We start from the raw sequence: 72,089 nt of genomic DNA on the forward strand, positions 1-72,089 counted from the left end.
GTTTGTTTGTACCGCCGTGGCGGTCAGAGTGTTAAAGTGGCTGTCTTTGTTGGCGGTTTCCTCCACGGTCGTAATTGCGAAATTTTTACCGCCGGCCTGTTGGCGGTCTTACCGCCGCTTTAACACCGACCGCCAGGGTTGTAATGATCACCAATGTGTCACCGGAATCTAGCACACCTAGAGGCAAACACAAAAAGACCATAGTGAAACAATAGTGCTATGTAGAAAATAGTAAATAAATGCACTGATAAAGTTGTGGATATGGCCTCTCCTTGGATGTATCCGTAAACTTGACCTTTTGTCTTGAGTTTTTCTCCTGATTTTTGACACTGCCCTGATTTTTTTTCTAAACCCTTTGCCCTCATGAGTTATTTACCGTCCCGTCCAGAATGTGCCTCCATGTCTGGTGGTCACCCAACCTTCTTGACACATTTCATTGTTATGATTAGTCCTACACAGGATGTGCAATGATACTCATGGAGTGAGTGTTAAGGCTTTTTCGTGTTTGTGCTCCTCGATTACAGCAGCAATGGCTTATGACATGGTAAGTAAATAAGAGACATTTTTATCTGTAATCCCCCCAGACCATTAATAAAAGAATACCTAGGACGGATGAAGGTATTTTCAGTTTAATGGATCCCTGGTCACATAATATATCAAAAGTGCTCCCTGGAGCACAGTTCAGCCCACCCTGGCTTTTCGGGGCCAAGATGAGACTCAATGATGAAGCATGCCACTACTACAGTGGGTGAGGGTCTTCATAAAAGTATATATATATTTTTTCTTTTTTCCTTTCTTGAGGTGTGACAGGGTATGTAAGTAGAATAAGGACTGTGTTTTTTTCCCCATTGCGTCAGGCCATCAAGGGTGTGAAAATTGCAAACTATGGGCCTGTTTACAAGTCTGGCACTCCAAAGACCACCAGACTTGTGGTGGAGGTCAAACCGCCATGGCTGTGGTGGTCTGACCACCACAATACAAGATTGGCAGTTGGTGCTTCCAAAAGACCGCATCTCCACCAGGATCTCTGATCCCAATGAAATGACAGTTGGCAGAGAACAGGTGCATGGGGCAACAGGAGGGCCTGGCAGGGCAAACCCCCCCCCTCCCCAGCACTGTCCATGTGGAGCCGAGTCCAATGCTATTGCACATTTTCCACTGAGCTGACTGGCGGAATCCTTGGTTTCCACCAGGCAGCTTAGTGGAAACCTTTTAATTGGGCTGGTAGGGAGATGGCCAGCTTTGCGGTGGTCTCCTCACCATGGATCTTGCGGTCGGGTTTTCCGAATGCCAAATGCATATTCAGGCCCTTTGTTTACAAAAGCAGTTAGAGTTAGGAAGGATGAGGGTTACATTTCTAGGCTTCTCCTCAGACAAGTTTTAGCTTCACCCAGTTCTGATTCTCAGTGTCTGATGTGTAGCCAAAGTAGGTAGAACTTCAAGTTGCTGAGAATTTGATTCCAAGTTACAGGAATTTTTCTACTACCACAAAATGCGGCCTGATGTCCTCAGTGGATGCTTAAAAACACAGCAAGATCTTCCTCTAAGGAGCCAGTCCACTATACAGTTCCAACTCAGTAGATCTGCCTGTATGACGGTGCATGCCTGTCAAGCAGTGGTGGCACACAAACAGCTACAATTGCAGCTGAAATATTTTTTCACAATTAGAAAGGGTGCAATTTCCTCTTCTTTTTCTTACACTCTAGTGTTGTATTTAGCTGTGCTGGTGTAGTATAAAATACCCACGGTGACATCACAAATCAATCAACTTAGCAACTAAGAACACCCCCAGAAATACAGACCAGTTGTCTTACCATTAATTACCATTACCTCATGTATTACTCCTCTATTTCTTATTATCTCTGAAGAGATGTCATTCCCTGAGGATGTCTGATAATAGTCATTATCCAGCCATAATACTGAAGTGTTGTCTAGCTGACCTCTATACTTATGTATGGGTTACACCACAAGCAATATGCAATGAGAAGTATAAGTAAGTGCAGGAGGTAGTGCACGGAAAGAACATAAAGAGACTAGAAGGAAAATGATTCCCCAGGAAGAAGCTTCTGTGATTACCACTGCATCAGGACAGATAAACATTACCATATATATACCTACAGAATTTAGTTGCAATGGAGTTGATGAGTACAACCGATCAATCACTAGGCAAACATTCTTACTGTAGCTCTGTCTAGGAAACCAGCAGGGATAGTCATCACCACTTTCAATTTGAGATGTTAGGATAGTTGAGTGGACAAGGAGGACTATTGGGGTCCATTCTGGAACCACAGCACATTGGTGTAGCAAGATAAACTAAGTTATCCTAGGCCAAAAGACAATCAACACCTGAACAAGGATTTGTAGACTATGTGAAAAAGGGAGGAGAAGCATACAGAAATGTAGATGAAAGCACAAATGTAAATCCTACTAAACTGCATTTTAAGAATTATAAGTATGCTCCTACAAGGGTATATGATCCAAATTAACTTGCTCAAACTTTTAAAGTGTAATTCTGATATGTTCTGGAGAAAACAGATTAATGAGTAACATGCCTTTCGCTGTTCACTTGGGAGATTGTGGGTAAAAGCAAATTTCAGAGGAATGCATGAATAGATGGATGTGCCTTTTAAAATGTCCACAAATGCCTCAATAGTTTTATGGCACTGTGGTGAACTGTGTGATAAACTGAATCTGCTAAACGTTGATGGCAAAAAGCTACATTTTCAAAAGTGTCCTGAAGGAACGATGAATCACTTGAGAGCTGAGGATAGGAAAAAGACACAATTCCGACATTTAATATGAAAAGGCTTTAATAGGAGGACGACACAGGATAAAAATGGTAGTACATCTGAGAGAATAAAATGAGTGACAGGATTGAAATTAACAGTGGATGTACGTAGTTTCTAATATTTTTACAGTTCTGCATCAAAGACTTAAAATAGATATTTTGACTATTGTGAGTTGGTGAGTTGAAGTATGGTCACTCATTCAGGAAACACCTTAGGGCACTGATTGAAACTAAAGATCTGGCAGGGATCAGTATTCTGTATCGTTTTGTGCCTTGAGGTATGATAGACAGATTTAGACATTGCAGCCTTAGGGTAGACTTCCTTCAGGCTTTTAGCATTTCACATCCTGTTTTTTACTGCCTTTTTGTTGGCCTTGGCACTCTAAGCACTTTTCCACTGCTAACTAGTGCTAAAGTACATGTGCTAAAACATGGTAACTTTGATGTATCCAAAAATTGCATTTTTTTTTACTTGTAAGTCCTGTGTAAAATGGCATCCCCTATACCCAAGACCTGCAAATTAAATGCTACTCGTGGGCCTGCAGCACTAATTGTGCCTCCCACTTAAGTAGCCCAGTAAATATGTACGAAGCCTGCCACTGCAAAGCATGTGTGTGCAGTTTCACTGCCACCTCAACTTGGCAGTAAAAACTTTGTGCCAAGCACTGAACTCCTGTCTTTTCACATGTAAGTCAAACCAAAGGTTGCCCTAGGTAGCCCATAGTGCAGGGTGCTGTGTATGTAAAATGCAGGACATGTACTTTTAAGTTTTACATGTCCTGGCAATGAAAAACTAACAAAGTCACTTTTCAATGCTGTGAGGCCTGCTCCTCTCATGGGCCAGCATTGGGAATCACCCAAAATACTTTTAAGCTGTAACTCCTGATGAGGTAGGAGTAGCTGCTTTGTGTTTCAGCTCACTGGAATGGTAATGATGAGTCATCTTTACTGGTAAAGTCAGATTTATTATTACTATTTTAGATATGCCACTTTTAGAAAGTATGTCTTTCTTTGCATTCAGTGCCCTGTGTGCCTGACAGCCTGTCTCAAATACACATCTTGCCTGACCTGGGTGACAGCTACATTTGTGCATTCCCTTCAGACATCCACAACACAGGATACTCAACTACATCCATCTGCATACTGATGGGTCTTCCTGGGGAAGAGGTTGGGAAGGGCTCACACTTATATTTCAAAGGATAGTGGCCTGAGGCCACACAAAGGGCTGATTACCCACCACTGATAGTCTGGACCCAGCGCTGGGCTGAAAGAGGGACTTATGCACTTCAGAGAGATCTATTGAAGTCATACCCTACATCATCACTCAAGCAGGAATGTGTCGCAAAATCACAAATCCTGCCCCTCTTTGTGAGAGGTGAGTTGCTCCTCTCAAGGTCTCCCTGGCAAGTGTGGCCCTTCAGCACAATCTACACCAACTTACCCTACAAGACCCTTCTAGCTGCTGTGAACAACTCTGATGTACTGGGTGTGTCTTCACTATGCTCTTCGGGCACTGCTGAGAGAGGTGGCCTGCCCGGTTGCTAAGGCAACTAAGGCGCACTATACGTGCCTGCACCTCCCCTGCCCTGTGAGCCATGGTTGAGCTCAACTCTGCTCTCAGTGGTGACTTCTGTACCTAAGCAAGTACTTCATTGTCCCAGCCCTCTGCCACGGCAGTGTGTTCAGTTACTTGACTTGGACCAAAGCGGTCCTGACATTGTTGCATGGCACTCCTTGCTGTTGCCAGGCATACACTTTATTCATATCTATGATACAGCTCCAGTGGTGTCATATTTGACTTATGAGAAGTGTATAGAGTTCTAAGACAGCAATATTTAGCGTGTTCGCAAATTACCATAAATCCTCTAAGACGAGTCTTGTTTCAAGCACTGCATATGATGCATTGAAAAGTGAATAGCTCTTATTCTACTGATTGGATTTTTATTGCTCTAGTCTCATTTAACACAGATAAATATCTCTATTTTATTTGAATTAATGTGGATTCTTTTTGTGGTGTTTTCATTGTCTTACTGTGTGCTTGTTTGTTGTCTTACTGTGTGCAATTACCTTACACAGTGCTTCTTAAGTTAAGCCTGACTACCATGTGTCATGCTACCAGAGGGTGAGCACAGGTTAATTTACAGTTCACATCCAACTTACTCTGATTAGAATTGCAGTAGATACCTCTGTCAACCAGAGACCCAGGCCCATATTTATACTTTTTGACGCAAAACTGCGCTAACGCAGTTTTGCTTCAAACAAATTAGCGCCGGCTAACGCCATTCTGAAGCGCCATGCGGGCGCCGTATTTATTGAATGACGTTAGCCGGCGTTAGCCGCCAGCGCCGTCTGGTGTGCGTTAAAAAAAACGACATACACCAGGCAGCGCCGGCGTAGGGGAAAATGGAGCTTGGGCGTCAAGAAATGGGGCAAGTCAGGTTGAGGCAATTTTTTCGCCTCAACCCGATTTGCGCCATTTTTTTTCACTCCCAACCCCCATAGAAATGACTCCTGTCTTAGCAAAGACAGGAGTCATGCCCCCTTGCCCAATGGCCATGCCCAGGGGACTTATGTCCCCTGGGCATGGTCATTGGGCATAGTGGCATGTAGGAGGGCACAAATCAGGCCCCCTTAGGCCACCAAAAAAATTTAAAAAAATACACTTACCTGAACTTACCTTAATGTCCCTGGGATGGGTCCCTCCAGCCTTTGGTGTCCTCCTGGGGTGGGCAAGGGTGACAGGGGGTGTCCCTGGGGGCATGGGAGGGCACCTCTGGGCTCCTTCAGAGCCCACAGGTCCCTTAACGCCTGCCTTTTGCAGGCACTAAAAAACGGCGCAAAAGCGGCCGTACGTCATTTTTTTTGACCCGCCCACTCCCGGGCGTGAATTTTGCCCGGGAGTATAAATCCAACGCACATGCCTCGGAGTCGATTTTTTAGACGTGAACGCCTACCTTGCATCTCATTAACGCAAAGTAGGTGTCCACGCTAAAAAATGACGCAAACTCCATGGACTTTGGCGCTAGACGCGTCTAACGCCAAAGTATAAATATGGAGTTAGTTTTGCGTCGACATTGCGTCAAAAAAAAGACGCAATTCCGGTGCAAACGGAGTATAAATATGCCCCTCAATTTCTAGCATATAGGAAGACCAACATAAAGTAAGTGCCATTGTCAACTGGGATAAAATGAAAGACTAAACTATAGCTCATGGCAGGATTGAGGAATATAACGTAGAATCTTGTGCATTGATACATAGAAATCATATTAGGAAGAGAAAGAACTGATCCAGGTAGTCAAATTGAGTTGTTTTTCAAACCTAAAGGAAAGGTCAAACACTTGTGAACTTGGGTCAAAACGGATCCTATATTCTCAGGTCATCCGTGGAATGATCTGGGAGAAGGATATCCTCTCACTACTAGAACTTTAATCCCATGTGAGGAAGAACCAGAAGCATTCTCTTAACAATATCCCTTGTTCATGACGTGAGCACTAGCGAGATGGTCTGGAACTGAGTGGTAATGTAAACACCTCAAGTTGTAAAGTAAATGTTAAATCCTCATTCAGAGGATTTCACTGCATTGAAGTATTCAAATGTGAACATAAATTTGACATTTGGATAGTATTACTGAAATAACAATGTTAGTGAATTCTAGGCAAGGGGAGAACCCTCATTTGAGGATTTAGGTCATCTTGTACAAATCAGAGTTTTTTTTTTATTACTGACCAACTTTAACTGAAGCCCTATAAAGAGACTGTGATGAATTGGAAGACTAACTAATTTCAAAAAAGTATCTTTACCATCCTTCTGGTGCCTCTTCCTGACCACTGACTAAATAATTTGCTGATATGAGTGAGATGAGTGGAGAGCAGCCAAACATATGAAGTAGCAGTAGGAGACTATCTTCATATGTATGAAGAAAACCGCATTCCACCTCCTGAGGGAGCAGATTTTATAATTTTAAAAAACAGTACATTTTACATCAATATGCAGAATTAACACGCATGTCTCAGAAGAATGGTCTGTGCTTTACAGCTGTCCCTGTGAAACAGCTATAGTTACATATATTTACTTTTAATAGCTAAAAGCTGCATTTATTTTTCACTGACAACTGACCTGGTTCAAGAGTGCAAAATGTAATGTTTTCTTGACCTACCTGTAGGCATATGTTTCAATAAAATGTATTAACTTGACTAAAACGCTGACATGTAACATTGCAAAAGTTTTTGATTAAGTAACAAGTATTGTAGAATTATGAATAAAAACCTTGTATATTAGTGAGGTTAAGCAAATCAAAATGCAAACTCTTAAACCTAATGAATGGTAAGAACGAGATGCAAAGTTACACAGAACAATGAAGAAGAATATTTATCTCTCTAACAGATATAACGGCCACAGATAATATGAATTATCTGAGTTATTTGGTGGATTTGCTAAGAGTGTTCTCATAGGCAAAATGTATTTTCTTTGTAAAAAATTGAATCATGTAACATGATAAATAAGGACACTTGATGATGAGAGATGAATGTAGTTACATATTTTTGCTTTTTGCAGTATTGTATACCAGAGAAGACACAAAGAAGTGTTCCATTCCCAAGAAACCTCACAAGTTGATTGAATGACCGAAGATTGGAAGAGGAAACACATTGCAAAAGCTTAAGATGGTACTGGTATGAAAATGTGTGTTCCTGGATTAGAATACCACACTCCACACCACACTTACTCAATGCCACCTGCCCTGCCTGAGTCTGTGCAGCTTAGACTGAGACTCTACTGACTTTTCTCAAAACCTCTCTGTATGGGAAGTTTTGCTCTGATTAATTCTGATATTTGGATTTAAGCTTTATCCTTGACCTCTCAATAAAGAACTCTTTATGACCTCTAACCGAAATCTTCTTGATATTCCTCCCTTCCTATCCATCCTTATACTTAGAATAAGGATTCTTTGCTTTATGGAACACTTCAGAACTTGCTTATGAAGTATTGATTATTTATTCTGCTTATTGATTATTCAATGAAATAAAATTAATACTTCCTAAACAAAGATGAGCATAGAAAGATTAATTTGTAAAGCTTTTGAACTCTCATCAAACTTGCATTATTGACTAAGAAAGATTGGAACTTTTGATGATTAATTCATTTGTATGTAGTGCCTGGTTAATCTCATATAATGTTAAAAATTCATGTGACCTTGAGGCTGCAATGTCACCTTGATGAGTTTGTAAGACTTTCTCTTAAATTGGCATTTGTGAATGTGATGTCCCAGTGCTCCAGCACTCCTGTATATTTAGTTTGAGCTAGAGGCATCCTCTTATATTTAACGGCACTCTTTCATTCAAAAGGCATGAGAGTCAATGGTTAAACAAAGATGATTATTTAAGGAGGAAATTTCACTTTCGTACGGTAAATCAGAACAAAGTAACTGTTGTCTCAGAGGTGAACTGTTATCTGCACAATGGTAACAATAACTCAATGAAATTTAGCTTTCTCCATTTTGTTAAGTTTTTTTCCCAGATGGCCTATCAGCAGCGCATAGGTCACATCTTTATGTGCCATGAGAAAAAGGACTGCTAATTTCACCTGAAGTATTTTCACTTAGAAAGGGTACTGTATCAAATATTCAGAATGTCATGGTCTAAATTACAGTAACCAGGAATAACCAGGATTCAATGTTGCATTTGTTTTAATAGAAACATATTCCTTGCTTTTGGTTTTCAAGCATTTTGCCAGCCATATCACAAGGAAGAATACTGAGAAGATGATTCAGAAGATGATTCTGTGAAATGATCCTACCATGTTCAGATTCAACTAAAGGTTGTCTTTGGAAATCCAAAAGCAAACTCCCTACTCTTGCTGTTGTTGAAGAGAGTGCAGTAGATGTAACTCCCAAACACCCAAGTCCAACAACATTCCTATTGTTGCTTAAGCTGCATTGAGAATAGTAGACATTACCTTTTAAAAATCCAACACATTGCTACTGTTTGCAATGGGAATAGTAAATCTGAACGCTACAAAGTTCCACTCTTCCCCTAATGTTGCTCAGGTTGTGAGAATAGTAAATCTGATGCTTTCTAAATCCAACACTTTTTCTACTGTTGCTCGGTTTGTAGTGGGATAGTAAATCACACAACCCATGAAGCACTTTATCTATTGTTGCTTATGTTACAGTGAGAGTAGTAAATCTGACCCCTTCAAAGTTCCACACTACCCTACTGTTGCTCAGTTTTGAGCAGGACTAGTAAATCTGACTCCTCCAAACTCCAACTCCTCCAAACTCCAACTCTTTCCCAACAGATGCTCTGGATCGAGAGCAGATAGTAAATGTGACCACTCCAAAGACCAGCACTTTCCGTACTTTTGCTTACACTGGAGTGGAATGGTAAATAGGAAATATGCCCATTCCAAACTCCAAAACGTCCCCACTGTTGCTCACTTTGGAGTACAAATTCTGGCACTTTCCCTACTATTTCTCAAAGTGGAGTGAGAATACTAAATCTAACTACTCCATAGTTCAATACTTTCCTTACTGTTGCTCAGTTTGGAGTGGAGATAATTAATTTCACCCCTCCAATGTTTAATTGCTTTTTGATTAGAATTTTTATCAAAATGTTATTAACTTTTTTAATTCCAAATGTTATTTTCATTAAATTGAACATTTTAATGTACATTTCCACTGATTATTAATAGTTTATTCGTTTTTTATGTTATTCATTTTGTTATTAATTTTGTTGTAAGTGTTTAGTTTTTTATAAAGTTTAATAAATAGAAGGTTTAATTATTCTTATCTGTATATATATGTATATATATATATATATATAGAGAGAGAGAGCGGGGCGTGCAACAACTGCTGTTGTACATATATATATATATATATATATATATATATAGTCAATGATAAACCAAAGGTTACAGGAAGGTTATAGTTAGGTTCTGAATTTCCTTGTTCAAAACCATATAAATTCAGCAGGTATAGTTAGAGTTCTTTAAAGTAACAATAACTCACGCCCTAAGGTAACCATAACTCGCGCCCTCGCCAAGCACAGTTTTCTTATAAATAATTCTATTGCAAATGTTGCAGTAATAATATAAAAAATGCCATACAAGATCTCATCAATGATATAATATGTGGAGCAGGATTTTCACCCATGGGGACCGTGTCCCATGAAATAAAATGGTGGCTGCAACTTTCTGATCAGGGTGCAGTCAGTTGCTAATCATTCACAACCAATGATATACATATTTATTTTCCCTTCAATATCTCAAAAACTACTGAACAGATTCACACCAAATAAATGAAAGCATAATCTGCGTACCGCCAGCTAGCTTTCTCAAATTTGGTGCAATTCCATCCAGTGGTTTGGCCTGTAGTTGTGTCTAAAGAATCCTATGTAAATTAACATGGGAAACCCAACCATTTTTCTCAGCCCCCACTTAACGGATCACCCTGAAAGTTTTCAAGTGCAACAAGAATCACCGCAAAACTATTTGGGGAGCATTTTGTGAAGATTCGTCAAACCATGACAAAGATATAGACAAGTAAAAAAGTAAAAAAATGCTTTTCCTATGCAAACATGGTCCTAACTATAACTACCTAGTGGCGACTGCAACTAGCTAATTAATATATATATATATATATATATATATATATATATATATATATATATATATATATATATATATAAACAACAAAGAAGCACTGCACTCCCGGAGGCCTGTTCATCCAATAAAATTTTATTGCGTGCAGTTAGAATTCCATCAGACCCCAGGACGTGTTTTAACAATCTTTCTTTTTCAAGTGGTTTTGTCTGCTGTTTGCCCACCATTTTCACATCACAGGTTTTATACTGGATCCTGGGAGTAGTAGTTAATCACTTATACATTCGCACCTGAGCCTGTGAATCACTTCATTTTGGCATTTCAGCGCAATTCCTGTACTTTCGTTCAGTTATGAATGAGATTGGTATTTCTTCATATTGATTATTAATAGCGCTTCGTGCATTTTGTCGATGTCATTCATATTACTCCTCACACTCAGCAGTTTAATACGTTATTACTAATTTGTTTTTCATTAATAACATGATTAATCTACTCTCCATGCACAGTACTTTACGTAATTGTTAGTAGGAGCATCCGGACCCCAATTGCCACTGTGTCCTCCTTCAATGGCAGGGTCGCATCGGCATCAACAGTTCTTACTGCCTGGCGCAGCATTAAACAAACTGGGACAACCTCAGCAAGAAACCCTGGTGAGTGTTTGTCAGTAAGAACCGATATATAAGATAAATCTTCATGAAATTTTCCCAAAAAATTCAACGCACTCTTCAGCTGCTGTCTGGAAAGTTTTAGGGTTCCATCAAGCGGGAGCCGAGTAAATGTTTTAAAAACAAAAAGTCTTGTAAAAATCCATGCAGATTGATTCTCCTATTTTTCTGAGATTAAAAAAAAAGTGCAGTCTCACTTGCTTTTCCTTACCTTTGCCCCAGGTGGGCCAGGTCCCAGGAGGATTGGGGGGGGGAGAGGGGTGGAAAATGGAAAGGGTTGCTTGGAGCACTCCTTATAGGGTTTATAGTATCCCTATAGACCGCTACCTCCCTGGGGCATTTCAAGATACGTATGCAGGTAGGCCCTTCTGTGCCCCTAGGACCTTCACCACCCAATGGGCAAATCATGGACAATAAATGTGGATGGGGGCTGCACGGCTCCCCTTCAGCCTGGGGGACTGCCACCTCTCCAGGGCTAAATAATTAATGTGGTTGGCATGCACTCCCCTGCAGTCCCAGGGACTGCCACCTCTAAAGGAGAAATTCATTTAAATTAAAGGGGCTGCATGCCCCCCACAGCCCTGGGGGCAGCCACCTCCCAGGGACTGAATAAAACAATAGAAGGGGTATGTCATGGACCCCAAGGGACCACCACCTCCCTGGGGCTAAAATAAACATTGGAGGGGGCCACACAGCCTGCTTGTGGAACCATCATGGCTCTTGGGACCGCCACTTCCCAGGGCCGGCTCCTGCTATGTCCCAGGGTACCCACCCTCAGGACATACCTTTTTGCTTTTGCTTGTTGGGAGCTGACAGCTCCCATGAAGCAAAAGCAAACACTCCAGCTCCAGCAGACAGGAGCTGTCAAAGTAATTCAACCCTCTTAAAGTGGAGGTTTCATCTCTTTCCCTGGCACACGGAGATTGCTCTTGCACACAGGAAACTGCATGTTTAGAAGCTCCCTGTGTGCAACTACCTATGTTGGCTCCCACAGGAGGTGGGGAGCCAGCCCAGACTGTGGGCACCTTAAGGATCTCCCCACATACCCATTGGACACTGGGTGCCCTGGAGGGTACCCAGGAGACATGGCCGGGCCCCGGAGGGCACAAGTTATAGCTACCTTAGGGCAGGAGTTGTAGTTACTTGAGCTAACCATAACTATACCTGCTGAATTTCCATGGTTTTGTGCAAGTAAATTTAGATCCTAACTATAATGCCCCTTTGGTTTTTTAAGTGCATTTCTATGTGTTTTTTAATTCTATTTTCTAACTATAACATCCCTGAAACCTTTGTTTTTATGGTAATTATGTTTGTGTATTTACACATGTCTGTGAATATCTATCTATCTATCTATCTATCTATCTATCTATCTATCTATCTATCTATCTATCTATCTATCTATCTATCTATCTATCTATCTATCTATCTATCTATCCACACAAATGTATATATATAGAGATATTGATATATATATAGATCTATCTATCCATCTATCTATCTATCTATCTAAAGAGATAGATAGATATATAAACACATATATATATATGTTTTGATAACTACTTTAGGCTTGAGGTACTGACCTATTTACTGACAATGGCCCTCATTACTACTTTGGCGGCCTTTTTATACTGTTCAAGGATGAGTATCTACATGCACTTATTGTATATTGCAAAAGTTTAGAAGTTGAGAACAGAGGATAAAGAAATTTAATATGTTTAAATAATATTTCTACATTTCTATAGAGTAGTAAAAATGTGTTATGTGTTAAATTTTGCTATATTATTTGTAATACAGATTGGAAACTTCGAATGAATAACAAAATGCAATCAAACTTTAACTTATATTTCTGTTTTATCTATTTTTATACATGTAAAAAAATGTTTTACTCCACTAACATAGGTAACTAAGTACAACTCTCTTTATCCATAAATATACCCAGATACATATAAGTAATGATACTAATACAGCAATACATTTATGTAAATACAGCTGTGTATATATATATATATATATATGTATATATATATATATATATATATACATACTCCCACTAACACACTGACAAAGCACTGATGCTTAACCTTAGAAAGTTTGACAAGCACTAATATATACACTGATTTATTGAAACATACACAGATATAGGGGGTCATTCTGACCCTGGCGGCCGCCAGGGCCACCGACCACGGGAGCACCGCCAACAGGCTGGCGGTGCTCCCACGAGCATTCTGACCGTGGCGGGCAATGGCATGGGCACTGCAGGGGCCCCCGTAAGAGGGCCCCACGGTGTATTTCAGTGTCTGCAATGCAGACACTGAAATACGCGACGGGTGCAAACTGCACCTGTCGCACATACCCACTCCGCCGGCTCCATTCGGAGCCGGTTTCCTCGTGGGTTGGGGTTTCCCGCTGGGCTGGCGGGCGGCCTCCTGGCGGTCGCCCGCCAGCCCAGCGGGAAAGCCTGAATGGCCTCCGCGGTCGAAATGCCACTCCCGCGAGGCGGGCGGCGGCCCCATAGTCTCTCAAAGATCCAGTTACACACTGATGCATTCACTTAGACACCCAGGTCCACTACCATGTCTACACTAAGACAGCCAGGGACTCTCTTATGCATAGAGTGATACACACAGGCATACAGTGATCCATAGACTGACACACCCCGTACACTCTCATGCACATAGTGACACACTAAGGCACACGTATGCTCATAGTAACACAGTTATTCGTACACTGACACACCCACGAAGACTACCCAGCACACATTGACACAATCATAGAAACTCCTATGAATACAATAATAGACAAATGCACACAATGATCCATACAATAACAGACCTGGGGACACTCTCATGCACATAGTGACACACCCAGCACACAATTATGCATATACTAACACACCCAGGTACACTCTCATTCATACACTGACACATCTCGGTACACATTTATGCATACACTAACACACCCACCCAGACACTTATGTATACACTGACACACCCAGGTACACTCCCCAGCATACAGTGAGACACTCAAGGATACTTTTATACATACACTAATAAACAAAGGCACATAATGATCTACAAACTGAAGCATCCAGAGGTACACTCTCATGCACATAGTGACACACCCAGGCACACATTTATTCATTTAATAGCACATCCAGGTACACTGTCATTTATACACTGACATATCCAGGGCCACATTATTGCATATAATGAGACACTCACATGGACATTGATGTATAAACTGATACATCCAGAGATACACCAATACATACACAAGCACACCCAAGCACACACTAAAGCATACACTGACACACCTAGTCAGAAACTGATGCATACTTTAAGACACACAGGTGCAAACTTTTGCATGCACAGATACAGCGATTCAGATATTACTGCATACACTGACACATCCAAATGCTAAATCATGCCTGCACTGACACACGCAGGCCTCATTGATTGCAAACACTGACACACTCAAATGCACATGGATGATAACAATAATACATTCAAAGACACATTAATAGATACAGTAACAAACCCAGATCCACGCTGATGCATGCACTGACAGAACCAGACAAACACTGATGATACACTAACAAACCCAGTGAGATACTGATGTATACACTCAGACATCCAGGCACAGATTGTCATATACACTAACACACCCAGGGTCACTCTCATGCATAAACTGATACACCCTGGAACATACTTATGTATACACTGATTCACCCAGGTGCACATTATTCCATACACTACACACCCTGGTGCACGCTGATGTATAAACTGATACATCCAGACATACACTAATACTTGCAGTGACACAGCCAAGCACCCACTAATACATACTCTAAGAAACCTAGACACAGACTAATCCATACACTGACATGCACAACTACAAACTCATGGTAACACTAACACAGCCAGGAAGATACTGATGCATACTCTGACACACATGTGCATACACTATTATATATACACTAACGCATTGACACTCACGTTGATGCATACACTGACACATTCAGTCACACACTTATGCATTGACTGAGACACTCAGACACAAACTGATCCATAAACTGATGCATATAAGTGGTAAGTCATACACACACTTACACAGGCATGCAAATACTGATGCTTAATAAAGACTTAAACACAGGTCTTTGTTTGATTTAGTGGTGTTTCTAAAAATTTTATTTTAACAAGTTTTGGAACTTCTTTTTCCCTCATCTTACATCGAAATGCCTTTTCATGGACTGTGCGCACATGCTTCTACATACTTGACGTCCCGTGGTTGTATTTTTTGATGTACCTCGAGACAGCTCTTTTCCACAGAGGTTGCATTTAACAATTCTTGTACTGACTTTTTTTTCTCTGCTTTGTATGGTAAAACAAAATGCCATACATCACTCTCCTTTCTTGTCGAAGAAGGCACTTGTAGACTTTCATTTTCTTCAGAAATATAATGAGAATATGCAGATGGTGGTGGAGCACTCTGTTCAGCCATTCTGGGAACTTCTGTAACAGGATGATCTCAGCTAAATGCTTCTCCCTCAACAGCTAGAAGAATAATAACTATTTTAGGGAGTGGACCTATCCAAAATTAGGTGTGGTTCAAAAGTAACCAATGTAATGGCAAAATAGTCTTCACACATCGAGCAACTCCGCGGATCTGATCTGGACTCGCGGATCCCTGAAAATTGTACAGCGACTTTTACATTGTATTGTAAGGAAATATCATATGTTTGGGAGTTCCAAATATTTGCAACCAATAACATATATGGGGAAGAATGGGTCCTATATTTATTATTTTTTTTAAAACATTCTTGTGAATTTGCAGATCTGAAACACAGATTCATTGAGATCACATGACTGGAACGGAACCATAGAGCTTTGTCGCTCCACCTGTCCAGAACTGCGGGTGTCACTGTGGATCTAAAACTATTTTTTTTTTAAAGAATGGTATTACACTAGCATTTGACAAGTATTTAAATATTTAATAGACTATAAATGTGTATCAACATTACCATTTTAAAAATGAATGGACCTGTTCCATTCTACTTACAACAGTGTACAGTGTTGGTGTATTTTATTATGGGAGACAGGTTAAAAAAAGTATCCCCATTACTTTTTCCCCTAGACTGCTGAGTTTAAAATCTTAGTAAGCATAACAACAAGATTTGAATCTCCTAACAAACCCAAATGTTACAGACAAGTTATACACTTAAACAAGCCCTAGAAATTCAATGAAAATACTAAAGGTTAAAGAGGAGTTATAGTTAAGAAACAGAATTTAAAAAACCTTAGAAATTCACACAAAAAACCCCAAAAGATTACCGGGGTGTTATAGTTAGGAAATAGAATTTTAAAAACGTAGGCCCTCATTATGAACCTGACCAACAGGCTGGCGGTAATTCCTGCCAATTTTTGACTAGGGCAGTGATAACTCCCATAGACAGCTAATATACCACACCATCTGCCAGGGCGGAAACACCACGCATTCCGGCGGTCGCCATCAACAGCCAGGTGAGAGAAAAAGTACCGCCCACCATATTAAGACCCTACAATCGGCAACATTTTCCGGAATGGTACCAGTGCCATCAAGAGCCTGGTGGAAACACATCAGTGAGGAGAAAAGACTCACCATCGTAGACACAGGTAAGAACAACGCCGCATGGAACCCGACATGTAAGTTTTTCCGATGATCTTCTATGTTTTGCTCCACCTGGAACACCAACGCCGACGAAGATGACAATGGTGAGTACAGGCGCCTAGCACACAAGGGAGGGAGGGAGGAAAACAAGAGTGACACACACGCACAACACACACCCGACACATACACACACCATACACACGTCTAGCTGCACACAAAAAGAAAATTGCACCCGCTACACAGCAGAATAATGCAAGGACAACAGGAATGCACCAAGGTGAATGCATTAATATCAACAGCTAATAAATATTCGAATTGTCTGTGAAATAGATATGTACAAATGTACACAAAGTGACACTGCCCAGTCCAATGTTCAAAGGGCCCACATGGCCACAGGGCACAGTCCAAGGCCCAACTCGAATCCTGACTTCATCCGGATAGAACTCTGTAGGGGCATCAGTTTGCAAGTGGGCATGCACCTCAGGGGGATGGGGGGCACCTCAGCCGAAGTCGGGAACAAGCCTATTGGTCCTAAGGAGGCTCCATTCCCATTTCTCTGTCCTGGGGAGTGCAAGGCCACAGTCTATGGAGTGGGTGACTTTCCCACTGGTTCTGAGGGGGATCTATGCCCATTTCTCTGTCCTGGGGAGTGAAAGACCACAGGCCCTGGAGTGGGTGACTTTCCCACCAGTTCTGGAGGGGGCTCCATGCCCATTACTCTGTCCTGAGGAGTGCAAGGCCATAGTCTCTTGAGTGGGTAACTTTCCCACTGGTTCTGGAGGGGGCCCCTCATATAACAGCCCCTAGAGGGTTGCTTAAATGGCTTCCTCTTGTGGTGATGGCTGCACTGTGGTGGCAGATGGAGGTGCCTCCTGAGCAGCCTTTGCAGGTGGTGATGGCTGTACTCCCTCAGCTGGCAGTGAGGGCCCCATGACTGCTGGTGGTGGAGGTGTCACCCTGACAACCTCCACTGGAGTAGAGGGCTAAGTACTCTCCATGACATGGGGTGTGGAATCCTTACCCTTCCTGGCAGGGGTTAATGGCTTCTTCCCCTTCATGGCAGATTGTACGTGGTCCTTAGCCTTCTGGGCAGTAGTCGAGGGCTTCTTCTCCTTCAAAGCAGGAGGTGCAGGCACCTTCCCCTTCTTGGCTGGAGGTGCAGGCTCCTTCCCCTTCTTGGCTGGAGGTTTGGTATCCTTCCCACCATGACTAGGTGGTGGCACCATTGTCCACGTTGACTGTTTGGCTGAGGTGCAGGGCTGGGTTGTTGGAAACGTGCTCTTACAGGCAGGAAGGGGGGAGGGGGTGGGAAGAGGTCAAGTTGGCCAAGGATAAGCTTCTTAGGGACGGTGGGGTGGGAGGAAGGCATGGTGATGTGAGTGGAGGTTGAAGGAGTGGTTGTAGGAGGTGTATGTCTGTTGGATTTGGGTGCAGGTGCATGGGCAGTATGCTGATGTGAGGTGGATGGCTGTTGGGTATGTGAGTGCTTGCATTTGTGTCCCTTAGGAGGGTGGGACATACAGGGTGGGAGAGGACACAGTGAACGCATGCATGGATGTTGTGGAGGTGTCTGCTAGTGAGGTGTGTGTGCTGCTTGGTGTGGTGATGCTGCTGGTGGATGTTGATGTAGTGCATGCAGGTGTGAGTGTGGATGTGACTGGGAGGGAGGTGGAGGAGGAGGAGGAGGGGGAGACAGTGGAGGCAGTGGATGTTGTTGTGTCTGCAACTGGTGTTTGCATGAGTGCTTGTGGGATGGAGTGTGGTGCTTGTGTTTGCCTGTGCCACTCTTGGGTGTTGTCTTGTGTGCATGCTCATCAGTATGTGTGCCTGGGATGGGTTGGGGTTGAGGGAGACTGGGACTGGGAAGTGGTAGTTGGAGGGGGAACAGTAGAAACAGGGACAATGGCTGCAATCAGAGAGGAGGCCAGAGCCTCAATTGATCTACGTTGGGCTGCCAATCCACTGTGAATGCCCTCTAGGAATGCATTGCATTGCTGCATCTGGGATGCCAGCCCCTGGATGGCATTCACAATGGTTGATTGCCCTACAGAGATGGATATCAGGAGGTCAATAGCCTCCTCACTCAGGGCAGCAGGGCTGACTCTGGCATGGCCTGAGGTGCCTAGGGCGAGGGAGATGCCCACCCTCCTGGGTGAGAGGGCATGGGCAACTCGCTGAGGGGCTACTGGGAGGGCAGTGCTGGTACAGGGGGTGGCGGCAGTGCCTGCAACTGGGGTGGTCACAGTGGTGTCAACCACCACCAGGGAGCATCCATCGAAGGAGGTATCTGAGTTTGTGTTGTCACTTCCTGTCTCCGCCGTGGTGTTCCCCTCACCCTCTGTCCCATTGGTTCCCTCAGCCTCGGTAGATCTGCCTCTTTGGTCCTGTGGGATGCAGCTCCCTCTGTCATCAGTGCCCCTGCTCCTCTGCCAGATTATGCTAATGCACACAAGGACAGGATGACAGAACAAAAAAGGGGGGGGGAGAGACAAAGGAAACACTGGGTCATTGACCGCACCCACACACCACAGTTGGCATACACAGCACTGTCACACGCAGGAAACAGGCTCAAGCACTATGCATTGCACCACCAGTGATATGGCTAGATGCTAAGGCAAGATGTGTCACGTTGTAGATGCTCCTCAGACTCGGCGCGATGCAAATAAGGGTCCGCCTCCTGACTCCACCAAGTCACCTATATAAACCACGGTGCATTGGAGTAATCGGGTGAGGGAAGGAAGGGGAAGGAATAGCAGGGACGGGATATCTGTAAAGAGAGGAATACACAGTGTTAATATCACATTGCCTGTCTACTCTCGCAATGTCTCGCTAAAGTACCAACGACCGTACCTGCCCATAACTCATGAGGGCAGAACTAATCCAACACCTATCTGTGCTCCATCTGAATCATAGATGGACGCCCCAAGCCAACAATTAATACCGATGATCTCTAATGGGTTGCTCAACACCCACATTTATACAAAATAGTCACGAAATAATGAGGAGACAGAAACAAAGAGAAAGGGAATAAAATTAACGATGATAAGAACATATCTCGTAGTCCTTTCTATGACTCAGTTAATCCACTAAGCCCCAGGTCATAGTCACGTAATTTGTAGGAATAACCCGGTGTTATTTCATTACGTATTGAAAAGAAAAATCGTCCCGGCAGTTCAATTCCCGCAAAAATAAACATTAACCCCTTGTCGTAGCCAAACATATAATGTTCTCTGGCCCCAAGGATAATCGTGCTTTATTGGTAACTCAAACAAAAGACCGCCGTGCTTCAGAAGTTACCAGTGTCCTTGTCGAACTGAAAAAGAAAGGCGAGGGATTCCGGCACCAAATCGTCTCACCGCTACCACTTCTCCTTCGTGGCAGGTTCCTCTGGGAAAATAAACTCGACACTCCCCCTGATATTGGGAAGGTCCCAGGCTCCACGGAAAACAGAAGGAGGAATTAAACCTCCTAAGCAAACAACTCAACTTCGGAAACGCCGTCAGCAAGAGCCCTCGTTGTCCATCCGACTGGTTTCTAGGAAACGAATAACGCACATTACTTCCTGTATGTGCTTGCTTTTTAAGCGACCTCTTCCCCTCTAGGCGTCATGGGATATGTAGTCCAAAAGGACTATGTTATCCCGATCGGCAATGTAGGCGCCGTGGCTAACACCTGACATTACGCCCGCCTCCAAAGCGCCTCCTAGGACCAGGTTTAGAGGGATGACGGGCATGAAACAGCCGTACTGCCCTAGGGGCATGGACATTGCTTTCCGGCTCCCATGAATCGTCCTCAGCATTGTACCCCTTCCATGAAACCAAGTACCACAACTTACCCCCCCGTCGTTTGGAATCCAACACTCTGCGCACCTCGTACTCCAGCTGCCCATCTCTGACCACCGGAGGCACCGCCTGCCGGGTCGCTGAAAGAGCCGGTTTCAAAAGGCTGCAATGAAATACCGGATGGATCCTTAAGGAAGCAGGTAAGTTGAGACGGTAAGCCACAGGGTTTATCTGGCGTAACACCTCATAGGGACCAATGTAACGAGGATGAAAGACGCTACGCATCTTGAAGCGTATATACTTGGTGGAAAGCCACACTCTATCGCCTGGCTGATATGCCGGCCCCTCACGCCGATGTTCATCACCCCACTTTTTATACTGTTCTTTGGCCTTCTCCAGATTGAGTCGTATCTTCTTTTGCACGGATTGCAGATTCTTAATCATGGCATGAACCGTAGGTTGATCCGTGACTTCCCTAGGTATGTTTATGGGCAACATTTCCGCGTGGAACCCCGTGTTAGCACGAAAAGGAGATTCACGTATCGAGCTATGCCAAGCATTGTTGTATGATAGTTCTGCCAGCCATAGCAACGAAACCCAGGATTCGTGAGCGTCCTTTGCATAGCACCTCAGATATTTTTTCAGGGTTTGATTGAGGCGCTCCGTCTGGCCATCGGTTTGTGGGTGGAAACTGGTGGACAGTGCGGATTCAATGCGCAGCACCTTGCACCACATACGCCAAAACCTAGCAACAAACTGGGGGCCTCTGTCCGAAATAATGGTTCTCGGTAGACCATGTAACCGTACCACTTGAGACAAAATTAGATGGGCGGTTTGACTGGCTGTAGGCAGATTTCTACAAGGGAGAAAATGACCCATCTTGGTAAGGCTATCGATTACCACCATGATAGCGTTGTACCCCTGATCCATTGGTAATCCTACCACAAAATCCACGCTAATGGTTTGCCATGGTTTATCCGGAGTGGGCAAAGGTATCAGTCTGCCCTGGCTCTTCGCGTTTTCTCCCTTGGCCCGTGCACATATCTCACACCGAGCCACCCAGGCCGCAACGTCTTTAGCCCAACCTTCCCACCTGAAATGTCGTCGAACTATTTGCGCCGTTTTGGTGTAACCAGGATGACCAGCCGTTACCGCATCATGACACCAATTAAAGGCTTGCACTCGGAGTTCACGTGTTGGCAAATACAAACGATTACCTTGCAACGGTATTCCATGCTTAAGGGTACGGTCCTGACTTAACTCCGCCCATTTCTTCCACTGAGCAGCAGACTTATGCTTAGAAACCTTTTCTAAGAAATGGGAGATATGAAGGGTACAAAGCACTCTTTCAGGTTTGATGATTGCTTCCTCAGGTCTTGAAGCAATGGTTCTCACGTCCTCTTGTCGAGACAGTGAATCTGCCTTGCGATTGTCAACCCCAGGACGGAAGGTCACCACAAACTCGTATTCTGAAAAAAACAGCATCCACCTCATTTGCCGCTGGGTAAGTTGTCTTGCCTCCTTCATATACTGCAGATTTCGGTGATCAGTATATACCGTGACCGGGTGTTGAGCTCCCCATAGGTAGTGTCGCCATTCTTGGAATGCCTTTTTGATGGCTAACAATTCCTTTTCTGCCACCGTATAGTTAAGTTCCGCAGCCGATAGTTTCCTAGATAAAAACGCAACAGGATGAAGCTGTCCGGTGGTTTTGTTTCTTTGTGATAACACGGCCCCTATCGCTATATCCGAGGCATCCGCTTCGACGATAAAAGGGGCATCCGGCTGGGGATGTTGAAGTATAGGTGCGGAGCAGAAGGCCTGTTTCAAAAAGCAAAAGGCCTCCTCTGCTTCCTCTGACCAAACAAAAGACACCCCCTTTCTTAGTAACCTTGTTATAGGTGACACAATGTGAGAAAAATGAAAGATGAATCTTCTATAGTAATTGGAAAACCCAAGGAAGCATTGCACGTCTCTCACACTAGTGGGTACTGGCCACTCCTGAACAGCCTGTATTTTTCTTGTCGACATGCAAAACCCTTCAGGGCTTAAATCCACCCCCAAGAACTCAACCTTCCGGACATGGAACTCGCATTTGCTCAGTTTGCAAAAAAGACTATGCTGTCGCAATGCTAGGAGTACTAAGGAAACATGGTCAGAATGGCGCTCCAGGGATGTGGAAAACACCAGAATGTCATCTATATAAACGATCACGAAACGGTCTACGTATTCCTTGAGAACATCGTTCAGAAAATACTGGAATGCCGCCGGGGCGTTACACAACCCGAACGGCATTACCAAGTACTCAAACAGACCATAACGGGTTTTGAACGCCGTTTTCCACTCGTCCCCTTCGCGGATTCTGACCAGATGGTAAGCTCCCTTCAGGTCCAACCTTGTATAGATTACCGCCTCTTTCACCTGTTCCAATAACACAGGAATGAGAGGAAGAGGGTATCTATTCCTCACTGTATTCTTGTTCAGCATTCGATAATCGATGCAGGTTCTCAACTCTTTATTAGCTTTAGCTATGAAAAAGAGTGGAGAGGCTGCCGGAGAACAAGATGGTCTAATGAACCCGATCTCCAGGAAGTGATCCAAGTATTTTCTCAAATGCTTGGTTTCTGGGTCTGATAGAGCATATACCCTACAGGAAGGAAGGAGAGCTCCAGGAATCAGATCTATCTTGCAATCATATACACGATGGGGTGGCAATGTCTCAGCCTGACCTTCGTCGAACACATCCTTGAACTCGGCATAAACAGAGGGCAATATCACTGTTTTCTCCATCACTGTGGCCAACTGTAACCCTTGAGCCAATGCTAACATGGGGGATTCGTCATACAAGAAGCAGTTATTCTCACACCTCGAGGACTGAAAACTAACCGTCTTGGTTTGCCAATCTATAACAGGATTGTGTTTTCTTAACCAGGGCATTCCTAAAATAATTTCATACTGAGGAGCCTCTATTATATCCAGTCTAATTCTTTCTTTATGTTCCGGAGATACCCCATTGAAGATCAACCCAACGTCCTCAGTATGTTCTGTAAGGGGCCCAGATTTCAGCGGTGTACCATCAACCGCCAACACTATTTCGGGGTCCTTTCTCGGAATGCTAGGAAGTCCCAATCTCCTAACCACCCCTGCATCTATGAAATTTCCCGTGGCTCCGGAGTCTATCATCGCCCATACTGGAAAATTTCGTTCTTTGGACACCAGCTCCACTGCTAACAAAAGGTGGGACGCCTTTTGCTCCTGTGGAAAAAGGGCTAAGGAAGTTAACCGTAACACCGGTTGGGGTTCTATAACGGGCAATTCCTCTTTCTCCGATGTTTTTCCTGCCGTAACCGCTGCCTTTTGGGTGGGGGAGTAGGAGAATCTCTTACGTGGTTTCTGGGGACACTCTCTTACATAATGACCCTTCCTGCCGCAATACATGCACAACCCCTGTACCCTCCTACTCTCCTTCTCGGACTTCGACAAGGGTGCCCTAACGGCTCCCACGTCCATAGGCTCCCCACCTATATCATTGGGAGTAGAAACAGATCGCACTTCCCTTTCTGGAATGCCTGGTCGCCTATCCCCCGCTCTACGCTCTCCCCTTCTTTCTGCTGATCTGTGATTCAGTCTCAGGGTAAGATTCACAAGATCTGTACAAGTGGAAGGCTGCGGGTCTATTTGAGCGAGTATATCCTTCATGTCGTCTCGTAAACCTTGATAATAGAGAGACATTCTCTTCTCTTCTGGCCACCCTGATTCTGCCACCAATCTATTAAAGGTCGTGAGGTAAGAGACCAGATCAGACCTCCCCTGTCTCAACTCCAGTAATTCCCTGTCAGCACTAAAAGTGGTTGTTCTATGATCAAACACCCTCTCGAAAGCCGTCCGAAAGGCATTCCAGTCCGATAACAAGGGGTCATCGTTCCTGACTAATGGTACGGCCCAATTGGCTGCGTCTCCCGAGAGATAAGAAATAGCGAACATTACCCTGGAAAGGTTAGAGGGAAAAGACGCGGGTCTACAAGAGAATTGTAGAGACAACTGAGTTAGAAAGGCCTGAACTTTCCTGGGGTCCCCTGAATACCGTTCCGGGCTGGCCAAAGGGATAGGAGGGGAGACATTCACGATTACCTGTGGTGTGGATGCTGAAGCATCGAAGGGATTCCTAGTAAGCCTTTCTACCTTTTCCTTTAACGCTGCTGCCTCCACCCTAGAATTAGCCAACTCTTGTTGCACTACTACTAACGCCTGTAATACATCATCCATAGACTCCATCTTTGTATCACACCGAGCGGGAGGAGCGTTATTCGTGGGTGCGTTATTCTGTCACGTTGTAGATGCTCCTCAGACTCGGCGCGATGCAAATAAGGGTCCGCCTCCTGACTCCACCAAGTCACCTATATAAACCACGGTGCATTGGAGTAATCGGGTGAGGGAAGGAAGGGGAAGGAACAGCAGGGACGGGATATCTGTAAAGAGAGGAATACACAGTGTTAATATCACATTGCCTGTCTACTCTCGCAATGTCTCGCTAAAGTACCAACGACCGTACCTGCCCATAACTCATGAGGGCAGAACTAATCCAACACCTATCTGTGCTCCATCTGAATCATAGATGGACGCCCCATGCCAACAATTAATACCGATGATCTCTAATGGGTTGCTCAACACCCACATTTATACAAAATAGTCACGAAATAATGAGGAGACAGAAACAAAGAGAAAGGGAATAAAATTAACGATGATAAGAACATATCTCGTAGTCCTTTCTATGACTCAGTTAATCCACTAAGCCCCAGGTCATAGTCACGTAATTTGTAGGAATAACCCGGTGTTATTTCATTACGTATTGAAAAGAAAAATCGTCCCGGCAGTTCAATTCCCGCAAAAATAAACATTAACCCCTTGTCGTAGCCAAACATATAATGTTCTCTGGCCCCAAGGATAATCGTGCTTTATTGGTAACTCAAACAAAAGACCGCCGTGCTTCAGAAGTTACCAGTGTCCTTGTCGAACTGAAAAAGAAAGGCGAGGGATTCCGGCACCAAATCGTCTCACCGCTACCACTTCTCCTTCGTGGCAGGTTCCTCTGGGAAAATAAACTCGACACTCCCCCTGATATTGGGAAGGTCCCAGGCTCCACGGAAAACAGAAGGAGGAATTAAACCTCCTAAGCAAACAACTCAACTTCGGAAACGCCGTCAGCAAGAGCCCTCGTTGTCCATCCGACTGGTTTCTAGGAAACGAATAACGCACATTACTTCCTGTATGTGCTTGCTTTTTAAGCGACCTCTTCCCCTCTAGGCGTCATGGGATATGTAGTCCAAAAGGACTATGTTATCCCGATCGGCAATGTAGGCGCCGTGGCTAACACCTGACATTACGCCCGCCTCCAAAGCGCCTCCTAGGACCAGGTTTAGAGGGATGACGGGCATGAAACAGCCGTACTGCCCTAGGGGCATGGACATTGCTTTCCGGCTCCCATGAATCGTCCTCAGCATTGTACCCCTTCCATGAAACCAAGTACCACAGCTTACCCCCCCGTCGTTTGGAATCCAACACTCTGCGCACCTCGTACTCCAGCTGCCCATCTCTGACCACCGGAGGCACCGCCTGCCGGGTCGCTGAAAGAGCCGGTTTCAAAAGGCTGCAATGAAATACCGGATGGATCCTTAAGGAAGCAGGTAAGTTGAGACTAAAAGCCACAGGGTTTATCTGGCGTAACACCTCATAGGGACCAATGTAACGAGGATGAAAGACGCTACGCATCTTGAAGCGTATATACTTGGTGGAAAGCCACACTCTATCGCCTGGCTGATATGCCGGCCCCTCACGCCGATGTTCATCACCCCACTTTTTATACTGTTCTTTGGCCTTCTCCAGATTGAGTCGTATCTTCTTTTGCACGGATTGCAGATTCTTAATCATGGCATGAACCGTAGGTTGATCCGTGACTTCCCTAGGTATGTTTATGGGCAACATTTCCGCGTGGAACCCCATGTTAGCACGAAAAGGAGATTCACGTATCGAGCTATGCCAAGCATTGTTGTATGATAGTTCTGCCAGCCATAGCAACGAAACCCAGGATTCGTGAGCGTCCTTTGCATAGCACCTCAGATATTTTTTCAGGGTTTGATTGAGGCGCTCCGTCTGGCCATCGGTTTGTGGGTGGAAACTGGTGGACAGTGCGGATTCAATGCGCAGCACCTTGCACCACATACGCCAAAACCTAGCAACAAACTGGGGGCCTCTGTCCGAAATAATGGTTCTCGGTAGACCATGTAACCGTACCACTTGAGACAAAATTAGATGGGCGGTTTGACTGGCTGTAGGCAGATTTCTACAAGGGAGAAAATGACCCATCTTGGTAAGGCTATCGATTACCACCATGATAGCGTTGTACCCCTGATCCATTGGTAATCCTACCACAAAATCCACGCTAATGGTTTGCCATGGTTTATCCGGAGTGGGCAAAGGTATCAGTCTGCCCTGGCTCTTCGCGTTTTCTCCCTTGGCCCGTGCACATATCTCACACCGAGCCACCCAGGCCGCAACGTCTTTAGCCCAACCTTCCCACCTGAAATGTCGTCGAACTATTTGCGCCGTTTTGGTGTAACCAGGATGACCAGCCGTTACCGCATCATGACACCAATTAAAGGCTTGCACTCGGAGTTCACGTGTTGGCAAATACAAACGATTACCTTGCAACGGTATTCCATGCTTAAGGGTACGGTCCTGACTTAACTCCGCCCATTTCTTCCACTGAGCAGCAGACTTATGCTTAGAAACCTTTTCTAAGAAATGGGAGATATGAAGGGTACAAAGCACTCTTTCAGGTTTGATGATTGCTTCCTCAGGTCTTGAAGCAATGGTTCTCACGTCCTCTTGTCGAGACAGTGAATCTGCCTTGCGATTGTCAACCCCAGGACGGAAGGTCACCACAAACTCGTATTCTGAAAAAAACAGCATCCACCTCATTTGCCGCTGGGTAAGTTGTCTTGCCTCCTTCATATACTGCAGATTTCGGTGATCAGTATATACCGTGACCGGGTGTTGAGCTCCCCATAGGTAGTGTCGCCATTCTTGGAATGCCTTTTTGATGGCTAACAATTCCTTTTCTGCCACCGTATAGTTAAGTTCCGCAGCCGATAGTTTCCTAGATAAAAACGCAACAGGATGAAGCTGTCCGGTGGTTTTGTTTCTTTGTGATAACACGGCCCCTATCGCTATATCCGAGGCATCCGCTTCGACGATAAAAGGGGCATCCGGCTGGGGATGTTGAAGTATAGGTGCGGAGCAGAAGGCCTGTTTCAAAAAGCAAAAGGCCTCCTCTGCTTCCTCTGACCAAACAAAAGACACCCCCTTTCTTAGTAACCTTGTTATAGGTGACACAATGTGAGAAAAATGAAAGATGAATCTTCTATAGTAATTGGAAAACCCAAGGAAGCATTGCACGTCTCTCACACTAGTGGGTACTGGCCACTCCTGAACAGCCTGTATTTTTCTTGTCGACATGCAAAACCCTTCAGGGCTTAAATCCACCCCCAAGAACTCAACCTTCCGGACATGGAACTCGCATTTGCTCAGTTTGCAAAAAAGACTATGCTGTCGCAATGCTAGGAGTACTAAGGAAACATGGTCAGAATGGCGCTCCAGGGATGTGGAAAACACCAGAATGTCATCTATATAAACGATCACGAAACGGTCTACGTATTCCTTGAGAACATCGTTCAGAAAATACTGGAATGCCGCCGGGGCGTTACACAACCCGAACGGCATTACCAAGTACTCAAACAGACCATAACGGGTTTTGAACGCCGTTTTCCACTCGTCCCCTTCGCGGATTCTGACCAGATGGTAAGCTCCCTTCAGGTCCAACCTTGTATAGATTACCGCCTCTTTCACCTGTTCCAATAACACAGGAATGAGAGGAAGAGGGTATCTATTCCTCACTGTATTCTTGTTCAGCATTCGATAATCGATGCAGGTTCTCAACTCTTTATTAGCTTTAGCTATGAAAAAGAGTGGAGAGGCTGCCGGAGAACAAGATGGTCTAATGAACCCGATCTCCAGGAAGTGATCCAAGTATTTTCTCAAATGCTTGGTTTCTGGGTCTGATAGAGCATATACCCTACAGGAAGGAAGGAGAGCTCCAGGAATCAGATCTATCTTGCAATCATATACACGATGGGGTGGCAATGTCTCAGCCTGACCTTCGTCGAACACATCCTTGAACTCGGCATAAACAGAGGGCAATATCACTGTTTTCTCCATCACTGTGGCCAACTGTAACCCTTGAGCCAATGCTAACATGGGGGATTCGTCATACAAGAAGCAGTTATTCTCACACCTCGAGGACTGAAAACTAACCGTCTTGGTTTGCCAATCTATAACAGGATTGTGTTTTCTTAACCAGGGCATTCCTAAAATAATTTCATACTGAGGAGCCTCTATTATATCCAGTCTAATTCTTTCTTTATGTTCCGGAGATACCCCATTGAAGATCAACCCAACGTCCTCAGTATGTTCTGTAAGGGGCCCAGATTTCAGCGGTGTACCATCAACCGCCAACACTATTTCGGGGTCCTTTCTCGGAATGCTAGGAAGTCCCAATCTCCTAACCACCCCTGCATCTATGAAATTTCCCGTGGCTCCGGAGTCTATCATCGCCCATACTGGAAAATTTCGTTCTTTGGACACCAGCTCCACTGCTAACAAAAGGTGGGACGCCTTTTGCTCCTGTGGAAAAAGGGCTAAGGAAGTTAACCGTAACACCGGTTGGGGTTCTATAACGGGCAATTCCTCTTTCTCCGATGTTTTTCCTGCCGTAACCGCTGCCTTTTGGGTGGGGGAGTAGGAGAATCTCTTACGTGGTTTCTGGGGACACTCTCTTACATAATGACCCTTCCTGCCGCAATACATGCACAACCCCTGTACCCTCCTACTCTCCTTCTCGGACTTCGACAAGGGTGCCCTAACGGCTCCCACGTCCATAGGCTCCCCACCTATATCATTGGGAGTAGAAACAGATCGCACTTCCCTTTCTGGAATGCCTGGTCGCCTATCCCCCGCTCTACGCTCTCCCCTTCTTTCTGCTAATCTGTGATTCAGTCTCAGGGTAAGATTCACAAGATCTGTACAAGTGGAAGGCTGCGGGTCTATTTGAGCGAGTATATCCTTCATGTCGTCTCGTAAACCTTGATAATAGAGAGACATTCTCTTCTCTTCTGGCCACCCTGATTCTGCCACCAATCTATTAAAGGTCGTGAGGTAAGAGACCAGATCAGACCTCCCCTGTCTCAACTCCAGTAATTCCCTGTCAGCACTAAAAGTGGTTGTTCTATGATCAAACACCCTCTCGAAAGCCGTCCGAAAGGCATTCCAGTCCGATAACAAGGGGTCATCGTTCCTGACTAATGGTACGGCCCAATTGGCTGCGTCTCCCGAGAGATAAGAAATAGCGAACATTACCCTGGAAAGGTTAGAGGGAAAAGACGCGGGTCTACAAGAGAATTGTAGAGACAACTGAGTTAGAAAGGCCTGAACTTTCCTGGGGTCCCCTGAATACCGTTCCGGGCTGGCCAAAGGGATAGGAGGGGAGACATTCACGATTACCTGTGGTGTGGATGCTGAAGCATCGAAGGGATTCCTAGTAAGCCTTTCTACCTTTTCCTTTAACGCTGCTGCCTCCACCCTAGAATTAGCCAACTCTTGTTGCACTACTACTAACGCCTGTAATACATCATCCATAGACTCCATCTTTGTATCACACCGAGCGGGAGGAGCGTTATTCGTGGGTGCGTTATTCTGTCACGTTGTAGATGCTCCTCAGACTCGGCGCGATGCAAAGAAGGGTCCGCCTCCTGACTCCACCAAGTCACCTATATAAACCACGGTGCATTGGAGTAATCGGGTGAGGGAAGGAAGGGGAAGGAACAGCAGGGACGGGATATCTGTAAAGAGAGGAATACACAGTGTTAATATCACATTGCCTGTCTACTCTCGCAATGTCTCGCTAAAGTACCAACGACCGTACCTGCCCATAACTCATGAGGGCAGAACTAATCCAACACCTATCTGTGCTCCATCTGAATCATAGATGGACGCCCCAAGCCAACAATTAATACCGATGATCTCTAATGGGTTGCTCAACACCCACATTTATACAAAATAGTCACGAAATAATGAGGAGACAGAAACAAAGAGAAAGGGAATAAAATTAACGATGATAAGAACATATCTCGTAGTCCTTTCTATGACTCAGTTAATCCACTAAGCCCCAGGTCATAGTCACGTAATTTGTAGGAATAACCCGGTGTTATTTCATTACGTATTGAAAAGAAAAATCGTCCCGGCAGTTCAATTCCCGCAAAAATAAACATTAACCCCTTGTCGTAGCCAAACATATAATGTTCTCTGGCCCCAAGGATAATCGTGCTTTATTGGTAACTCAAACAAAAGACCGCCGTGCTTCAGAAGTTACCAGTGTCCTTGTCGAACTGAAAAAGAAAGGCGAGGGATTCCGGCACCAAATCGTCTCACCGCTACCACTTCTCCTTCGTGGCAGGTTCCTCTGGGAAAATAAACTCGACACTCCCCCTGATATTGGGAAGGTCCCAGGCTCCACGGAAAACAGAAGGAGGAATTAAACCTCCTAAGCAAACAACTCAACTTCGGAAACGCCGTCAGCAAGAGCCCTCGTTGTCCATCCGACTGGTTTCTAGGAAACGAATAACGCACATTACTTCCTGTATGTGCTTGCTTTTTAAGCGACCTCTTCCCCTCTAGGCGTCATGGGATATGTAGTCCAAAAGGACTATGTTATCCCGATCGGCAATGTATGCGCCGTGGCTAACACCTGACAAGATGAGGGCCACACACCGCCAACTGCACCCCTTCTGGTACCCATGAAGCCCTGCCTGAAATGGAATGCTAACAAGCTAGGTTACCTGCATTTGATATACACCCATTACCCTAGAATTGACCCACGCTGTAATGTCTGACCTGGCCTTAGGGGCACCCACTAACTCAAATCCACCACCCAGATCCCATGACACCTGCCAAATTTTTGAATGATACCCACTGTACTCACCCCTTGGTGCCTGCTGTGATTCCCTCAAGCGCCCATCCAGCTCAGAGTAGGCCACCACCAGTATGCGGGCCATCGGGGGGGTCAGGTTCCGATGGGCACTCCTTCCTCATTGGGAGGCCATCCCCAACTCGGCCTCTGCGGTCTTCCATGCCCGGTGTCTCAGGTCCTCCTACCGTTTCCGACAGTGGGTGCTCCGCCTGCCATAGACCTCCATGGTCTGCACGTCCTTGGCGATGGCACACCATAATCCCCTCTTTTGATGGCGCTGACCTTCAGAGGCAATACAGACAGGTGAACACCATTAACACACGTGTCACACAAATGGCCCACCATACCCGTTTCCATCACCATTGGCACACACATCGCCAGGCGCACAACATGTACACCACCACAAGATATTCTCCCAGCCCGCCTATTGACACAATGCTTGCTCACACATCCCCATGCATCTTTCCCACATTCATCGTGCCCAATGTGTACTCACCTGTTGGTCCGGAGGCCCATACAGCAGTCCGTACTGGGGTAGGACCCCAACCACCAGTCGCTCCAACTCCTCCAAAGTGAAGGCAGGGGCTCTTTCTCTGGTCACACGGGCCATGGTGGGTTCAAGACACAGGTCACTGCATCACACGCAGTGTAGGTGTTCTCCTGTTTCCGGTCAGGAAACAAGTGAGGAATCAGATAGAAAATAGCGGCCACGTCAGCGGTGGTGTACACTGTCACTGCCGGCGCAGATCCCCATTGGTCACTGTACTCCATATAGCCCCATATTATCCAATGAGCAATTGCACAGTGGTGCAAGACCACCTTCCGCCATGACACCCAACGTCAGCAGAATTACCTCACTTCCACCTGTCTCTACATACAGGACAGGTGGTCGCCATTACAGGGGGGATGCAAAACAGTCATATCGACATTAACTGCGTCACAGATTTTATTGCCACATACCTTGCCATTAACATTGTCCCATTACATAAGTGCACCAAGTATACTGACGTTGGGGTTCCATTATTCCAATTGTGACTGCCTACACACTCTTGTGTCTTTTAGATATCTACCGCTCTGGATGCATAGGAGTTGGAGACATACCCCTGTGTACAGACCTCTTGTGGCTTAGCTAGCCTGGAGGAAAGGCACATTATCCTCACCTATAGACTGGACAGGGCCACAATCAAAGAGCAGTGTGCCCAATTGGAGACAGACCTAATCTCATCTATCCGTCATCCGACTGGGACATCAGTGCACCATTTCGTGGCAACTGGTTCTTTCCAAGTGACAGTGGGCTTGGCAGCAGGAATGTCACAGCCAATGTTCTCTATCGTGCTGGCAAGAGTCTTCTCTGCCCTCGTGAGACACTTGTGCAGCTACATTTCTTTCCCCCAGGTGGAAGATTTGGCCACTGTAAAGGCTGGATTCTATGAATTGGGACATATCCCCAATATTATTGGGGAGACTGATGGGACACATATTGCGTTTGTCCCTGCCCCACCAGGATGAACAGGTGTTAAGGAATCGTAAGAGTTTCCACTCCCTTAATGTGCAGATGGTGTGCCTGACGGACCAGTACATCTCCCATGTCAATTCTAAGTATCCTAGGTCGGTGCATGATGCCTTTGTTCTGAGGAATAGTGAATTCCCAAAAGTGATGGCCCAACTACAGAGGCACAGGGTGTGGCTAATAGGTGAGCCTTGGTCCCCAACCACTGTATGTTAGTGTATGCCTTCTGGTGTTAACCCCATAGGATTGTGTGAGGCTAAATGTTGTCCCTCAATACTTGCAGGTGACTCTGGCTATCTAAACCTATTATGGCTGCTGACTCCTGTGAGGAATGCCACGACAGGGGCTGTGGAACGTTATAATGAGGCACATGGGTGAACCAGAAGGATCATTGAAAGGACCTCTGGCCTCCTAAAAGCCAGTTTCAGGTGCCTCCATCTGACAGGTGGATCCCTGTGCTACTCACAGAGAAAGTCTGCCAGATAGTAGTGGCATGCTGCATGTTGCACAACCTGGCCCTCAGATGCTATGTACCTTTTCTGCAGGAGGAGGAGACTGGAGATGTCCCTGTGGCAGCAGTAGACCCCCAGGACAGTGAGGATGAAGAGGCTGAGGATGAGGGTGAGGGCAACAGAACATCAATTATCCATCAGTACTTCCAATGACACACAGGTGAGACAGTGCTACTGCACATTCCTATGACTATTGGTGTATTCTGTGTAGCTGTAGCATGATGGCATTAACTTCGTGTGCATCTCAAATTACTGTCACCGATGGTTTGTCATTTTACAGATGTTGGTGAAATAACAACTGTGTACTGATGCGCTGTCTACAGCCAGCTACAGGTCATTAATTCTGTGCTCTTACAGTGTACAGTTAATTTGCACTAGAGGTGACTGTTTCCATAAATACATATTTTCAATACATAAAATACTAGCAGTCAAGTTGTGTTCAAGGGTGTTTATTGTAGTGCTAAGAAATTGAGAGGAAAGTGCAATGGAATGGAGTGATGATAAAGGGAAGTCCAGGGTATTGTTCCAGTCTGTTTGTAGCACAGGTGCAGTGTCCAAGGGGCCATAGGAAGGGCAGCACAGGCAGTTCAAAGTGGACAAGGTGGCTGAGTGGGACAACAGGAGAGTCTCATTTCCTGGAAGTGGTCTTGGCAAGTGTCTCTGGCTTCTGTCTGGTTCACAGGTAACGTTCACCTTCTGCAAGGGGAGGGGTGCTAGTGGCCTGTGGGTCCTGTGGTGGGGCCTCCTGCCCACTAGCTTCAGTGGAAGTGGAGGGATGGTCAATGGACTGGCTAGTGGTAGGGGCCCGCTGGTGTGCTGTTGTCTCCCTCATGATGTTCACCATGTCTGCCAGCACCCCTGCTATGGAGATCAGGGTGGTGTTAATAGCCTGCAAGTCCTCCCTGATCCCCTGATACTGTCCCTTTGCAGCCACCTATTCTCATGCACGTTGTCAGGAATCTGGCCCATTGTGTCCTGGGAATGTTGGTAGGCTCCCAGGATCTCAGAGAGTGCCTCCTTGAGAGTCAGTTCCCTGGTTCTGTCCTCCCCCGGCACACTGCAGGCCTCCCAGTGTCCCTGTTGGCCTATGCCTTTGTCCCCTGAATGGTGTGCCCACTGCTACTGACCCCAGGTCCATGACTGTCTTGGGGTCGAGGTGCGGACTGGGGTCCCTGTACAGGTGGGCACACTGCTGATTGACCTGTCCCGGGGACAGAGGTGTGGGGATGCTGGTGGGTGCTGTGGTGTTGGATCCTGATGGGGAAGGCTGTGCGGTAGACTGTGAGTGGGCTTGGGTGACCGGCTGTCCAGTGGTACCTGATGGGCCAGGTAGGCCATCCAGATCCTGAAGTTCAGAGTTTCTGTCATCACTGGGGGCATCTTCTGTTGGGGGACTAAATAGTCATGGCACCTCTTCTTCATTGACATTGGCTGGGGTACCCGTGGGGATGTAAGTGATGTATTATTCTTCATGTGTGTGACATATTGTATATCCCTGGCTTCCCCTCTATCATTGGTGTTGCCCTGACACATTTTGCTTGAGTATGGTGATGTATTGTGTGATTGTTAGTTTCCCTATGCTGTGCATGCTTTGATGATGGGTGTCCATGCAGGGCTGGGAAGGATGTCCAAGCATTGGTATAGCATGCAGGGGTTGGCATTGGGTTTACAGTGCAAAACCTTGGAAACTAAGCAGTTATAGTTACCTGAAATAACTATAACTTGCACTCCTGTAATGCACTGCTTATGACCTCAGATATTCATGACATGATCAGTGATGATATCACTGATCACATTTCAAATGACATCACCCATGACCAAGGGGCTAGTTGCGCTGAAACACATTGGGTCTTTTTTGGTTGCTGTTTTTCAGAATCTGAATAAAGAGGTGTTTTGCAAGTACACTGCACCATGTGCATGCCATTTACTGGGAAGCCAAGTGTGTGGATAACCTAGTGTTTGTTCTTGGACTGTAGCGGGATGCCTTGCTCAGATGTGCACCACCACCAGGATCCGTCGGGAGGGCAACAAGGCCCTTGTGTTTAGCTATAGATAGATATATAGATATAGATAGATAGATAGATGGATAGATAGATAGATAGATAGATAGATAGATAGATAGATAGATAGATAGATAGATAGATAGATAGATAGATAGATGAATAGATAGATAGATAGAGATATTATTATTATTATGTATATATATAGGTATCTCTCTCTCTATATATATATATATATATATATATATAGCTATATCTATATCTACATATATATATATATATATATATATATATATATATATATATATATATATATATATATATATATATATATATGTATATATATATATATATATGTATATATATTACCTAGGTATCCACTAGTTAGTTTTTTTTTTCTTGCCTATATCTTTGCCACCATTTGACGAACCTTCACAAACCTTTCCACTGAATAAAATTGGCCCGGTGTTTCTTGTTGAGAATGGAATGTTTCGGTGTGACCTGTCAGGCGGGAGCTGAGAAAAAAGGGTTGTCAATTGTTGGAAGGTGGGTCATTAGTTGGGTGGCCTGCACAAGTAATGGGTCCACACACAACCACCACTGGGAACCAAACACTTCATTGTAGCGCTTGACTTTCATAGCATTGCAGAGCAATCCAAGGCTTACTCAAGGGAGGTAGTGAGGACTAGTATTCCCTATTCATGAGCACACAAGTATGACACTCAATACATGATTGTCCTATCTGTGCTTTATCTTTTGATAAAGTAAAAGTACATTTATTGTACATACACTTCTCAATACTAAGCAACAATTTACAACTACACACAAATTGATGGACTTACTCTTGGATGACATTGTGTAATCACTCATGTCTCCCCCGAGGGGAAGTATAATCCTACAACCCACATGGAAAAAAAATCCTTGGTGTCCCAATAAAATATCTGACTGTAATTTAGAATTAAAGCACCTAAATCTGGCAAATAAATACATCTACGTTGCAAGAAGGAGGCTATCAGATTCAATACTCAAATCAGCATCCACAAAATTATTTAGAAAAATGTTTAAACAATTTAAAGGTGAGGATTACTTTGGGTTACTTTTGGATTTCTTTCAGATTACTTCTTGGTTACCCTTGATTAACCTGTTGTAACACCATCGGACCCCCTAGAGGATCCAGTCCCAAAAGTAAAGAACAAAAGATCCACAAAGCTTGTGCTTTATACTATCTTGGAACCATTGCGGGTGTGTGACTCCTTTGTCCAACCCAACGTAGCGTGGGGACACAACCGTTGCATTGGGGGGATGCTGCGCTGTCCCTGCAGCTCCCCCTGGCCATGGGTGCTTGGTTGGTGGTGAACCCATCTTCCTGGTGACACCAGAAGTTGGGCACTCAGCTCAGGAACACTTTGGCCTCCAAGGGCATTAGGAGCATATTCATACGTAATGAACGGCTCCCCCGCTGTGCCAGGGAGTGCCACTTTGAGTTTCCTGGCTTTCTTCATGTTTCTGTGGCCTTGCGCTGTGTTTCCTGCGTTCTGGGGGTGGCTACAGTGCTGCCTCGATGAGGGCAGCGTGGGGAGCCCAACCCTGGATGCTCTCATGGTTGGGGGTTGTCCGGTCCCACCTGGACACAACCGTCATGCTGCCTCTTCATTTGAGGGCAGTGCGAGGAGCCCACCCCCGACTGCCCGCTTGCTGGGGGGCAATATGAGGAGCCCACCCTGGGCCGCCCTCGGGTTGGGGGGTATCTGGTCCTACCCGGACACCCTCATTATGTGCTCTTCTTGTTGGAGAGTGGCGCAGTAAGCCCACTCCCAGCCACTCCCACCAGCTCCCAGCATGGCCAGCACTTCAGGTGCTGCTGCGGGAGGCGGCCCTTCAGTAGGCATTTGTCCACTCCTGTGGGAAGATGTGTGCTGCTGCGGCGGCCAGGCGGGCTGCCTGGAAGGAGTGTGATGGCACTCGCCCGAGACCCTGGGATGGGGTCCGAGGCCCTTCTGGCCACGTTCAAAGGGGAGCAATGGCACCCCCTGACTTTCTATTCTGGTGGGGCACTGGGATGAGGTACAGGGCCCTGGACCGATCTTCCCGGGGAGCACGACAGCGCTCCCAGACTTCGTCTTCGGCCACTGGCTCTCCCTCAGCTGGCGCCCATTTTCGTGGGGGACGCAATCGCATCCCCGACTGTTCCTCTTGGCAGGCCCCTAGGTTGGGGTCCGGGGCCCTCCCAGCTTCTTCTTCATAGGGGCCGCGATGGTGGACCCCGGCTTTACTTCTTTTGGGGGCAGCCCCTGGGCCCTGGCCTACCCCAAGGGCATAAACTGGAGCAGCGTCGAAGTCACACCCACTTCGCTGCTCGCTCAGAATTAGGTCAAAGGTCACAGACCTTCGGCTTGGGATATCTTTGGCCCCCAAGGGCTGATTTTGATGATTCTGGTGTTGTTTCACTCCTGGTGATGACCTCTTGGCATGAGGAGCCCTTTCATTAGGCCTCTGGGCCTAGAAGAGTCCCAGATTGTAGTGAGCCAGTCCCAGTGACTCTCTATGCCAGAATTTTTTCTGGGGGCCTCCTTTTCTTCTAGACAGTGCACTCTCCCTGTGCTAGCACAGCCTTTCTCCCAACTAGTCCTCAGAGGGAGTAAGGCGGCCAGATTACCTCGCCATGCCATGCACCTCGCTGGGCCTGAAGTCCTTCCAAGGCAGACTGCATGCCCCGGGGGGCAGTCAGGGGGTTCTTCCTTCCAAATGCCCATGATACCCATCTGCAGTCCTAGTGTCCAGCAGTAAATCACAGCCAAGAGAAAGAGCTCTCCCCTGTGCAGGACCTTTTAAGTGGGGGTGGAAGTGAACAGCAGGCCTGCACCTCTGTCCTATCCTGTTGTGCCACATCACTTCCTTGCCTCTGTCCCCTCCTTCCTGTATCGTCTTCTGGGATAGCTCAAAATGCCAGTGTCCAGGAGCTAGGGTCACATGTGCTCTGAAACTCAGACCCTCCTACCTAACAATCCTTCCAGGGCTTCTCCACCATTTTCCTGGCAGGGGCTGACAGCTGGCTGATGATGCAAGGCCCTGCTCAGGAAGCTGGACAGAACAGTAATTGACCCTAATCCAGAGCTGATTCAGAGAAAGATGACATTCCTGGAAGACCCATAAGTTGTACAACTATGCTTTTGTAACCTACTGCCTCATTCATTCATACAGGTTACAGTGTACACTTGTGTAACTCTGGTCTCAGTGGGCCCTAGGAGACCTGAGTTATGCCCTTGGCCACTCTTTCCTATTTACATTTAATGTAGTGTCCCTATAGTGAAAAGACAGTGAGCACATTGATGTTGACATTTACAGGAGTGTCCCTACAGTAAAAAGACAGTGAGCACACAGACTATCCCTCATATGTGTACACCCATCTCATCAGGCCTACTCCAGGTCACCGCCCACTTTGCATAGTTCCTTCTGTGCCAGGCTCCCTAAGTGCAGCACTTGGGTTGCGCATGCCAGAATCCCTCCCAATGCAGCCCTCACATGGGTGCACACACTTGTGCACATATGATCACGTGTAACCAGCCCTGGGCCTCCCACTCTTGTTACACCACAGCAGCCTTTGCTTAGCAAGGTGGCACCAATGGTCACACGTGCAGTCCGTTTTACCATAAGTTTACTGTGGGTGAGTCCCTCACTCGAAGGCTCTCTCCCAGTAAAAGGTCAAAAACCAGGTGATCAAAAAGCGAAAAATCTAAAACGTTGTTTCCCAAGTTAATCCTCATAGGAATTTGAACACAACTGCAGCCCGAACCATTCGAAGGAATTACACCAAATTTCGCAGAAGGCTAACTTTCAGTACGCAGATTACATGTTCGCATATTTGGTGTATATCCGTTCAGTAGATTTGGAGATATTTAAGGGAAAATATATTTGTATATCTAGGGATGTGGATCCTTTGCGATGTATTCACGAATAATGACAAGCTTGTGCAGGGAAATGCACAGCTCTGATTGACCACCATCAGTTCAAACCAGGAAGTGTTGACAGCCATCTAAGCCGAGTCCCCCCAAAAAACACTAAAAAAAAAATAAAAGTGGTTAGGGAAAAGACACCCTGACCCCTATGCTCTGGTGGTGGGGTCCCGGAGGCACACCCTTGCAGATAAAAATCATTTTATTTTTTAATTTTGTCACAAATTCACAATATTTGTGAATTTGCGGCTAAAAATAAAAAAAAATCAAGCGCAGCTCCTGTGATTGTTTTTTATAATCCCCCAGGTGGGCCAGGTCCCACTGGCATTGTTGATTTTAAATGGGGGGGCCTCCTGGCCCCAGTGCAGCCCCAGGAACCACCACCTACCTGGGGCTAATTACAAATTGAATGCAGGGTGGTGCCTGGCTCCCCTGCAGCCCCAGGGAAAGCCACCTCCCCAGGTCTAAAAAGATAATGGGGGTCATTACAACATTGGCGCACTGTGCGGCCGCCAATGCGGCCGCACTCTCGCGGTGCCCATAATGACATCCCCGCTGGGCCGGCGGGCGGAAACAGAGTTTCCACCCGCTGGCCCAGCGGGGATGTGGGCTGCAACATGGGAGCCGGCTCCAAATGGAGCCGGAAGTGTTGCGGCCGTGCGACGGATGCAGTTGCACCTGTCACGCTTTTCACTGTCTGCTATGCAGACAGTGAAAAGCTGCACGGGGCCCTGTCAGGGGGGCCCTGCACTGCCCATGCCAGTGGCATGGGCAGTGCAGGGGCCCCCAGGGGACCCACGACTCCCCGTACCGCCAGCCTTTTCCTGGCAGTTCAAACCGCCAGGAAAAGCCTGGCAGTAGGGGGACTCGTTATCCCCTGGGCAGCGCTGCAAGCAGTGCTGGCGAGCGGATTATCACCGGCGGGGCAAATGTGGCGGGAAACCACCGGCCCCGGCGGTGCGACCGCAGCGTTACCGCCGCGGTCGTAATCCCCTCTGAAGCACCGCCAGCCTGTTGGCGGTGCTTCAGCCAAAACAGCCCTGGCGGTCTTGGACTGCCAGTGTTGTAATGAGGGGCAATTTGTGTGTGTGGGGGGGGCACTCAGCCCCTAGAAGCCCCAGGGATGCCACCTTTCTCAGGCAGATTTTATAAATAAATGCAGGGGGCTGTCTGGCTCCTCTCTAGCCCCAGGGACCACCACTTACCAGTGGCACTAAAGAAATCTGATGCAGGGGGCCACCAGCTCCACCCACAGCCCTATGGGCCATCATCTCCCCAGGGCACAAACAAATATGGTGCAGGGGTCCAACTGCCTGCCCACGGCCCTGGGGACCACCAACTCCTTGGGGCTATAGTAAAAAAATGAAGGTTGTCTGTTTTGGAACCCCAGTCCCAGGACCACCACAGGGACCCCCACCTCCCTGGTGGAGCCATACATGGCTTGGCGACCACCACCCCCCATGGCCGGCTCCTGCTATGTCCCTGGGTGCCCATCCTCAGGATATGGCTTTTTGCTTTTGCTTAGTGGGAGCTGACTGTTCCCACCAAGCAAAAGCAACAAACTCCAGTTTCTTACAGCGGGAGCTGTCAAACAGTTCCAGTTGTCAGAAAACAGAGTTTTCATCTGTCTTCCCAGCACACAAATATGCATGCAGGGAAAACAAATGAAAACATTTCTCCCGCAAGCAAGGGGTTGCTTTTAAAAGCAGCTCCCTGCTTGCAGGAGCAATGCTGGCTCCTGCAGAAGTCAGGAGCTGAAGAGGACTGTGGGAACCTTGAGACTCCCCCCACGGTTCTGTCACTCTTTCTCTCTCCCTTACATCCCTTAATGGGATGGAAGAGAGAGAAAGAAAGATTGGTATTGCAAACAGGGCTGGCTTTAGCACTGGTGGCGCCTGGAGCAACAATGTTTGTTGGCACCTCTCAGTGACCATCCCCACACCAGATACCCTCACCTCTGCAACACCTTTAAACAGTATATCCCAAGGCTCCATAAACACCCTCTATCACATGCATTTAATTAGTTTTATAGCACAACTCATACTGTTGTAGAGTGTCAGAGCACTTTACATCACACACACATTACATAGAGACAATCATCATATGTGTGTAAATCAGTGTACAAGAAATGTCACATAAGGCAGAGGACCTCTAGGTGTAGGTGTCACATGTCATCCATACTGGTAGGCAGTATAGTTGAAGAGTGCTTGGTCTGGAGAAGGGTTCTCTTTAATAATAAGAATTAATTTCTACCCATGTGAACCCTTTTAGCAGCATTAGGACAATGAAAGACGGGGGGAAATTGTAACACTCTAATGACAGCTCTTTAATTGCAGGTAATGGCTCACTGTTCTATATTTGGATTTCAACTAATAAACTCCAAGTAACAAGAAATACTTTCCGGGCAAAAGCAGTAATGCACTGACCTATTTACATTATCTGAACTTTGTGATCTGCGTGGTACACGTTCTTTGCAGCAGGCATAGTAACCCCCTCTGCTACCTTATGATGAGTCAAGAGTTCCACAAGACAAAATGCTGATCTCTCTCCAGAAAGAACATTAATCACAGGAGATATCTTGACATCTTTATTGTTGCTGAAAATTGCTGGAGGGAAGGGATGGGCAGCAGGTGTGTATAAAACCACAATGTTGTTGCAAACATGGCACACCCACCCGAACTCGGAACTCGGTGTGGAGGCACCGGTCACACCGTACTAAAGCCGGACCTGTCTCCAAACAATGCCTTGAAAGTGTGACACCAGCAAACTTTTTTATGCTCATCACAACAGAGTCAGTTCTAGCCTACTGGTAAAGCTCTTGGACTGTTAATCAGTGGGTTCAAGGTGCAAACCCTGGTAGCTCATGGCATTGGCGTGGTAGTGTGTCATTTATGTACATGTGTTCTGAATATTAAACATGACTTGTGATGGAACATGACTTGTGATGGAACATCTTTTTCCCATCACAATCTGTGCCTTGACATCCATCATTATATCTAGAAACTGTAAAGACAGGAGTCACTTTTGGCCCAATCCTTAAGCTCATAAACTGACACACTGAAGTTTGTGGGATCAAGTTTCAGTGTGCCTGTGGTCTTTTCCCTATTTGAATTTATTTTCAACTTCAAATGTTTAAAGTACATATAAAAAGGTGATCTCACTCTTCTTGCCTAACAAAAACATTTTTCTTTTCGAATTGTCTGAAAATATCTCAGATAGAGAGTTTGTAGGCTCTGTTGAATGATATACATAGAGCATATCATTCAACAAAGAATAAAAAAACTCTCTATCTCTTTCCCTCTCACTCATGTTTTCTCTCTCTCATTTTCCTGTTTTTTAATCTTTCTCCCATTCACACACCCACTCAGACCCTTACGCACCCACTCACAGACACACTCAGACCCTCATGAATCCACTTATAGCCCCAATCAGTCCCTAACACACTGAGTCACAGACCCACCCAGAGAGACTGTCTCACAGCTGCTTTCACAATCACATACACCCTCTCACACCTATTCTCACACCCAGAGAGACAGACCTCAGCCAACTTCTGCCGCAATTGGCAAAGGCCGTACACAGTGTGGGGTTGGATGGATAAAGAGGGTTAGCAGTCAACCCCCGCTGTGCACAGCCAAAGACTGTACACTGCAGTTGTTGGAATAACATATAGTAATAAAAAATACTTCACTTTACAAAAACCATAGAAATTCACAAAAAAAACAGGTTACAGGGATGTTATAGTAAGGAAATATAATAAAAAATTTAAAAAATCACAAAAAAAAAAAAAGGTTATAGAGACGCTATATTTAGACTCACCTTTTAAACATACAAAACCCTGAAAATGCTCCTGCTATAGTTGGAATTATCTCAAGTAATTATAACTCTTGCCCTCGGTACCTATAACTCGAGCACTCACCATTCACTGCTAATTAGCCCACAAATTACGGCACTCATTAAATGTTTGATAATATCACTATAGTATCAATGCAATATGTGCATTACATTTTTTTATGAAAAACTGCATGGCAGGGGCATGAGTTACTGTTACATTAGGGCACGAGTTATAGTTTTTTGAGATAACTCTAACTAGAACAATTGAATTTCTGTGGTAATGTGCATTTAAAATGTGAGCCTAACTATAATGTCTCTGTAACCTATGTTTTCTTGAGTGAAGTTCTATGTTTTTTTAATTCTATTCCCTAACTATAATGTCGCTGTAACATTTAGTTTTTTTAGTGAATTTTATATATTTTTATATATATATATATATATATATATATATATATATATATATATATATATATATATATATATATCCATATATCTATATCTACCTATCTATATATATAACTTTTCAAAGTTTAAACTTTAGTCGATTCAGCTACTGTGTTGAAAGTTTTACGGTGATCCGTCAAGCGAGGGTTGAGCTGACATTCTATGTCATTGTGATTTTTCAAATGTTTGAGCGCGATTAAAGCCCAAACAGACTTTCCGATTAGCATTAAATTTCGCAGAAAGCTGGCTCTTGGTCCAGAAAGCATGCTTTGTGTGATTTGGTGTAAATCCCTTCAGTAGTTTTGGAGATATTAGAGTTTAAAAAACATAGATATCGAGGGACGCATATCCTCTTTGGATCCAACTGTCCCCTTGCTGATATATGATTGGCTGCTGACACTTCAGCAAGAAAATGTTGGCAGCTATCTTGGGGCTCAGCTCGGCTCTGGCTCCAAAAAAAAGAAAAAAGGCTAGAGTAGGGTGACCCTGAGCCCCTAGCGTTGGTTTAGCGGTCCCTCAATGACCCCGTAAAGGCTTAAAAGCTAAAGGATTTTCCTAAATATATTTTTTTTAAACAACAGTCTCCCCCCTTTATTTTTTATTTTTCCCCCGGGTGGGCCAGATGCTGGGGGCATTGGGGGTTGAAAGTGGAGGGGGCATACGGGCCCCCCTTGTAGGGCGGGAGCTTTGACAGCTCTGCCAAGCCAGATCACACTCTGGTTCGAGCAAGCGAGAGCTATCACTTGTCGGAAGCAGCTTTTTACTCAGTTTATCTATTCACAGACATGTGGCAGGAAAACAGAGGAAACTATTGCTTATGCAGACAGGGAGGTGCAGCTTTAGTAGCTCACTGTGCGCAAAATCATTGCCAGCATCCACAGGAGGCGGGGAGTGGAATGGGACCCTGGGGGCCTTAAGACCCCCAATGGTCCCATTGCAGACTAGTTGCCCTGTGGCTCACACAGGACTGATGGCTAGGCCCTGGGCTTTGGGGTCACTGGAGTTGAGATTGACCCAGGAAGGTGGGGCTGTGTGGCCCTCTCCATCCCCCAAATAATTAAATCTATTACGGCTGGGCTCCAGGGATGGGCTCCCTGGGGCCGAAATCAGCCAGTGGGAGAGAGGACTACACAGCCCCCTATCAAAAAAGATTTTACAAAAATTATTATGAGGGTGGACTACAGGGTATGCGGTCTCCAGGGTTTACATCGGTCAGAGGACCGGGGGGTGCATGCCTTGAACCAACCTTGACCTCAACTTGGACCTTAATCCAACGAGGTAGCACTTACAAACCAGTAGAAAGTGCTCCAGTTGGATAGACATTTTGTGCGAAACTTAGGACTCTTGTCGGAAAATGAGCAGATGAGCTTCCAGGCTGAATTTGAAAAGAAAATAAATCAAAGTGACCTCTAACAAACCTAAACTGGAATCCTCAACCTTTGAGGTGGAAGCCTGGACCTTAACCACTATGTCACAGATGATTTTTTACTACATAGTATCCACACACAGATATGACATCCAAAATGAAAGGTGAGATGGGAAACACACTTAAATGTTGCACCAATAGGCATCTTTAATATTAAAAAACTAGTAAATAAACAGACACGCTATCGGGATTAGAACTTTATACTTACAGGGTCACAGTATACTTGCGCTTTACCAGCAGGCCACCAGTTACTCTTGTGCTGTGTAGCAAAATATGCCCATGATATTCAAACCTACCAGCTGCCCAGTGTGCCAATTTCATGTCATTGCTTGGGGAGACCACTGCAATGACAATCTCTCTCTCTCTCTTCCATCCCATTATGGGATGAATGAGAGAGAGAGACAGAGAGCGAGAGAGACTGGACCACGGGTGGCCCCAAGGCCCCTGCGGTCCTAGCCAGCTCCCCACGGAATACGGGCGCCAGCATTGCTTCCACAGCATGGACCTGCTTTAAATAGCAGCTCCCTGGTTGCGGGAGTAATATTTTCCTGTACGCATATTTGCATGCAGGAAAACAGATGAAAATTCCACTTTCTGCAAGTGAGAGCTGTTTGACAACTCTAACCACCAGAAAGCAGATTTTGTTTGCTTTTGCTTGGTTGGAGCTGTCAGCTTCTACCAAACAGCTATATCCCGGGGGTGGACAACCTGGGACACAGCATGAGCCGGCCCTGGGAGATGGTGGTCCCCAGGGCTACTATTGGCTCCTCGAAGGGGACCGTGTGTCCACCGTCCAACTAGCATAGTCCTGGGGAGGTGGTGGTCCTCAGGGCTCTGGGGTCTGAAACAGACCCCCTTCACTATGTTCCCCACACTATATTTATTGAAAGCCCTGGATGTGATGGTCCCCAGTGCTGTGACGGGGTATGTGACACGCACATTACTTTTCATTTGAGCCCCTGGGAGGTGGTGGTCCCAAGGGCAACAATGAGACTAGGACGGGACATTCGTGCACCCCTCCTCCTTTTAATTTCATGCCCCCACGACCTGGATCAGCCAGGGACTTCTTAGAAAACAAGCACAGGAGACCGCGCTTGATTTAAAAAAAAGTTATTACAGTGAATTTGAGATGATTTCATAAATTTGAGGTAACAAATGGGACCCCAGCACCAGAGCTATGGGGTCAGAGTGACTCTACTCTGGTCCTTTTTCGTTTTTTTGCACTTTTTGTTGGGACTGGGCTTAGGCTGAGTCCCAAAATGGCAGCCGACACTTCTAACACTTCTGGTGTTGGCAGCCAATCGGAGCTTTTCATTTCCTTGCACAAGCTCATCATTATTTGCGATAATGTTCCAATGGATCCGCGACCTTAGATATAGAAATTTGTTTTCCCTTTCATGTCTCCTAAACTACTGAACAGATTTACACCAAATAAGTGAAAGTGTAATCCGCATACCCTGCAAGGTGACCCTTCCTGCACAAAAACAATCACCCCTGCAATGCAGACGCCCTTGCACAATGGAGCAAGGGTGCCTGCATTGGCGCGAGGCAGCTAATTTAGTGCCGGCACAGGGAAGAAAACAGGAATGTACTGTGTTCTTGTAAATACAGCTCATCCCTGTGTTCTGGAAATGGCACAGCTTGGTGTAGCAAGATTGCTTGCGGCACCATGCTACACCATTTCCTTGTAAATATGCCCCTGAGTTTTTCTGCAGAACATTCAACTAGATGTTTATTTAACCTCGGGGGCAAATACAATTGCACAACAAAATCACATAATTGGCTCATCTTTAACTCCAGAATTCCTGTCAGTTTATGTGTTTTGCAGGTTTATTTTATTTTATTTTAGCACTCTGAAGTAAACAAGATGTATGTGGCACTGTACAGAACTACTAAAGACACAAATACATACAGAATTAAATGAAAAATGTCATGAAGCTGGCAAAATTGTGCTCAGTTATTAATTTTGCTAACCTACACAAGAGACCTTGCAACATTTTGTTCTGAGCTCCCTTAAGCAAAATTCCTTGTAGTCACACCTCCCTACAACATTTTATGGCAAAGAATGAGGGAGTAGGAGGGGCAGGACTGATTGCAGGCGGTGGGACTAATGAGATCATTTCTATAGCTCATAAATCATATTAAAGTAGCAAAAATACTGCTCTCCATAACTGAGGTGTTGTGTGCTCCTCACACTCCTGGTCCCCATTGCAAAACCACCTTTTGCACTAATGACAACTGCAACCTTATGTAGCAGTCCAACTCCTCAGCCTTTTTTACCTCTTCCCACCATGACTGACCATTAAACCAATCTTGAAATAGGCTCTCTGTTCCATTCAAAATACAAAATAAGCTCCTAAATGTTGCCTGCCTTTTTTACAAGAGTTTCCTAGGCCATAATGATAGAGAGAAAAATAAGCTCTTATTCCACTCCATGGTGGAAGGGTGCCTGTGTTGCATGCAGGATTGTTTTTGTGGAGGAAGGGACAGGTTTCTGCACAAAACAGTTCTGAGAAGCATATTCCTCCTTATATGTGTGCAGCACAGTACAGCACACATAGAATGAGGAACTAACGAAGAGAAATTAAGATATTTTTCCTTGTTATGCCTCCTCTGAGAAGGCGTATCATTTTGGCACATTTCCAGGTCTACCACTTCTGGTAAATATGGGAATGTGTCAAAAACCAGGGGAGTTGCTTGGGAACACTCAGGCAATACCCATGGAACACATTCTCAGGGCAGAGTAAGACAATGCAGTGATTTGTGCTGTGTTGCCTTACTTCAGATTTATGAAGTCATTCAGGGCTAGATTTAAAGAAAAGTGGTGCAGCGTTGTGCTATGCAAAAATTGCCAGCACAGCGCTGCGTCACTTTAGAAACGCAGTGATACACCGTATTTAAGGGAATACGGCACACCCCTGCGTTTCCGCCTGCGCTGGTGCTAAATTTAGCTGCCAGTGCCAACGCAGGAATCCTTCACCATCGTGCAAGGATGTCTGTGTTGAGGGGTGGGATTATGTGCAGGAAAGTGTCCCTTCCTGCACATAAACAATCACTAATGGCACTTTGGCACCTCTGTGTGTGCTGCACAATGCAGCACACACAGAAGTGCCAAAGCGTCATTTTCAAATGATTGTTTCTGTGAAGGAAGGGACACCTTCCCGCACCTAAACAATAATTTCTGGCATTTTGTTTTCTCTATGCATGTGGCAGAATTAAGCATGCATAGAAAACGCAAAAAATGAGGAGGAATAAACGTATTCCTCCTCGTTGCGCCCTGATAATGCCATCCCTGGGTGTGGCGTTAAATTTTGGCACTACCTCAGGTTTACGAGATTTCATAAATAGGATGCAGCATCAAAATACAATGAGTGTTGCTGTGGCACGCCCCTGGGAAACCATCCACAGATCCCCAGGAGGGCTATTCCCACAGTTTCAATGACTCTGACCTACACAGTAAAGAGGGACCCAGCATGACCATCTACCCACAAAGCTTTACTACATCAACCAAGTCTTCCGTCCTGATTTAGAGTTGTGCCATTGATTATGAACAGTACGTTTAATTTCCCATAGACTAGATGCAAGTGCAGATCAAACTCTTAATCTGCCTTGACTAGTCACTTGTATCAAGTTCCTAGTGCTGAAAAGTAATGCACACCATAGTGGAGATATCATTTCTGGAACCAAATTCAGAACCTTGAGGCCGCTACCTGTCATTTCACATCGGCATTGATGTGCTTAAATACAAAGGCCCGTATTTATACTTTTTTTGCGCCGCATTTGCGTCGTTTTTTGACGCAAAAACAGCGCAAACTTGCAAAATACCTTGGCCCGTATTTATACTTTTTTTAGCGCCGAATTTGCGCCGCTTTTTGACGCAAAACAGCGCAAACCTACAAAATACAATGGTATTTTGCAAGTTTGCGCCGTTTTTGCGTCAAAAAACGACGCAAATGCGGCACAAAAAAAGTATAAATACGGACCCTTGTATTTTGTAGGTTTGCGCCGTTTTGCGTCAAAAAGCGTCGCAAATGCAGCGCTAAAAAAAGTATAAATACGGCAATGTACTGTTTTTATTGCTTAGAAAACCGGAGAAAAAGGTTACTGTAGCCTGGAAAATCACGTACTTGATGGTCACCAAAAATATGTAGAGTGGGTGTTGCTCTCAGGAAGGACAGTTCAGTTAATTCAACCATCATTGCTTGCTAATGGCTTCATTATTCTCTGAATGATCTAACACCACTGAGAGATTATTGATTTCTGTTAATGATCGGCTTTGGAAAAGGATTGTTCTCTTAGTTAATTACCTTCATTTACATTATCAAATTCAGATGTCCTTGATGAATGATGTCAAGCGATGCACATATGCTTCTCTGCTCCATCGAACATTTAACTATTTCCAAACAATTACAACAAAAGCAGTAAATAAAATTCCACTTCTTGTAAACTGTGGTTGTTAACTCACCTCAAACTATTTTCAAACTTTATTGCTTTCTCATTAGATCCTCGTCATACTTGAACTTCTATTATGCTGAATAATACATTTTGTATGAGCTTTTATGATAAGTAAAATGGGAATCGTGATGTCATTAGGAAAAAAATATTCTCACGTCATGGTTTAAAAGCTTTACAGATCTGTTCTGACTGACCGTTTCAATATATCCTCTTTCTAGCAATGAGTAAGCACGCAACGCATACATGCCAAAGTCATTTAGGAGTTTCGTTGGTGAGGAGTTGTTCCCCCTCCTCCAAAATTTTCAATAAATTGGGGTTATGAAATGCATTTTCAACCTCATTTTTAAATAAAATATTTAAAAAGCCACACCAAAAGCCCCTGCCAAAGAAAAGAAATGGACCAAGAGGTGCTTTTCCCGGACCAATTTCGTGAGGAAATTGGCTAAAATCATTAGGTTATAAGGACAGCTGCATAATCTGGTGTGAGAAATGAGATTGCTTCCTACTATTTTTCTAAATGAATAATTCACCAGGCAGCACTTCTACCTCCAACATACGTTAATTTTCCAATTCTGTCCTTTCCAAGTACAATGTGATATGGCTGAATATATTGGAAGAGACAGTGAATTAAAATGAAAATGACACAGTTGGCCTATCCTTTATATAAAACATTTTACAGGCTCTCGCAAAATGTATCTATACATCAATAATAATATGATAAAATGATCACTGTAAATAATAAAATGCATCTGCAAATGATATGCACGCCAGAGCTACATGTAAGTGCTGCATGGCTTCCATGAAATCATAAAGTTCGTCATTAGTGAAGAAGTGTGGCACAGTGGTTAGAGCGGCAGACCCTGATGCAGAGATCTGGCCTGGGACCAGGATTCAATTTCCGCCTTGGTGGGTCTTGGGCTCAATTCCCTTGGACCAGATAATTCTTGCCTCGGTGCCTAATCTAATTAATGGTTCCCACTCTGTAACTCTGGGCAATAGCTTGCTTAATCCCCACAACCGCCCTGACAGCGCTTGGATGTCTGGCTTCACCCTGGGGGTTGCCCAGGAGTGGGCACCTCACAGGGAAAAGCCAGGAGGGGTTCCACAGCGGTATGAGTACAGCACCTTGAGACCCTAACGGGTGAGTAGTGCGCTATACAAGTGCGAAGTTTACAGTTTTTAAAAATGCACAAGATAAAGTGTAATCCGGTGTCCCCCTAAGAAACCTTAATCCATTCCAAATATGAAAGCAAGGCATTCAGAAAAATAAGTAGCCCAAACAGGATAAGCTATGGATCTTAAAAAAAAAGTGAACATTTAAAGAAAATTATTAAAGAAAAAATCTTCTCATAAACATTTAATAAATTCATTATCTGTTTTAATTATTTATTTTTGTTATTTGTTGAGCACGCAGATTATTATCTCAAGTGCACGAAAACACTTTAGATGAAATTTTATCAGAAAGTGATACATAAAGGTGCAACTAAAATGTATTCTACCTATAGTGCGCTTGATTTGCAATCAGCAATTTTTCATACTTTTTGTAGGATTTACCTATACTTACGTGTTCAGAGTTCCCATCCCAAACTACAGATGTCTCTGCACATGCAACTATACATTTTAGTAGTCAATGTGGAATGTACATAAACAAATAAAAAATAGCTGAGCACTCGATATACATATATATCCATTATCATGTTAGTTTAAATCTGCTTCTATGTTCAATAGTACTTTACAGTATACATATAATTTGTATTGTCACATACCGTGATAGTCACAATAGTGACTAATTAAACCACTTCAAACAGTTGGGTAAGTTGTATTTCATTGTTTACTTAGTTCCCAGTTTCACAAAATAAAATTGTATCAAATCCTCAGGTCAAACTGAATTGTTAATGGATGCCTTAATTACAAGTTTTGGTAACAGTTCAAGCACACATTGCAATTCTTTCCTCATCAAAAATAAGTCCTTGATGACGATTTGTGGATACTCTGATGTTGATTCTTCATGAATAATTTCAGCCTTATGGATGATCTCAGCTGACACATGTATTGTCCTAGAACTTTCTCAAGGTTGTTCAAAGTAATATAGGAACATACTTTAAATTATAAACTTAGTTACATAAAAAATAGGAATGGATAAGACTGGATAGACCTTCCCAAACGGATGGGGGAATTGCGATTATTGTTAGTCTGCATTTTCCCTGCATCCCATCTGAAAAAGAGATTGCTGGCTGTGAAGCGGGCTTTTTCTCTTTATTTCTATCCAAAAAATGCAGTTTATCAGGCTTTCTGATTCATTATCCTCCGGGGCCATTGGCTCAATTTTCCATTGCACTCACCAACATTCTTCTTGCATATGCACTCCACTTTTCTAATGTTCTCATTTTGGGTAATCTCAACCTACACTTTGAAGATACTACTTGCGATCCGCAATGTCCTTTAAAGAAATTTTGAATATTTTACAGTTCACGCAACTGGTCCAAGGGTCTACACATCAACAGGGTCATATTTTCATTTCACCAGTAAAAATGTGGCTTCGCCTATGCAGACAGCTTTATCAGATCATCTGGTCCTGCCTTTTCAAGTGCCCCTGGGCACTCAATATGCTGGCTACTAGAAACACGACGCCTAACAACTCGGAAATAGTGCAAGGTCAATCAAGCAGCTTTATCACAGCCTTGAGCTCCAAGCCTCCGATTCTTAAGAACTGCATTAATCTAACCAACATGCAGGTAGAAACGTCATTTAATGAGATTCTCCACAACATTGCCCCCCTGAAGAGCTGTAAGGTCAGTTATTCCAAGCCTTCAGCAGAAAGGTTCAACGCAGAACTGCTGGCTATGAAAAAGTCTTGTAAATGCCTGGAATGCTTATAGCATAGGAACTACTGCATCTTTGAGAAACCTAACTACTTCAAGTCACTAAAAGAATATCATAAACACATCAGGTGCACACGTAGTCAATTCTATTCCTTAAAGATTGAAAAACTAATAACTCATCAATGGAGCTTTTTCAGATTGTGAAGTCTTTATCTTCCTTAGAATAGGTCTCCTGGTTTAATGGTGCATTTTTTCTATGGTAAGATTTTTAAGATTAATGCGTCCATTCTTAAGACTGTGAGACCCATGGTCCTGTCACCTGTTCCTTGCCACCTAAGTATGCAGATGTTTTACATAGTATAAATAATCTATCTCTGAACGATTTACATACCCTCTTGTCTGAAGTGAAATCTGGGTCACCCCTGGACACCAATGATATTGGAGCATGGCAGGGGGGGCATTCTGCCAGTAATGTGCAAACTACTGACCCGGTTCTTTACCTCAGGTCACCTCCCCGCCAAATGGAAACATGCTGCTATTTTATCTCTGCTGAAGAACCGCACATTAGACCCCAGCAAACCAGAAAACTTTAGACCGATCTCCCTTCTTCCCTTCTTTGCCAAGATAGTGGCAATGCATGTTAATCTACAGCTGAAGCACTTTATTGAAGTTAAACAGCTCTTGCACGAGACCCAATTGGGATTTTTCTCTCAGTTTACTATGGAATCTGTGCTGTTACACACTTCTGAGTCCATTAGATAAATTAAGGATGAGAAAAAGATGGATGCCCTGAAACTGCTAGATCTGAGTGTGGCCATCAATGCTGTATCCCACAGCCTCCTTCTGGAATGGGTCTGGCTGTGTGGTATCAGGGTTCTGGCCTTAAGGCGGCTGGCATGCTTTCTGCAAAATTGTACCTTCCAGGTGACTCAACAGCCATGTTCTTCAGAGATTCCATCCCTACAACAGGGGGCACCCCTGGGCTCTGCCTCAAGCCCGACTCTTTTCAATCTTTATATGCACCCTCTTGCTGATGTGATTGAATGCTTCAGCATTAAAATTGTATCATATGCAGATAATACTCAGTTAATCATCACCCTAACACAAGATTAAGGAATCTCCACAGTCAACATTAGATCATGTCTACTATGGCTAGCGGAGTGGATGTATCATAGCTGTCTGATCATAGGCAAGCAAACTTCTATCTGGCGCCACCGTGTCAGGACGCCCAGCCTGGCTTCATTTTAATGCCTCGCTGTGCGTCCTGACACGGTGGCGCCGGCATTCATGTATTGGAGATATTAACTCGGGAATATTGGGTTTATTTGAACTTATATTCGTTGAATATGCATATTGCAACATTTCAATTTTGGATCATCTGACATCATTGACTATTGCTAATGTTGTTATTGGATTTTGAAGCCCTGAAGAAGTCGTAAGGGATGATAATTATTCCCAAAGACGAAACACGTGTTGGCTGGAAAGCTGGAAGTACATATTGCTTTGGATTGCTGACTGTTCAATATGAAAACATATTCTCAATAAACTCTGGACTGATTTCTTTTCTGTACTGATTTACCCTAAGACCTACTGGTGGCATTATGGACTGATTTTTGCAACAATATATGTGTGAATTCTGTATCTTGTTGTTTTCTGTATACTTTAGGGGCACCTCGGTGTGTATTTTATGATGGCAATCATGGAACAAAAGGTCACCATAAGCAGGAATGCCAAACATATGCTAGAGAAGGCCACTATTTGCCTCTGGGATTCATAACAATATTGTAGGCATTTTAAAAACTATAGAAGACAAGTCCATTCTGATGAGATGCATATGTCATAGGATAGAGACATTCACATATTCATGTTTTAAAAGCATCCCACATCTTCCCTCATGTACATCCTGATGCAAGCTCGGCCTCTAAGGGTTGATGCTTTGATCCATGCAAGCAGAGGCTCAGAAGCTATACAGGAACACCAAATATCTGCTGCTGGACTTTCTTTTAGGGTCAAGAGAAGGGTCCTCCATATCCACACAGGCTAAATAGTACGCAGATCCAGTTATTCCCTATTCAGGTCTGGTGCATAATGGCTCAAAATTAGTCTGCATTACAGGTGACTGCGCAAGGACTGACAGCAATGAGAAGCATGGACTAATTGGCAATTTTTACATTGTACCACTCCTATCCCTATTTTATCTTCTCATTGGATGTCTATAAGTATTTGACATTTACAGCAAGTCTAAATGGGAAAGCTGCCCTGCCATTTAATGAGGGGACAATTAATACCTTGGGATTGATTTGTATACACTGTAGTTGTGAACATTACATCCACTTTGTACTGTTCCTGGTTAGCATGGACACTGTTTAAGAAATGCTGCAATTAAATGTACTGTACATCTGCATATTCCACTTATGCAGTGTACATGTAGGTGTTCTTACTTACAAAGGAAAATTTGCACATACAAATTGACTCATATTTAAACTTACTAACACAACTAGTTGTGACTACACTTATTTGATTTCCAACATTTTCGAGTGTCCGTTCGTTACTAGTTACAGACATACATGGCTGCATCCCCTCAAAAATGTGGCTCTAGCCTAAGTTACTACTCGTACCTTTTTCACACACAGTCAGAGGTCTCTGCCACCGGAGAAATCTCCCTAACAAGGTTTTTGTTGTGATTATTATTATTATTATTATTATTATTATTATTATTATTACAATTGTTATTATTATTATTAGTTTTGCTATTGTTATTATTATTATTATATCATACCCCACTCTCATTATACATTTTTGTGCAATGAATATTAACAGTTTATAAGATGTGTTTATTTATTTTTTAAACAATGTAAATAATATCTCTTTTAATTAAATCAAAAATAATTGTATTTAATTCAAGAAATAATAATATCATTTTCAAAACTTAAAATAAATATAGTTTGACCATGACCCAATGGTATTAAGGTGTTTTACATAAGCACCAAATTGTAATCAACTGTTTTTTTAGCCATGGGGAAAGTAAATGATTTGCATAGATTCCTAGGAACTTAAGCTGAAGCTGGGATTCAAATCCATCTCCTCATTTCCCAAGTCAACAGCTCTGGCCATTAGGCCACCTCTCCTCCCCTCATCTATGTAATCAATAAAATCGAAATCATTTATTTTATTGAGCATTATTTCTAATTGACTAATATATTAAGTGGTGGAGAGTTCTGTGCAAACAATATGGGAGATGTGGAGCCAGAGGTTTCGGCAAGTAGGTCTGTGAATAATATATTGTAGTATGGGAATGGTACTACTGTAGTTCTACTAAGTATACTACAGAGCGCTGTTTTACGCATATTTACTTTGACACTATTTGGACACTGTTTTCTTGTGCTACTAGTTGACTTGTGAATTCGGATATATTTGCTCATGGGCAGACTTAAGATGAAGCAACCAGTAGGCAGGACATTGTTGGGTAGCTTTGGGTGAGGAGGAGCTGGAGAACGTAATATGCACAAAGCACAGACAAATGAGATGGCATTCAGAATTATACCACCAAAAATATATTTTCTGGTGATTTCCAGTCTATCTCACACTAAGCACACAACTCAAACTTACAATGAGATATTGCACAGTTATTTTCTTCATGTGCAGAGACCTGTTCATTTTCAGTGAGCAGAACATAGTTATAAGACAAGCTACACTAGAGATGTGAGGTAGATGGAAATTACTGGAAATTGCTTGCAATAGACACAGGCCGTGATTACGAGTTTGGAGGATGGTAAAATCCCAACAGGGTGGACACCACTGTAGTGACGACCTCCCTGCTGGCCCTATTATGACTTTACTGGTGGGCTGACAACCAGAAACCAAGGTTTCTGCCAATCAGCCCAGCTGGCAGCAGCATTGTCACCGGTAGTAATCGAGCCAGCAGCAATGCTACCGCCCTCAGGGGGCACCAGCACCCTCGTAAGGCCAACTGTATGCACAGCAGACAGTGCGCATTATAAGGGTGCTTGGCAGGGGGACCCCTGCACTGCCGATGCCATGTGCATAGGCAGTGCAGGACCCCCCCTGTGGACCACTGCACCTGCCCTGGCTGATTGTTACCTGCACCCGCCGTCAGCCCGTCCGGATCACTGATCCCGGTGGAAACAGCGGTACCCTGGCGGTCAGATTGCCAGGGTCGTAATGTGGAGGTTGGACAACCACAGCAGCGGTGGTCCAGACCGCCACCATAAGTCTGGCGGTATAGTGACCTCCAGACACATAATTGGGCCATAGTTTTCCAATGAACACAATCAGAGTCACACAGTAAGATGCAGAAACAAATGTGTACGGTAATAATCTGCCAACAAAATTAGGTATTTATAGCCTTTACATAAATGCCAAGCCTTGATATATATGTTTTATCTTACATTTGGCTGCACATCACATTCATGACCACCTATGGCCTTACAGCTGGCAAGGCAGATTTTTGTTACTATACCAGTAATTAGTGCCTCAACCTTGTTTGATCTAATAATAGTTTAGCTCCAGGCAACAGTTTAGGTCTGACTGTGAAGTAATCAGGTGATTTGGTTTGCTTCTCCATACATTATATGCCTTTGACCATTCTACATAGTATTCAATTTAAGAAAATAACAAATTTGTTTTTGCTGTCCCTCTAGAAGATGGCCTCTGAAGGACTAGGAAAACTGCTAGATATCTTTTAAATTGGGAGTACATGCCATCTCAGGTTGGCCATGCACATGTCATTAATATCAGTTCCTTCATTTTTTCAGAATCCCTCCTATTTTCTAGCAGTTATACTGGCTACGATATAAACCAGACTATCCTTCAAGGTGCTTGGTATGGTCCATCACATCATTCTCAGGAATGCACACAAATATCTTTCTGCTTGTCTGTCAAGGTGTGCTAAAACCTATGATCTATGCTCTTCACATTCTTTCCTTCTGCATATTCCATGCTTTTAAATAGCTCAGAAAAGTGGATGGCCCTCTTATCTCCGGGACCTAACCCTCCAGATTTCTTTGCCTTTATAACTAAGGCATACTTTCTTGATCCTCCATTTACAAAGCCAGCCTGCAGACAAGGCAGGGGAGTCAGGGGATTCCTTGCACCTCAAAGCTAGAAGCTTCTCCCACCTTCCAGAAACAGGACACCAGGGAATAAAAATGGACTCCAGACACCATCAATTCAGTACACTTCTGGGCCTGGAAGAAGGACTACTGTGCTGCTGAAGGACTGCTGCTCTGCTGGACTGCACTCTGCTAGACTCCAGCTTTGCGGTGCTGACATACTGCCTCCTGCCCTTTTACTTGGTTGTGCTGGAGTAGACTTGCATCTCTTGAACCCAGAATGAACCCAGGAGCTAGTTGTCTGGCTTCCTGATATGAAGCATTAAGGACATAACAGGCTTCCAACAACCTAGTGTCTGCACTGGACTCTGCCATTTGTGGGTCTGTCTTGTCAAGTGGTGCCATCCCAGTTTTGGACCCATAAAAGTAAGCCTAAGGTGCTCTGCCAGCCTGTGGATTCAGCAGAACCAACACATCTCCTCTGCTGGGCGGTGCAACCCTAAGCAGAACTGACGCATTGCCACATCTGCCTAGATTGGACCCATTGCAAAGACTTGCATTACTGTCACAACCTGCATTGCCTTTGGAAGCACTACTGCTTGATGCTACCCCGGCCCAGGACCTTGTATGTCTCATCAGCAGCATCCTTGACTACTATGCCATATATTTTGCCATGATGACGCATGACATCCCCAACACTGGACTTCACATCACAACCCCTGTTTAATAGATCCTTGACTGGATCCTCAACACAACAGGACCTTTCACCACAGTCTCACCTCATCTCTGAACTGACTCATCACCTCGGCTGCTTTGTCCATGTTTAATGCGGATCTACGCAATGCTCCGCAAACTAGGCTTGAAGGTAATTTTGTTCAATGGGCCTAAGTGGGTCCCTGGAGCCAGCTCATGCTCCATTGCAGTTAGCCAGAACTTGTTATTTTGTCCCAGTCCAACCCAGCACTGTTTGCTTTAAAAATGTCAAAATTCAATATCTCTGGTTCTACTAATTGGATTTTTCTCATTTTGGTCTTTTTTTTTTTAAATATGTTCCCTGAAAAATATTTTAGACATTGCCAATAAGTAAACCCTGACTGCGCTGTGCCAAGCTACCAGAGGGTTGAGCACAGGTTAATTTGGGGTTTGCTTGTGCCTTCCCCTACAAGGATTATGGTTTCTGCTTTACCAGGGATCATACCCCAGTCAACCAACAACCGAATCTGTTACACAAACAAACTCAAAACCCTACTCTTCAGAAACAGTCTTCTCCATTTTATCTTACCTTAATAGACTTCGGGGCATATTTGTACTCTGTTTGCGCTGAATTTGCGTCTTTTTTTAGACGCAAATTCGACGCAAAACTAACTCCATATTTATACTTTGGCGTTAGACGCGTCTAGCGCCAAAGTTCATGGAGTTAGCGTCATTTTTTTGCGTGAACACCTTCCTTGCGTTAATGAGATGCAAGGTAGGCGTTCCCGTCTTAAAAAATGACTCCCAGGCATGTGCGTGGTATTTTTACTTCCGGGCAAAAATCACGCCCGGGAGTGGGCGGGGCAAAAACCCCGCATTTGCGCCTCTTTTTAACGCCTGGGTCAGGGCAGGCGTTAAGGGACCTGTGGGCTCAGAATGAGCCCAGAGGTGCCCTCCCCTGCCCCCAGGGACACCCCCTGCCACCCTTGCCCACCCCAGGAGGACACCCAAGGATGGAGGGACCCATCCCAGGGAATAAAAGGTAAGTTGTGGTAAGTATTTTTTTATTTTATTTTTTTGTGGCATAGGGGGGCCTGATTTGTGCCCCCCTACATGCCACTATGCCCAATGACCATGCCCAGGGGACAGAAGTCACCTGGGCATGGCCATTGGGCAAGGGGGCATGACTCCTGTCTTTGTTAAGTCATGTTAATGGCGTCTGGGCGCCCCAAAAAAATGGCGCAAATCGGGTTAAGACGATTTTTTTGCCTCAGCCTGACTCGCCCCATTTTGGGACGCCCAAACGCCATTTTTCCCTACGCCGGCGCTGCCTGGTGTACGTCGTTTTTTTTCACGCACACCTGGCAGCGCCGGTCGGCTACCGCCGGCGCTAATTTTTTTGGCGCAAAACTGCGTTAAGCAGTTTTGCGTCAAAAAGTATAAATATGTGCCTTCCTATCTACAAAAGACCCACGATTGCATGTGTACAAAACATGACACTACATGACATATAACACATGACATGACATTTAACACACATCACATATGTCCAGTTGCACTATACAAGTAGCCAATGTGATTGACCTTTAGTCATGTGGATAATACAAAGGTCAAGGCCACCTGTATGGGTTAACTTTAGTATGTCACCCACATTTGCTATTAAATATGACTTTTGTCAAAGCACAGCCATTTCTGAGCACACAATATGGCCTCAGTATTCAGCATCCTCCATCCGGAGATGTTCTGACTAATATGAAACATTTAAACAATGGATCTTTCAATGATGGTATAGACTACTGTTCTCAATGGAAGACAGAAAAAAAGGCCTTGAGATTGCTTCAAGTCATAAGAAACAGGAGAAAAGGAGAAAGTTCATCAAAAGCAAAGTATTCAGAACAGCTGTATGTCTGACTGTGCTCTGCCGCGAGTGAGTGGAAGAAATTACACATGGTGAAGGGGAGCAAAGAGTGACAGAGATGATATCCATCTTGTCCATGATAAAGCTTAACTTTAACACATTAATAAACACACTTCTAGACATCATTTAAAATCTTTTTTCAACGGCAGTAATGTTAAATCAACCTGTATAAGAGGAATCAAAGGTTGCAAGTAATGTTAATTATGTTGTCATTATAATTGAATGCAATGTATACCGTGGAAAATCTAACTCCTCAACTAATTGATCAAAATGCCCTAGGATTATGAGTAGCAAATGCTATTGAGAGTACCAATTATACATGATAACAAGCTTTGCCGAGCATTTACTGAGCACATTATGTGGTTTTCAATAACATTCTGGGTTAGGAGGCACTAGGATCAGTGTGTGGATTTACGCCTGTGTCCTCTAACTAGAACCCTGCACCAATACTAACTGGGTATTGTCCTCTGACAACTCCTCTTGCATACTTGCTTATCAAGAAATTGTGTTGTTTATTTCAACAGAAGATACAACGTTGCAGACTCTATTGTCCCAGAGTCGTATGCAATCTGCATTCACTTTTCTGGGATAAGACTTAGCTGAAATCTTTTCTATGCCAAACTGGCAACATAATTTTAAAAGAAAAGCGTGTTGGTATCCTCTTAAATAATATAAGAAATCTGAAAAAGGTGTAGTGTATTCTTTTTTAAAAACGATTACTTCCTTAAATATTTATTTTGACCTGTTTTACTTCCCATTTTTTCATTCTGTACTTTTTGAACTTATGCCACTGTTGTCTGCTTTTCCTATTACTTTTTTCTGTATTTTTTATCCTTCTTTCATTTACCCTTTCTGCCTTCTGGGGAATAACACACTACTCCATTTTTCCTTTTTTCTTCTCTTCTGTTTGTGTTCAGTAATTTCTTCCATGTCTATCTTGGGGTTGTTTTTGATCTTTTTATTTTTTTCTCTCCTTTTTTGTTTTTCTTACCAGAGAAACCACAGAAATTACTATTTTTACGTTTAATATGTAGACAACTTTAGTTGGCAATTGGAGACCTGTTATTTCCAATATATGACATATACCTGGAGTGGAGCTCTCGTAGGCTCATTGCTCATGACTGGATCATGATTGGATCACTTTGTCTGTGTCAGATCTCAGCTCTTGATTTGATGGGTTTAATCCTTCTTCTTTATAATATGTTATTTTTTTGTCATGCATATCACTGTGTCTGTGTCAGATCTCAGCTCTTGATTTGATGGGTTTAATCCTTCTTTATAATATGTTATTTTTTTTGTCATGCATATCACTGTGTCTATGTCAGATCTCAGCTCTTGATTTGATGGGTTTAATCCTTCTTCTTTATAATATGTGATTTTTTTTGTCATGCATATATTTTAAAGAGAATGTAAAGCTGTTTCCTTTCTTTCACATTACCCTTTTTCTTTTACTTTGTAGTCCAGATCCACGTGTGATCAATGATTACTTTGTGAAAAAAGGTAAGTGCCAGGGCTCATCTCACCAGACTACTGCAGTCTGTACCAGCCATTTCCCCTGCCAATGTTGCTACTACGATACCAACACAATTACTAGTGATTGACCTCCTACAAGTGTGACTATGCACACTATTCCAGGCCACACAGAGCTATCAGAATGGTGTGGATTTGTCTGAATTGTCATTTTAATGTATATTGAATTGGTAAACACTGTGTAGTGCTCATTTCCGAATTAGACAGACAGTGCCACCATGTGGTGGACTATCATCAGTTCCAATGTTGAGAAATAAGTGTTGCTGCCGAGCTTCTGAAACAACCAGGCCAAATTAACCACTGCATGTGATGCTGATTTAAAAAGGCACCCAAGTCCACTGTCATAATGTATACTGCCTGACCCAAAGACAGGCACCTCCAGAAGTCCCTAAAATTAGCAATGAAAGTCCTGATCTGAAGAGAATTCAAGAAACACATGTACTGAAACACAACTTCACACAATTCCAAGGTTATAGAGTGAAAGTAAGGCAATATATTCCGGTATACTTCAAATGGATCACATAACAGTAATTTGATTTATTTAGAGGCGGACCCATTCATTATCTAGAATCCTAGCTGAGCAGGAGTGAGATGGGTCTGTAGTTACCAAGGGTTTTGGGGTCCACGGTTGGATTCTTCAATAGGGTGTTGACTTCTGCATTTTTCCAGCAAGGAGGGAAGGTGGTGGTGGTTATGAATGTGTTGATGATAGCAGTGAGCATGGGAGAAATGATGGTTTGTCCAAGGTTGTATATGGAATGGGGGCATAGGTCTGAGGAGGTTCCTGAGTAGGTGGTATTCATCAGGATGGTGGTGTCTTAATTTGTGAGGGGGTTCCAGTTGCTTAGCTGCTGTTTGGCGATGAGTGAGGTATCCTGCTGGGCCTTAATATCCGTAAGCTGTGGGTCTAATGTGGTATAGATCTTCGAAATCTTCTTATTAAATAGGTTTGAGAGGTTGCTGCAGAGTGCTTGGGATGGAATGATGTTGTTGGCAGCTGCAGGTTTGGAGAACTCCTTTATGATGGTGAACAGTTCTTTGGCATTGTTGGAGCTGGCTTTGAGTTTCAGATTCAGGATTCTTTTATTTGTGTTTCATAGTTTTTGGTGGTAGAGGCTGGGGAGGATTTATATGTGGACCTTGCAGTGGTGTTTTTGTTGAGTCTCCATTTTCTCTCAAGTTGGTTTAACATGCTAATACAAGGATGCGGTGAGACCACTCTCATAGGCCTCTGCAGTGGTTGCTTGCCAGAAATGACTGCATGGAGAACATAGGTATGAGGTTGTGGGGAAAGACCACAAGCAGTCTTTCCCCTTTTATTTTCAGCCTCTGTGCCTCACAGGAGGATGAGGTGTGTCACATCTGGGTCAGGGCATAGTAAGCATGTTGCCCACTACATCCCCTCCCCAATTTACTCTGTTTCTCAGAACTGGGTTCTACATCCAAAGTCAATGAGTCTTTGGTTTGGCAGAGGATTTAGAGGTAGGTGGTACCACTGGTTCTGAAAGCTGCTGGGCCCTTCATCTTGGCTTGTGTCGTCTTGGGAGCTTGTCACATAACTCTCATTTTGATTACTGTTAGACCTGACTGCCTTAGAGTGGTCTTCCCCCAACTTTTTGCATATCTCCCTCCATTTTTCTGATTTCCTTTTTGCTGGTTTTAGGGCTCTGCGCACTTTGCCACTGCTAACCAGTGCAAAAGTGCTTATGCTCTCTCCCCTAAACATTGTAACATTGGCTCATTCACAATTGACATATTTTATTTACTTGTAAGTCCCTTGTAAAGTGTGCTAGATATGACCAGGCCCTGTGATTTAAATGCTACTAGCGGGCCTCCAGCACTGATTGTGCCACCCACATAAGTAGCCCTTTATAATGTCCAAGGTGTGCCATTGCTAGGCAAGTGTGTGCAGGTTCACTGCCACTTTGTCTTGGCATATAAAACTACTTGCCAAGCATTCAATTCCCCTTTTCTTCCATACAAGTCACCCCTAGTTAACCCATTGGTCAGGGTGCTATGTACGTAAAAGCAGGACATGTACTTATAAGTTTTACATGTTCTGGTAGTGAAAAACTCCTAAAGTCGTTTTTCACTACTGTGAAGCTTGCTCCGGTCATAGGCTAGCATTAAAAATTCCCCTATATCTTTTTAAGTGGTAATTTCTGTTCTGAGGGGAGTAGACTTGTCATATTTAGTATGGTTGGTATGGTAGTGAGCAATCCTACTTACTGGTGAAGATGGATTCTACATTACTATTTCAGAAATGCCACTTTTAGAAAGTAGGCATTTCTCAGTGCTTGCTGCTATCTGTGCCTTACAGCCTGTCTCCAATTCACGTCTGGTCTTTGCTGGTTGACAACCCCCCTTGTGCATTTCACCCAAACAGCCATAAATACAAGACAATCAGCTGCATCTAGATGAGTTTCCCTGGGTAGGAAAGGTAGAGGGACTCTCTATTACACTTCAAAGGCCTGTGGCCTGCCCTCACACAAAGGACTGATAACCCCCAGAGGGCACTTTTTGGTATATATACTCAGTCTGTGACCTCACCAGTTCAGGCACTTCTGGACCAACAATAGGACTCTGTTAGAGGGACTGCCTGGCTACCCAAAGGACTCGTCTCAACTGCTTTGCTGGAAAAAATGCTACTCTGCTTGTTGTAGGAGGCTGGCCTGGCTTATAGTGGGAACCTGATGGTGCTTACACCTTGTGCCAGGTCCAGTTATCCCTTATTAGTAGATTAGTAGTGTTCTAGTAGCTTAGGCTGATAGAGGTAGCTATAGCAGAGCAGCTTAGGCTGAACTAGGAGACATGCAAAGCTCCTACTATACCACTTATATCATATAGCACTATATCATAAGAATCACAATACTCATAGTTACTAAAATTAAAGATACCTTATTTTAGTGACAATGTGTCAGAAATATCTCAGAGGATATACTCCCTTAGGAGGTAAGTGAAATACACAAAATATACACACAGACCAAAATCAGGTAAGTAAACAGTTAGGAAAGTAGTGCAAACACTGTAGAACACAATAGGATACAATAGGCCTAGGGGCAACACAGACCATATACTAAGAAAGTGTAATGTGGACCACTTAGGGGCCCTAGGCCTAGTGTAGTGTGTAGAGGGTCGCTGGGAGTGTAGGAAAACACTAAGGGTGTCCAGGATACCCCACCCCAAGACCCTGAAAAGTAGGAGTGAAGTTGCCCTACTTCCCCAGAAACACACTAAAGTTGGGATAGGAGATTCTGCAAAGACCACAACTGACTGCAAAGCACTGAAGAGGGATTCCTAGACCTGAGGACCTGCAAAGGAAGGAAACCAAGTCCAAGAGTCACAAAAGTGTCCAGGGGGGGCAGGAACCCACTGAAGCCCGGATTAAGATGCAAAATGGCTGCCTCTGGGTGGAAGAAGCTGAAGGTTCTGCCACAACGGAAGAAGCCAGGAACTTGTCCTTTGCACAGAAGATGTCCCACGGCGTGTTGGAGGACACAGAGTTGTGTCCATGCAGAAAGACTGAAAACAAGCCTTGTTAGCTGCAAGGGTTGCGGCTAAAGGAAAGGGGTGCTGCCCAGGCCCAGGAAGGACCAGGAGGTTGCCCCTTGGAGGGGGAGACAGAGGGAGCACCCAACAACACAGAGAGCCCACGCAGAAGCAGGCAGAACCCACAGAAGTACTTGAACATGGGCTCAAGAAAACTGAGCATGGTGGTCATCTCAACACTACAAAGGAGGGTCCCACGAAGCCGGTGGTCAACTCAGCGAGTTGAGCAATGCAGGATGGAGTGCTAAGGACCTGGGCTGTGCTGTGCATGAAGGATTCCTTGCAAAAGTGCACAGTAGCCCTACCAGCTGAAGTTCACGCAGTACACAGGATTACTGTCTGGCGTGGGGAGGCAAGGACTTACCTCCACCAAATTTGGACAGATGGACCACTGGACTGTCAGGGTCACTGGGATCCAGCTCCTGTGTTCCAGGGACCACGCTCGTCACGATGAGAGGGGACCCAGAGGACCAGTGAAGCAGAAGTTTGGTGCCTGCGTTAGCAGGGGGAAGATTCCGTTGACCCACGGGAGATTTCTTCTTGGCTTCCAGTGCAGGGTGAAGGCAGGTAGCCCCTAGAGCATGCACCACCAGGAAACAGTCGAGAAAGGCAGCAGGATTAGGTGCTACAATGTCGCTGGTAGTCTTCTTGCTACTTTGTTGCAGTTTTGCAGGTGTCCTGGAGCAGTCAGCGGTTGATCCTTGGCAGAAGTCGAAGAGGGAGATGCATAGGAACTCTGGTGAGCTCTTGCATTCATTATCCGAAGAGAAGCCCACAGGAGAGACCCTAAATAGCCCTCAGAGGAGGATTGGCCACCTAGTCAGGTAAGCACCCATCAGGAGGGGTCTCTGACGTCACCTGCTGGCACTGGCCACTCAGAGGCCTCCATTGTGCCCTCACACCTCTACATTCAAGATGGCCGAGGTGTGGGACACACTGGAGGAGCTTTGGGCACCACCCCTGGGGTGGTGATGGACAGCGAAGTGGTCACTCCCCTTTCCTTTGTCCAGTTTCGCACAAGAGCAGGGGCTGGGGGATTCCTGAACCCGTGAAGAATTTCCAGAGGCTGGGGGAGGCTACTCCTCCCCAGCCCTTAACACCTATTTCCAAAGGGAGAGGGTGTAACACCTTCTCTCAGAGGAAATTCTTTGTTCTGCCTTCCTGGGACTGGGCTGCCCAGACCCCAGGAGGGTAGAAGCCTGTCTGTAGGTTGGCAGCAGCAGTAGCTGCAATGAAAACCCCAGAGAGGTAGTTTGGCAGTACCCGGGGTCCATGCTGGAGCCCAGGGGATGCATGGAATTGGCACCCCAATACCAGATTTGGCATGGGGGGTAATTCCATGATCTTAGCCATGTTACATGGCCATATTCGGAGTTACCATTGTGAAGCTACATATAGGTATTGACCTATATGTAGTGCACGCGTGTAATGGTATCCCCGCACTCACAAAGTCCGGGGAAATTGCCCTAAACTATGTGGGGGTACCTTGGCTAGTGCCAGGGTGCCCTCACACTTAGTAACTTTGCACCTAACCTTCACTAAGTGAGGGTTAGACATTTAGGTGACTTATAAGTTACTTAAGTGCAGTGTAAAATGGCTGTGAAATAATGTGGATGTTATTTCACTCAGGCTGCAGTGGAAGTCCTGTGTAAGAATTTGTCTGAGCTACCTATGGGTGGCAAAAGAAATGCTGCAACCCATAGGAATCTCCTGGAACCCCAATACCCTGGGTACCTAGGTACCATATACTAGGGAATTATAAGGGTGTTTCAGTGTGCCAATCAGAATTGGTAAAAATGGTCACTAGCCTGCAGTGATAATTTTAAAGACAGAGAGAGCATATGCACTGAGGTTCTGGTTAGCAGAGCCTCAGTGACACAGACACCACACAGGGAACACATTCAGGCCACAAACTATGAGCACTGGGGTCATGGCTAGCAGGATCCTAGTGAGACAGGCAAAAACAAACTGACACACAAGTAAAAATGGGGGTAACATGCCAGGCAAACTAGGTACTTTCCTACACTTGTTGCCCTGCTGCCTGCTGAACACTGACTCTGCTGGAAGGATTCTACCTTCCTCATCAAGTGCTCTCCAAGGGCTTGGATTGAGCTTGCCTCCTTTTCTGAGGTCTCAGGGCTATTAAAGACTTCACCAAAGAAGTGAAAATCCGGATGCCTGTTGCCCCTGCTCAACATGTACTGGGTTTTCTACGCATCATCCCTGGGCATCAAAATATCCCCGTATCGCAGTGAGTAACCAAGGGTGCACTCCGGGAGACCGATGCATAGCCTTGCAACGTGGAAAGAAACAATGCATTGCCTTTGTCACAATGGAAAAATCAAAGTATCTCTTTACTTTTTGATGCATCTCCTCCTCTGTGGCCCATCTGAGTTGTTATTTTTGGAACATCCCAGGTACTGTGTGTTAAAAGGATACAACCACTGATTCTTAAGGATTGAAATTCATTTAAACCTTCGAGAAGTGATATCTTGACTTGTGCATATTGGATTTGTGTTGTTTTTATCTTATTTTATTCAGATAAATATTATCTTTTTCTTAAACTGGTGTGGAGTACTTTTTGTGGTGTTTTCTCTGTGTTACTGCAGAAGTGTCAGAGTCACCAGATCCTCGGGGTCTGTGCATGTTCCCAACACATCCACCACTGAACAGCTCCAAGACTCTGATAGATAAATCACAGAGACTGAGAGAGTTCAAGAGGGGAAGAGGGGATTAGGAAGGGAACAGCTGGGAAGGAGACCTGTAGTAAGAAAAAGGTTAGAACACACAATATGAAAATTATATCTCCTGAAATCAATACTAAACTATGATTCTAAGCCTAGTCACTCTGAAAACATGAACAATCTAAGAGTTAAGTTTAAAATTACTAAGTTTCAAGATGGCCGGATACCTGTAGGGGAATCAAGATGAATTAAATGAAAACTTTCTTGTTCAAGTACTTTCCTTTACATGAGAATCAGAAAAAACATTCTGACTAAATTTTAAACCAGTCATATAAACCCTGTTTTGAGAATGTATATTAGGACCATACAATATTGCATCTAGAAACTCTGACCTTCTGTGTACTCTTAAAATGTTTCAACACAAATTACGAATGTTGCATATATATATATATATTTTTTTTTTCAAAAAACAACATATATATATAGTAAACACCATAAAAGGATTGTGCACCATGAATAACACAATATGGATTCAGGAAACAAATCACATAACTTGTCAACTCGAATATTACATAATAAATATCTCAGAATAGTGGCATACAATAAACAACATGAATTAAACTCGAGGAGAGAATCGTGCGTCTTGCCAATTCGAGTGTTACCATGTAAAATACCAAGAAATGGTAACATGCAATGAATATCAAAGTCAAATCCTCATTAATCGAATCGCGCATCTTGCCGATTTGTAAAACACAATATAAATGTCAAGGAATAACAGCTCACAATAAATGACAAGATCAAAGTACAATGAAACAAATTGCGCTTCTTTTGCCGATTTTTAAGCCACCATGTAAATGTCAAGAAATGGGAGCGCGCAATGAACAACAAAGTTCTAATGCTCATGAAACCAGTTACGCGTCTTGCCAACTCGTAAAACATCATGTAAATGTCAAGAAATAGCAGCGCGCAATGGACAACAATGTCCAAACACCATAAAGCGAATCGCGCGTCTTGTCTATTCTTAAGCCACCATGTAAATGTCAAGAAATGGCAGCGCGTAATGAATAACGAAGTCAAACCTTTATGGAATAAATTGCGCGTCCTGCCTATTTGCAAACCACCGTATAAATGTCAAAAAATGGCAGCGCGCAAGTAATCTGTTATTCATTTAAGAATTAAAACCAAGAATATGAAAATTCTCAATAACGGTGTTGGGAAATGTCCAACCACTGTCTTACCGCCAGGAACAATGATCACCAATGAAGGATGAGGGCAGAAGACTGGAAGATCCAAATAGGCCGCCGGGACAGGAGCTCAGGAAGAAGCTGCTGCTCTGCACCAGGACCTCTGAATAGTGTGCACTGGGAGTTGGGCTGACTCTCTTTTATAGAGTCTTGGCCCAGCCCAGAACCACGCCCAGGCATGTTGCAGGGAAAGTCTCTGGAAGGCCCTGGAAAGGGGGCACACCCTAACACACTCTGAAAACTTGCAGCAATACATTGCAAAGGAACAGTATTTGTAAACATATTAAAAATACGTTTTCAGTATTGAACTCTGCAATGCAAAAGGTTAAACCACAACATATCAGCACAATGCATAAATTACGTTGTTTTGTTGCCAATAGAGCACGTACTGCTCTGGTGTTGACAAGGAGGCACAAATACTTTACACATTGCCTTTTAAGTTAAGCCTGTCTGCTCTGTGCCAAGTTACCGAAGGGTGACCACAGGATAATTTGGGTTGTGTTGTGACTTACCTTGACTAAGATTGTGGTCCATACTTGGACAAGGTGCATACCTCTGGCAACTAGAGACCCAGTTTCTAACAGTCAATATCCACAGTCTGGTCGTTGCTAGCCACTGGCTAGGTACACCTCCCTCTGTGGTCTTGTCCTCTTCCTCTTGTACCACTTCGTCATCCTTCTCTCCCCTTTCCATGACATCCACCTTTTGAACCACACCACATTCCAAGTCACCACTTCTATTGTGCCTTCCACTGTTGTTGCTTCCCATTCTCTAGGTTCAGACAGTGTGCAGAATGTTCACCCTGGGCTGCCGTTCTTGAGGAGTACCTGGTTCCCAGGTTCCAGATTGGGGTGACCCACTCTCCTCTTCAGGCTGGTTCAACACTTGCCTGTCTTGTGTGTCCTCTCAGTTATATTTAGGTGAGGCAATTCTGTGATCCACTAGAATCTATCTCTCTGGTACCTTCTTAGCATGAAAGACGAGGGGGGACATTTAGTCATGCATTGTGGGGTTGCTTTATACTCCTGCAGGAATTGGTGTAGATAAATTTCTGTGTTTTCACCTTTGTGCACTGCAGTCCTAAGTGATGTGTTCAATGTGAATATAAATTGCTCTACATTGCTATTGGCTTGCATCCACTTCACAGTAATTCATCAATGTTGAATACTCAGGTGTTGGATGAGTGCCTGGAACTCAAAACCTTGAAACGCTGGGCCCTTATCTGCCCTGATTTCTTTCCGGAGGCCAAATAAAGCCAAGACCATCTTGAGTGCTGGCCCAACACTGTGGAATGTTGTTGATTCAATCAGTTCCCTGAGAGGATATTTAAAGTGGCTATCCACTAGCACCATGGTGGTTCTCCCATATGGAATGTCATTACAATCAAGACTGACTTTCTTTCACAGAGTGTTGCACATCTCCTCAGGTGCTGGGGCTTCCATGCTGCCGGTGACTTGACATGCTTCACATCACTTCACAAGGTCATCCACCACAGTTTTCCTAATCTGGGGAACTACAGTTATAGCTGTTTCTTGGTCTTGGCCATCCCTTGGTACTCTGCATGAGTGAGATTTGCCACATGCCATGTCAGACCTATAGGGATTACCATACGGTGTCCCCACATGACCAGACCTGCAACGGTGGAGCTGAGCGCATGCCTAACTTTCCAGAGTTTCATCAGCTGTTCTCTGTCAGTGCCACCCCATTGGTTGGCATCCTGCGTGAATGTTTTAGAAGCTCCATTTTGCAATGTTTTTATGACATTCACATGTACCATATCACCACCAGTCGCTTGGCCAATTTGTTGTAGGTTTAAACACTTTTGGGCATGCAGTTCGACTCACCATTTATATGTATTCCTCTGTCTGTCCTTTATCAAGTTTCTGTCTACCATCTTCTTGAAGCGGGTGTTAGGGCAGGAAATCATCTGAGTTTCTGGATTCTTGATGGAACACAACCTCAAATTGATAGTGCCGATAATGCTACACTTAAATAACTTAGCATTTCATCCTCGGTGGAGAGGACCAGCGGCTGGTGGTCTGATATTACGTGGAATGGACTCCCACACAGATAAAGGCGAAAGTATCCACACATCACTTGATGGGCAAGACCTTCTGCTTTACCTGGGCATATCTTGCTTCCATGGGGTAAAAAGCTGTGCTAGCAAAGACAAGAGGTGCCCTTTGTCCCAGGTTGACTTCCTGTGTCAGCAAATACCCCAGCCCCACTGCGCTGGTGTCAACGATTTGCTCTTTTCTTAGCTTGACATCAAAGTAGACCATTTTTGTGTTGCAGAGTAGCACCGTTTTGACATGCTGGAACACGTTTTCTTCTTGAGGGCCTCAGGACTAATTAGTATCAGATTTTGTAAGTGTCCTGAGCAGTTCAACGATTGTCACCAGGTTGGTGATGAACTGGCTGCATTGGGTGGTCATCCCAAAAAACACAGCGGACCTTAGTGACATTGCACAGCACCGGGGCTTGTTAGATCACTAGTGATTTCAATGGGTCGATCTGGATGCCAATTTTGGTAAAAACTTCAATAATTAGCTAGAAAAAAGAGTATTTCTCCCAGTGGAACATGAGGCCATGGTGACACAGTCACTCTAGCGTGGCTTTTAGCTGCTGATGTTGTTCCTCAACTGTGACAGAGTAGATCAAGATGTCATTGCCAATGTATTTCACCCCATGAAAACCTGTGCGCACTTTCCTGTGGCATTTGGGAAGGCTTTAACTGATAACAATACGCAACATCGCAAATGCTTGTACCTTTCTTAGGCCTAGGTATGTGGCGAAGGCTGTGATGTATCTGCTGTCCCCACCAGCAGCTGCAACTGGTGATACTCAGCATTGAGGCCAGGCTTGGATAAACACCAGGCCCTGTTAAGG

The sequence above is a fragment of the Pleurodeles waltl genome, chromosome 1_2 (assembly GCF_031143425.1).
Source record: "Pleurodeles waltl isolate 20211129_DDA chromosome 1_2, aPleWal1.hap1.20221129, whole genome shotgun sequence".
Taxonomy (NCBI): domain Eukaryota; kingdom Metazoa; phylum Chordata; class Amphibia; order Caudata; family Salamandridae; genus Pleurodeles; species Pleurodeles waltl.